Source organism: Macrobrachium nipponense, chromosome 2 (assembly GCF_015104395.2).
Source record: "Macrobrachium nipponense isolate FS-2020 chromosome 2, ASM1510439v2, whole genome shotgun sequence".
In the NCBI taxonomy this organism is placed as follows: Eukaryota; Metazoa; Arthropoda; class Malacostraca; order Decapoda; family Palaemonidae; genus Macrobrachium; species Macrobrachium nipponense.
In genome coordinates, this window is record NC_087201.1 from 168,295,468 (window position 1) to 168,356,415 (window position 60,948).

Sequence of the window (60,948 nt, forward strand, 5' to 3'; positions counted from 1 at the left end):
TCATGCCAACTACATGTTACTTGGGAATGACAAATAGTGTAGAACAAGAAGAGGACCTTAGAGTCATTATTACCAAGGACATAAAATCCACGAAACAAAGCATGAAAACTGAAAAGAAGGCGCAGAAATTAGTTGGATACATATAGAGGCAGTTCAAATGCAGAAACAAGGAAACAGTGCTGCAGCTGTACGCTTCAATAGTTAGACCACATCTTGAATATGCAGTACAGTTTTAGTCACCAACACTAAGAAAAGACATAAATAGACTAGAAGAGGTACAAACAAGACCATAAAGTTAATTCCATCCATCAGGCAAACAGGTTACCAAAGACAACTAGGGAGCCTGAACATGTATGACTTAGAAACAAGACGATTGCAACGACAACTAATACATAGAAACATTCAAAATACTGAAAGACATAATAAAAGTAGACAGTAACCTCTTCATATTAAGTGAAAACCAGACAAGAAATAATGGATAGAAAAACTAGAACTGAAGTGATACAACACATCCCATTGTGGGAATTTCTTCGCATACAAGATATGTGACATATGGATTAAACAACAGCAGTGTGGAAGAGTTCAAAAGAAAGCTAGACATAATCATTAGAATACTGTGAATGAATTTTAAAACCTGCTCCTAGAGATAAGCGAGCACAAGATGTCTCTTCGGATGGACTAATAAGTCTTTGAGACATCCTAATCCTTGTAACTCCTCGTAACTCTCTCTCTCTCCTTCTTTGACAAAATAGTAATTGATTGGAAACAATGACTGAATATTGCTTGAATATCTCATATTTCTGCAGCATTAAATAACTACTTTTAAGTATCTAATTTTGTAATGATAAATGTACATCTACAAGTACATACTGACAAAATAGTTAAGATGGACATATGTTAGAATTTTAAAGAACTAAGATTTAGAAGAGAGGGAGAGAGAGAGGGCAGGGTGGCATAGGAAGGAGATTCAATACCTGGAAATGAAAAACCACCCTTACAATCTTATAATTATAGCCTCAGGGTTTGTCTCAAAGACGTTAAAATGTCTGTCACACACGTTCAAACGTCTGTCACACAAGTGTAAAGTTGTTGTTTTGTAAAATTGGCAACAGGGCAGATCTTTAAACGTCACACCAGAGAGGTCTCTTCATGGTCATAAAACTAGAGGAAACCTTCTTGACAGCCATCCCCAGGTAGTCACAGGAGCAGAATCAGGACATGACATATGGAGAACTGCTGATTGAATGTGGTGAATGAATTAAGTCCTTGGCAGATTGATTGCCATTTAAAGGAAAATCATTGTGCCCTGCTTCTATTGGCTCATCAGGAGCTTTTCATTTCTGGCTGAGGAAACAGTATATTTCACAGGATCTGTGGAAGATGAATCATGCACCATTTTTGATCATGGATCTTTTACATATGGCTCCATGATCATTCTAGAGTCTTCATGTCAGTTACGGTTGCCTTTTTATTCTTGGCAATGGTTTTGTTCTTCCTTGTGCCTCCATGTTGGCTCGGCCATGGTATTTCAATCAATGATTATGATTTTAATCAGCAGTGCTTATCTTGAAGCCACTTGAATACTTAATATAATTCAGAACTTAGGAATGTTACAAAATAGAGAAGAGTAAGGCCTCTCAAAGCATAGGGCAGGAGGTGATTTAGTAAAAAGCTGCAGTATGTACTTCCTTAACAGCCTAACATTACAGAAGCAAAGCAACATGTCCATATCTACTGTACTTATAGTTATTCCAGCAATGGATGACCAAAAAGGAAGAAACCTAAGGATATTTTTATTAGTGTGCATGGATTCTTGGTCTAAGGAAGAAGAGAAGTCTAAGATTAGCCTAACGAAAGTGTTTGGATGATCACCAGAGTGATAGCCATTGGCTGCAAATGAGCACTGGTGTACAAATGCTATTACTGTACTGTACCAATTATTGTTATGTACATTAATGTACCGTGAGAAGTCTTAAGGGTGCAGTCCAGCAAAGCAGCAATGATACATAAAAGCAAATGGCATGTAAGTTAAATAATAATGTATACAGATACTGTTGCTCTGTAGATGCCAACATGTTCTCATCTAGTTTAGATACCTGGCTGATGGTTTCATCCCTGTTTCTCTCACCTCTGGCACAATCCCTTGTGATCCTTATGACTTCCTTACTCCTAGGTAACTGACTGAGTTGTTGAAAGTTATTTTGCGGTTCCAGAACAAATTCACCGTAACTGTATTAAAATTTATGATATCCTTTATTGCAAAATAGTATAATTGAAGAGAATATATTATGTTATTTATACTGAAATATTTTGTTTGGGAGAAACATTACTGCATTGCAAGTTAATTTGGACAGGAGTTAGTGATTGTCTATACTTATGAGCAAACAAAAGATGGTTTTGATGTGATGTGAATTGTTTCATTTTGTTGAATATACAGTATTAAATGAAAATGTTATAAAACTATGCATGTAGAGTATGTATATATAAAACTGATTTATATATTTTATTAGTTCTTAGATTTTTCATTGGTAAGGTTTTTAGTTCTTCCATGTAAATATGTTTGCGATTCCTATCTTTCTTTACTTATTTCTCTTCCCAGTATGGGACTTTTTTTTTCATTTTTCAGTCACAGTTTTATAAATGGAATGCTTGTTTTTGCATATGTTAACACCTTGTTATTGGTTCAGAATTTTTTGGATGTTTAAGTGTTAAGGAAGTGACGTTTATTGAACTGAACAGATGTCTAATTATGTGGGATTTGAATCATCTGATAAGGCGTTGTTTCTCCTCTTGTCCATAGGTACGCACGACTCTTCGGTGTCAGCATCCGAGACCGTTTAGTTGCTCAGACGCAGGTTTTGATTCGCAGTCACGAAGACCCAGATATTCAGCGCCAAGCCAATAGGTTATATACTGCTTTAAAGGATTAGCTAGATAATGAAACTTAAAATATAACTCACTGTGATGACCTTTCCTTTTAACGTGCATTATTATTAAAGTGTTATTTTTGTGAAGCCGTAAAGGGGCAGCAGATGAAAAGCAAGCCGATGATTTTAGCAAACTCACAAGTGAATCTTCATCTTTTGAGTTTATTGCATTAAAACTTTGAAATCTCGTCGATTCTGTATAGTTGATCGCAGTTTTATGCTGTTTTATGTAAGAACTTACACACACTGCTTCAGCATGAAAAGCAAGGCAACGCTTCAGATGTGTTTTGCATTATCAGACTGTAGTACAGTATTTTGGAAGTCTGGTGTATGTAATGCGTAGGGCTTGAAATATTTGCTTGGTCAGATTGGGTATGAGGATTAGGTAAGATCATTTCAGGTTTCAGTGAAGCATGTACTACGTTATCTTTGCCTCTTTGATGTAAGATGGAAAATCTTAGCACAATATCTGCATGATGCCTCTGACTTTACCTCAACAAAGAGAATCTAGTGGTAACCATTCCGTATTGCATTTAATAGTATTGTTTTGGTGCATACAGATCTTCAAGGTTTGACTAGTTTGTTATCCGGAAGCATTGAAGCTCATGTCTTTATAGCTGTTTAATTATAGATTAATTATACCAATGGCAAAACTTGCTACCTATGCAGGTTGTATGATATTAATAAATGACGATGTGTGAATTCATGAGTCAACAGAATATGAATGTGTTCAAATAGTATGTATAGTAGGTTACATATGACATTTATTTTTCATGATCGGTTGTCCTATTTGCTGGATGAGAAATGTATATGTGTGAATGTTATTGTAGTTGTGTAGTATATATTGTTCACCTTTTCTTTAGCCAGTGTTTCAGTAAGGTGTCATGTTTCCGATGTAAATAAAACAGACCACTTCAATATCTGGACAGCCTCCGCATAGTGTAAAACTCCAACTCTCTGTGGTGTCATCATACTTAATACCTGTACTATACCTAAACAGATTAATCACAGTATAATGTATTATAAATATTACTCACTATGAATTTTAAAGCCTCCAGCTCTTGTGCCACTAAAGCTACCACAAGCAGTTATCAAACACTATAAAGGCTAATATTATTCACATGTAATTCACACAGGTGCTTATATTTATTTCAGTAATTTTTGTATATTGTCAGGAGCTGTAAAAAATAATTTATTATACAAATTTAATTCATGCCATTTGCCTGATTTGTGAATAACTGTTGTTACTTAAGAAATATACACAAATGCTGCATTGGTAATGCATTTGGGAAGTCAGAATTACTTATACTCTGCTTAGTAAATAGTATTATATATTTAATACAATGCACCAAATAAAATTACTTTTAATCCTAAAAAAGGGTGTTGCAGTAGACCCTTCTCCTACCCCCCAAAGCAATATAATCCCATATGCGTTGCATTTGCATATGATTTGAATATCTGTCAATTGAAAGATAAAAAAACCATTAGCCCCAAATATTTCAGATACTAGTGTCATACAAAAGTAGCAGAAGATCCGTTACAGTCCTGTATTCCCTGTTTGTGAGAACTAGACAGAATTAATGCACTGGATAAAGAAAAATCAAGGTTTATAAAATAAGTAAGATATAGTTCCTCAAGCCTTGGTAACTGTAAAGTCTTTTTCTGCCACGTGTATTCTGGCACCCTGTGAGGTTCTCTTGTATATAAATACTCTTGTGTATATCATTTCCAATGTCATTGTCGTGTCGAGAGAGTACGAGTTTGTAAATTACTATCATTATTGTATGTTTTACACTTAGTTGATGGTACTACACCTGTTGTAAATGTTTCTTTTTTCAGTTGATGGTACTACACCTGTTACCTTTGTGACAAATTAGATCATTCTCAGTTCTTTCAATTTTATGGTAGTATTTGTGTCATTGACATTCCTTATGATTTTAGAACAGTTCTGGTTTTTACAAAGCACTGGAGAAGAGGGAGAGTCATGTGAAGTTGGTATTTACAATAGTATGTATTTTTAGATATTTATTTGTCAACTTGCTTTTAAGTATTGTTCCCAATGTTTCTATTTAATTTTGTACATTTCATTACAGAAGTAATCACTTTAATTGTTTTGTTTATGCACATAACTCCACGGATCAGGTACAGCAACAAACGTCAACACTTTTGACAAATCACATTATTTGACTGCATTTCTCTCTTTGTTCACCCGAAAAAAATGGAAGTAACATTAATATATCTTGAAGTAAAAAGAGGGGATGTGAAATTCTTGATTGTATTATCACAGTATCATGTACATGTAGGCCTGTAGTAAATAACAGTTAGTATACTATCCTGATTAAGTGCAATCTGATTTAAGGAATATCTTATTCAGCACCTGAATTTGGGACACAGCTTACAGCCCAATTCAATGTACAAAATAACTTGCAGTATTCTAGGTGTGAAATAACAAATGCTTTCATTTGGGGAAATTTTTTGCCAACATGGAAGAAGCAGCTTCCCAGGACAAACAGAACTATTCATTGGAACTCTCTTCCTTGCTGCTAGATTTTGTTTGTGTCACTGTTAAGTACTACCATCCATATACGTATTTCCTTTTATGGAGCACATACTCTTTGAAATTGAAGCCATTGGAGGAGAGGGAACTTTCGCACACAATCCTGTGAGTGTGTGAACCTATATTTTTATAGGCACTGTTTATCAAGGTTGAATGAGTGGTTACCCAAAACTGACTTGATAACAACTGTGATCATCAACAGTGGAAATATACAGGCAGTCCCCGGGTTACGACGTTCCGAGGTTAAGGCGCTTCTCAATTATAGTCATCAGACATTATTTCCAGGGTTACGATGCCTACAACGCTCATCTGGCAGATGAAATATGACACCAAAAATGCAAAATAATCAATGTTTGAAGGTTTTTTTGATGAAAAATGCAATAAGAATGCAGTTTACATAGTTTTCAATGCACCCAAAGAATTAAAAGTAAGGTTTTATTAGGATTTTTAACGATGTTCCAGCTGACAATGATTTTCGGGTTACAACGGAACCCTGTCGTAACCTGGGGACTACCTGTATTGGTTATACAGTGACTCGATACAGGCAGTCCGCGGTTATAGGCAGGGGTTCAGTTCTCGGCAGGCTGCTGATAAACAAGAACCGTCATCAACCAAAACTCTGCAATTTATGGCGCTTACGGCACTGAGTTTTGGTCAATGGCACCTGTTAGGTATGTTGTGGCACCCTAACTCTTATAAGGGAAAAACTCTCTATCGCAAAAGTATATATAATGTTCTAAAGGGTCCACAATAATACAAAGTGTTAAGAGTCCGTGTATAATTTTTAAGACTTTACTAAAAGCTTTCGAACCCTTCCCTGGGTTCATCTTCAGTCCCCCCCCCCCCCCCCCCCCAATTTTTTTTTTTTTTTTTTTTTTTTTAATTTTTTTTTTTTTTTTTTTTTTTTATATTGAAGATGAACCCAGGGAAGGGTTCGAAAGCTTTTTGTAAAGTCTTGAAAATTATACATGGACTCTTAACGCTTTGTATTATTGTGGACCCTTTAGAACATAACTCTTATCATTGGCACCATAACTGAACTTTGGCCCTTTATGACCCCATAAATTGCCAATTTTTAGCACCAAAAAACCGGATCACCATTAACCAAGTCTGCCGATAACCGGGGACTGCCTGTACGTACAGAAAAAGTAAAATCTGTATACTGACCATATGTCCGAGTTGACACTATTCCACTGAGCTCATGTGGAAAGTTCATTCTCTTTTCAGACAGCTTTTGTTTTTTTCCTGTCTTAGAACCTTTTTCTGTAAAAGGTAGATCCATTACTTTTTTCAGGAATAAGTTCCCCTTTGTTCCCCTTTCTATTTTTTTCTTTTTTATTTAGACTGGCCTAAATAGGGCATTTGATTGCCTGGGCTGTGGATTTTGCTCTTAAAAAACATTGTGAATTTGTTATTTCATAGGAGATAATGCCTTAGGATACACAAGACTTAAGTTTTATATTATTAATATATTATTAATTTTACAGTAGTTCAAGGATTTCCTTGTATGTACTATACAGTACATATTTGTAAGTGTGATCATCATGCCTTGACGCACACCCAGAAGTCTAAGAAACTTGAAATTGTGACATTTTTGTGGTTGGGATAACTATTTCTGCTGTAATTAAGGAGTAGGACTTCATTTTACAGGCTTAAAGTGCAAATGATAAGAATACTAAATCTAAAAGTTTTGCCTAAAAGTTGAAGAAGAAGTTTACCCAATAATACCTTGAAAAAATTCATTACAGCGAGGACAAACCGCATAGAGCCCTAGGCCTACCCATATGGGGGCCCTGAAAGATCAGACTGCAGGTTTAATGCCAGTGGTGGATTGTTTGCCCAGTTCTGAACTCACTATATCATTACAACTACAGGATAATTTAGAGGGGGGTAAAATGATGTGTAGAGAGAGTGGTACCTTTACTGTAAAGCTTAAGACTGCAAAGTAGATGAGAGATGCTTCCTCTGGAAGACCCTGCCTAACAATGCAAAGTGTGAGAGGTTTCAATTTTCTTTACCAGAAAGATGAAATGAGTAAAGATAGACTTCATTCACCCTAAGTGTAACAGCAAATAGTTGCACAGGATCATTCATATAGTTGTTGAGAATAAAACAACTCAACTATAGCAATTGGGTTCTAGTAGTTTAAAAGCTGTTCTGTTCACATAAGGTGCAGTCTCTCCAAAATGGCAGGGTCGTAGCAATAATTTTGCCAGCAAACACACTTTGTATCAACCCAGGGATCTGGGTATTAATGCAGACTTTAGGAGGCATTAAAGGAGATTAACGCAGGGTGACTTCCTGCCTGTGAATTTTCCTGTAACCGATAGCAAACAAAATGCTGAGGGGTAGCATAATCTGCAATCATGTAGCTAAATCAGGAAGAATGTGGATGGAGTGATTGCCCAAACTGACAGCATTGGGTGGAACAATGTCATTGACAAAAATAAAAAAAATCCACCAACAGAAAAGAAGCGTTGTTGCTGATATAAAAGCCTTTGGTGAAAGAGAGTACAAGATTCTTCTAGAGGGAAGGAGAAATTTTCAGGAATGAGAAAATGACTTGACACAAACTTGACACTAAAGATGCTAGATATTGTGTCCAGTCAGGTTGGCATATCAGTTCAGAAGTGCACGTTGTTAGTGTGTCAGGATTAAGGGAGAAGAATGAAGGTACAGCGGGACAATCTTTGTTGATGATCGCCTGTTTTACAACGTAGACAATACATGGAAACCTGCAGTTGTTCCACTTTCGACTTTATGAAATCAGGTGCCAGGATGCTCAGTATCTAACTAGGAGTACCTGCCCCTGGGCCACTTTATATGTTCTTAGGATGTGATTCCAACTGCAAATATATATGGCATTAAGCTTGACACACATTTGTGGAAACTGTTGTATGGTTGCTTGTCAGACCTGCTGTTGTTCCTCATCACCAATAAAGTACTGTATGTACTGTATTTTTTATATACAAATAATTATATTTTTCCTAATGGAGAATATTTTATTTGAGTATTCTAACATGACAATAGTATATAGATGTTCATTTTGGGAGACTTGATTTCTATAGGTGCATGTACCCTGAGAAACATGATTTAGGAGAGATTAATCTATTGTTGTAAAATTCTCGGCTGAATTGGTAAGCTAAATTGAACTTTGACTGTGTGAATGATAGTTCTGGATTAGTTTGGCCATTGTTCCACACTATTCGCCACCAGATATCTAAGAGTTGTCAACAACCAGGTCTCATTACTTTACTTTATCTTCCTCCCACTGGCCAGTGGCGTAAGGCTGATACAGTTCCTCTCCATCTTTCGCTATCCTGAGCCATTTCCCTCGCTTCCTCTAGGTTCTGGATTTCATCTTCAAGATATCTGACAATTATTTCTATCCACCTCGTTCTTGGCCTACCCAGCGGTCTTCTTCCTATTTGTACTGCTCTCAGTTCTCTCCTGAGGTCTCATTACAATGTGCTAACATTTTAGCACATTTTAATGCACAAGTGTGCTGTCATTACATATTGTGTTCTTACGATGTTAATGATATTGTAAACATCTCATTCAAGTGCTAAGATTATCACTAAAATAATAATTATAATAATAAGAATGACTTTTTCCAGACCTCAGAGTTTTCTATAGACTTCTCGGGCCGGTTAGGATTATAGTGAAGTAAACAAGTTGAAATTTCACTGTTCCCATGAATATCAAATTCCATAAGATTTAGATACAACTCTGCTACTTGAAAGAGATTTTCCTTTTGTGAACATTTTGCTGTATTTCAATGTTTTAATATTACTCTAAATGTAGAGTTTTCTTAGTTGAACCAAAACATTTTGAACAGGTTTCCAAGAAGTAAAATGTCTATGGGCAAACAAAGAAATAAGAAATGAAATAGCGAAAGAGGAATACAGGCAGTCCTCGGTTTACGACAGGTCCAGCTTATGATGTTCCCTGGTTACGATGCTTTTCAAATATATTCATCAGAAATTATTTCCTGGTTTATGATACATGTTCTGGGGTTATGACGCAGATCCAACAGTAGAAATATGGCTCAAAAACAGTAGAATAATCCAAATTTGGATTATTCTAGTTACATTGTTTTAAATACACCCAAAGCATTAGAATTGAAAATAAGGTTTTCTTAGGATTTTTGATGATTTTCGATGTTCTGCTTTACAACAAGTCTCTGTTTACAAATCGGCATGGGACTGGATCCCCGTCGTACACCGGGGACTACCTACTGCTAATTATCTGTTAAAAGTAAGCAAAGGTAATAACAGGTTGGAGGAAAGCATGTCTGATTGTCCCCTCAAGCAAGGGATCACAAGGCAAAAGCTTTTAAAATCCACTGTGTGGATGCATTAGTTATATGGTCGCTAACTTGCAGAGCAACTGAATATTCCCAAATAAAAACACAAGTACTGTTCCACTGTTTGTTACACAAATATAACTGAGGAGGTAGGATTTTGAGTCTGTAATTACAGCAAACCCCCGCATCCACAGGCTCACAATTCATGGACACCTATGTGGGCATTTCTCTAGAACAGATATATCTATACATGTTATTCTCAGAAACTTCACCTATTCGCGGTATTTTTCACTGAAAAATATTCACTAATTACTGTATTTTTTTATCTATTTCATAACTAAATGCACATTTTGTGATAAAACTATTAAAATACTCGGGTATAAGCATTTTTAGATTATTTTTTGTGTTTTAACTATCAAAATAGGCAGTTCTAAGCATTTTTAGAGGGGTTTCAAGTATGTATTTGCAGATTTCAGCTATTCAAGGGGGTTGGGTTGTGGTATGCATCCCCCAAAAAGGGATCAAGAGCATGACGAAGAAAATTTAGTGAATGAATAAAAACTTTTGAGTTTTACGTTGTTAAATTAATTGAGTTTTAAGTGGTAAAATAAAATAAAAATTAAGCTACTACAAAAAGAAATTTAAAATTAAAGCATGTTTGGGTTGGGGATTTCCTTTCATTGTTGATTTTATGTGTGTTTCATCATTTTGACACTATTGATTTTATAAATGCTGAATGCCATTATGTTACAGTTTCCATACGCATTGTTTTGCCCGATGCAGAGAACTGAATTGGAAAAAATACAAGTGCAGTTCTTTAGATCTTTACAATGCCATTAAATGTACAGTAAAGAATACATTGTTTCTCAGCTTAGTTTGGATATACTACTGAAACAAAGTTAAAACTTATGTGAATCATATTTACATGTTCAGTTTATTTTACATCTCATACAGTTCTCCATATGCATTTCTTTAATATGATTTTGTTATTTTACCATTGTCAACCCTGTTAAAAAAAAGTGATAAAATCATATTTTTCCAAGTACATACTACAGTAAGTAATTACATTTATAAATAACATGTTCTTATATAAATTGCAAGCCTTAAATTAACAGCTTCTGTGCTGAGTGACAGGAAGAAAGCAGCAGCTTAACAGAGAATGAAGCTCTCCTCTCAAAAGCAAGACCCTGGGAGCCTGTACTCCCTACAAAAGAAAAAAAAAACATTTATTTTTTTTGTTCGGAAAGAAGCGGGATTGTACAACTGTACTCTTCATCAACCAACACTTTTTTTTTCTTTTTTTTTTCTTAAGAATTTCCATTTGTTGGTTTGCTTAACTTTTGTCTGTAATAGGGTAATTATTATGCTTATTTTTGCGGTTGGTGTTTCTGTGCAGTGTCAAAGTATTTTACATTTAATTTAGGAATAGACTTTATATTGCCAGCTTTGCTGTTTGTGTACTATATGGTTCATACAGTAAAATTCAATTAGTGTACCTTGTGAAAATTCTGTCCGAAAAAAGAATGATGATCACAAACATCTCTGAATATTCTGAAATCGTGACATTGTTAAAGCAATGTAGTACATTATATGTATACAGTGCCCTATATGGGCAACTGATATTTCTTACAATGCCTTAAATATTTTTAACAATGGTACAGTGGTCCCCCTGTATTCACGGGTGATACGTACCAGACCCCACCCATGAATAGTTAGAACCCGCGAATAGTTGGAACCCCTATAAAAACAGCCTAATTTGGTAGTTAAAACTCAAGAAAAAACTACTAAAAGTTTTTATACTTGGCTTTTTAAATTTATGATGAAATTGATAAAAAAAAAACAACAGGAATTTGTGGATATTTCTCATAGAAAAATACTGCGAATATGCTAATTTTCCACAAATAATGCTGGGAAACGTTCCCGAGAGAAATCCGCGAATGTGTGAGTCCGCGAATTTGGAGAACGCGAATATGAGGGGTCCACTGTATAATGAAAGTCCAGTGGGACCCCCGTATTTGCATTCTCCGGATTCGCTGACTCACGCATTCACAGATTTCTCTATGGACCATACTTGCCCGTTATTCCTGGGGAATTCGCGTATTTGCGGTATTTTTTTATGAGAAATATCCACAAATTCCTTGGGTTTTTTTTATCAATTTCATCACAAAATGAACTTTTTGTGATAATATTAAGAAAACCAGGTATGAAAATTTTTAGTGGGTTTTTCTTTAGTTTTAAATAACAAAACAGGCCATTTTAAGCATTTTTATAGGGGTTCCAACTACGTATTCGCGGGTTCTAGTTAGTTGTGGGGGGTTCTTGTACACATCCCCCACGAATACGGGGAAGGCTCCATATTAATATATGTATGACATAAGTTATCTTAGGTTTTCTAAAATAATTGTATGGACAAAATTATTTCACTGAATTAAAGAACAGTCAAATACCTATTTACCAAACCCGTAGAAGTTTAAGTATAATCTTTGATGCATGCCTCTCCTGGAAAGCTTATATTTCATTAATAAAGATGGGATGTAAAAAATGACCTGAGCCTAATTAAAAATAAATGATCCCATACTGATAAATAAACCATGGTGTTTCCATATAAAGCAACAGTTGAATCAGTTATAGGTAATGGAAGTCAGACATAAGGATTAATTGAAAAAAAGTTTCAGGTTCATTTTATAATGGACTGGTAATATTAAGTATGATTTTAGGCTGTTCCCAGGTAATTGGTACAAGGAGGAACTGGTTAACCTCTTCTGTCACTATACATATTTTGTAGTAAAATAAAAGCAGATAATGAAGATACAGCAAGTGACTTACCACCAAAAGGATTTGATGGAGTAAAGTGATGTTTCCATAAATCATTATACTTGATAATTCCCAGTTAGAGATAACTTACTTGTGGGCTCAACATATCTAAATCTGAGGCTTGTGTCAGTATTAGAACTACTTCCTACTTAGGTAATACACACAGTCCCAGCACATCCCAGTTTATTCTTTTTATTGAAAAACTATGTACACAGAACTGAACTTCATAATAAACATGTAAGACGAAAATTTCCCTTGGCGGTAAATGAGCTGGAAAAGAAATGTATTTTATTAGCTATGATTTATTGTGCAATAATAATAATAATAATAATAATAATAATAATAATAATAATAATAATATACTTTATTAAGAGTAATGGCTACTTCAGCAGTGTTACACTTGTAGGTTCTTCTCTATTTTTCGAATAGCGGCTTTTTCTGTGCTACTTAAATAGGCTAGTAGAGCGCCTCTACTAGCCTGTTTAAGTAGCACGGAAAAAACCCCCCTTCAAAAAGTAGAGAAGAATCTCTACACAAGTGTAACGCTGCTGAAGTAGCCATTACTTTTAATAAAGTATGCTTGAGAGAGGGACTACTTCCTAAATAATAATAATAATATGTAATAACAAATTATGTGAGTGATGACACCAAGTTCCTCCCTTAACTCAAGCAGCCAATATAAGTTGTATTAGCATGAAATCACATGTATTGGGTTATAAAGTGCCCTCTTCTTAGAGAGTAGAGCAGATCCTGAATTTTTGCAGGTAAACAGCAGGTATACTGTACGATTTACCTCAATACCTTTTCTGTGGTTTGGGGTACAAAAGTGTGCACATTCCTATGACTTGTTTTATTATGCTATCATTTAGTTCCTTAGGTACTGAAGTTGCAAGGAAATATGGGCATCAGACTGATCACTTGAAATACCAAGATGATAAAAAAAAAACTAGAGGTTGACTTACTTTGGAAGCTATTGATATCTAAATACTCTACAACATGCGGGTCTTCAACAATCTCAGAAGCGATGAACAAAAGGACTCATCAGTTTCACCTGTGAAGGTCAGTTCCAATTTAGAAGGTGCAACAAATGGACAGCCCTTGACTACAATGTATTAAATGCAGCTTGGTGAAGCTTTCTATGAATGGTTTGTAGCATGATGACTGAAAGGGAACCCCAGGTTTGGACCACTTATCACTAAATTTTCTTTTTATGTAGAAATGAAGGTAACAGAGCCCTGCTCTTCTGTAGATGACTGGCTGCAACACTTTAGAAATAGCTTTGCTACCAGGCAGCTTGATATAGTAATGAATCAGCTTGCTGATGCTGTATAGCCTAACTTTTTATGGCTTTGATCTGTTAGCATGCATTGCAGCTGTGTCAGTTATAATGTCAGTGTGACTTGACTGCTGTATTCCTAAGAGTATGCATGAAAGGACTTCAGTTGAGGTTAGTGAAAAGTTGCTAAACATTCAAAGAAAGAAGGAGTAGTTGCAATACTTAATTATATCAGTGTCCACATGCCTCTAGAACATTATTTGAAGAATTTTTGTATGGGGAAAGTTTAAGTTAATAATGGCAAAAGTGTTCATCATTTGCAGTGTACATGTCAGGGTGTGGCAAATAAAGCAATATTAATATATTGTAGCAATGTGTTAACAGTTATAGCATATAATTACTTAGCCCAGTACTCCCTGACAAAAGCAGTAGTTGTGAGCACTGTCATGGCCTTGCCAAAGATTTATTATTTATTGAGTTTGTAGCCACCAGTAACAAGGATATGTATGCATCCATTTGTATTACAGGGATATAGACTGCTCTTTGTACTGACAGATGTAAGGCTTGATCACAGATAGAGGAGAGAAGAACCAATGCTAGCTGGGAATGTAAAGGGTATTAGGTCTGTAAATCAAACTTTATTTCTTAGGCTTCCAAATCAGATGAAGGCATTAACCAGTTATCGGTGCCCTGAGTGCCATAAATGGCAGAATTTTGGTTAATGGCAGCTTTCGCTTATAAGGACCCCGCCGATAACCGGGGAACTGCCTGTTGTAGTACATTTCTTTCAAGCATGTTAAAAGTATAATTTATCCTAAAGATTACCATATGTACAAAATTTATTTATTAGATATGACTCATAGGATTACAATTATGATTTCCCTGATGCCTGGTTCTCCTCTTTTTATGCGAGAGTACATAGTTGGTGCATAGCCTTCATAGGTTAAAGCAATCCAAACCTGCCATTCCCTCATTTGTAGCCTGTTCAGTTGCCAAGACACCCAGGGGATAAAGATAGAGATTAGAAGCTGTTGACTGTTTACGTAGACTATGCATAGATTGTCAGCAACAAATAGCTCAAAAGTGCACCATCCTTCCGCTTAGGTGAGAACTTTTGTGGTTTCAAACTGAGCAGTGACTTGGAAATCCTAAAACCTCGCTTTCAACAAGAGCATTTAGGGATTCAATGAACTCTAATTTGAGGGGAGTATCTGTGCTGCTTTATGGCAACATAGTCTTGTTATGTGCCACATTTTTGTCAGATAATAACCATTTACATTGTCTGTCTGTGTTCTTGTGCGATAATTCTCTAAACAAGTATTCTTATGTTTTAGTTATTTTTATTTGTATATTTATATTTTATTTCCTCATATGTATTTGGTCCTTTTTTTGATATGGTGGTTATATTTTTTAGAAGACTTGTAGTTAGATAAATGAGCTCAGTGTTTCTCATAAAGGGCCATTGTATATCAAGGATGGGAAAGTGAAAAGGACTTCTTATGATCTGGTCATGGCAATCAAAACCCTGTTCTTTATATATATAACAATAATCTTAATAGAGCAGAAAATACCCCAGAGACTAAAAGGATTAAAATTCAGTTTTGAGAAGCACTGTAATTCACCATCATTTTATTTTCAATTATCTTCAGAGGATTCCATAAGTTCTTGAGGTAGATCCTATTGTAGGAGACAGCACAAGTCTAAGTTCTCAGAAGACAGAAGAAGCAAAAGAATAGGAAACACTGTCATAAATTTGAGGCAGACGTATGAGAAAGTTTTCTTTTAGTTAAACAATCTAGGCAGGTCTGGAACAGCGGCATGGAAAGAATATCAGAAGCCCCTATAACACCAGTCCAGTGACTCCCACTGCAGGGAGAACAACACTGAGGGCCTGGTTACTTTCTCAGGAAACCATGGCAGCATATTTATGCATAAGGAGGATCTGGCTAACCTATTCAGCATCCAAGAATGGATAAACCACTTAATGGTCTTGCCACTCACTAACCAAGATGTAAGAGAGACGAATGAGGGAAAGAAAATGCCAGGAGTTTGTTTTCAATTTGTTCTTACAACTCAACTCATTACAGGGTATACGGTGCCATTAGTTTTAGGGTTTGGAAACCTTTCTTGAAATCCAGTTTCAGTTAGAACCAGTCTTGAAAATGGGTAAGCAATTCCTTTAATGACACACCAGTACGTACTGGTTTTCAAAGCTTTTTTTAGTTACTCTCCCAAGTTTGATTTTATTTTTCTAATTTTTTGTTTAAATTGCATTTACAGTATATAACTCATAGTTTGTAAGTACATATACAAAATATACATGTGATTTAAACGTCGTAAAGTCTAATGTAAGCTATAATAGATATAATGAACAGTTATGTGAGGGAAGGTGATTAATTGAGATCGTTGCCCCTCAAAATATCTGTCAAAGAGTTTTCCTTAGAGGAGAGACCCTTGTTAAAAGGACAAAATTCTGAAGGATTTTTTTTTTATAGCATTAGAAAATTATAGTTAAGCCTTGCCATGAAAACAGCCAACTTAATTTATCAAACTCCACACTTCACAAAGGCTGAAACATCATCTGCACTCATGTTATTTAAGAAGGAAGTAAAGTAACCATTCCTGCTACCAACAGTTCCAGTGGGCAGGAAAGGGGCAAATTGAGTGAGTGGCTGTTTTAATCAGATGAAAATGTAGAAAGAGTGTTAGATGATGATATTTCAGATTCTTTTGCAGTTGAATTATAGCTGAGTAATACCCACCAATTATATAGTATTAAAACTAAATATTCTGGCTTTGTGATTGAAATTATACTCTGAAGGTTGGAATAAGATGGCTGCCCTGGCAAAAAATCTTTGAATTTAATTAATATTCCCTATAAGTTAATCTGATGGGGCTCAGTCATTGAAGATTTTCACCAGCAGTCATTGATACACACATAATCATTCATTAGATACCCAACAACACAAATACACTCGTTTATACACTCACAGACAGACAAGGGTGAAAACATTATCTCTCTCCTTTTATCATATGGTGGAGACAACACAAGTACCAAGAAAAGGACATGTATGTTTGTTTGGAGAACCACTTTATTTTAAGGATTCATTGTCATTTGCCAACAAATTGTTATATGCTTTGTAATCTCAAAGAAATGAATGGAAATCCTGTTGAATAAATTTCTTCAAAGCACTCACTGAATATTTCTTTTATCCCATTTGCTTATGAGGTTTCTGAACAAGGAAAACAATTATTGCAAGCAGTTCATAGTCACTTTGAGGAAAAAGTACTTTTGAAAATTTCTGTCAGCTGTTTACCAGTAGGTTAGCAATGCAGTGTAGCCTGAAATCTGTGAACCTTTATCAGCTTACCGTACTTTCAACACCCTACTAAGTGTAGGTCTTGTTTTGCCCATGGAAATGATCAAATGTTTTTTCACATTCGCAATATTAAGGCATGATCCTCCTCTGGCTCTTCCAACTAGTATCCTGAAAACATGGCAGTTAATTGGGCAGCATACCCAAGAGAGACAGGCTATCAGTGAAGGAAGGGTTATTACAGGAAGTTGGAGAGTCTCTTCAGGACTAGGATATTCAACCTGTAGGAAAAAGGACTGCAGTTTCTGCGGTCTGTTGAAGGATAATCTAGAGAACCCATAGAGTTTGTCAGGCAAAACCAGTGCACGACGATATTGGTTGAGACAGTGAGGAAATCCTGTGTGAGAGAGAGAGAGAGAGAGGAGAGGGTATAATTGCTGTATGGATAGTTAATGACTGAATTGGTTGTTGGTGGGTTCTGGGCTGTCTGCTGGTGCTATTGATTGTTAGAGTTCTGTGTTTTTTCAGTCAGTCTTTGGCGAGAGCCTGTGAGAGGTAGTAGTGTTGGGGGAGTCTATTGAAGGCATTGGAAGTTGATTGAATTATGTTTTTTATTTGATGTTGTTAAGTTAGTGTTTTTGCTGAGAGTTGTTGTGCCTGTGCTGTTGTGATTTTTTGTGTTGTTTGTGCAGTGGTCTTTTGTTGTTATAAGTGAGGTTGTGTTCCTTGGTTGGTTGTTGCGTTGTTAGGTTGTGGTTATGTTCTTTGGTTGGTTGTTGAGTTGTGGTTGTGTTCCTTTGATTGTTGTTGTGTTATTGTTGTCCTTGGTTGTTGTTGAGTTGCTGGGTTGTAGTCGTTGGTGGTGGTGTGTTGGGTTGTGGTGTCGTGGTCTTGGTTGTTGTTGTTGGTGTCCCAGTGACCTTAACCAGGGGACAGCACAGGATAGCCCGGAGTAACTGGATTGATTGGTAAGTACATGTGTTTTGAGAGATTTTTTGTTTTTTTGTTTTGTTTTTGTATATGTGTAGGTCAATTGTCCTGCTGTATTTTGTTGTGTAAAGAAGAAAGTGTGACTGACGGTGGGTTTGGCAGCTGGATGATTCGATTTTCTAGCTTGTGATCCCGCCACAACATATCTGTTTCAGCTTCTCCTTGACTTCTTCCTTTGTATAGGCTGATGGCTTGTCCCAAATCAATGCCCATTACAAGATTTTTATTCATAAGTACCACCCATAGGCTGTAGAATTCTTGTAAATTCCAAATCTGGCCTATTGCAGTGGGACTTGTATTCAAAAGTAAGATACAGTAGGTCAAATTAGCATAAGCAAGCATGGTTTATAGATAATAAATATAAATTTCTTATAAATTCGTGGTGATGCAATAAGCTGAAACGATCAGGTTTCTGACTAACTAGAAACCAATAGACCTAAATCATGAAATTTGTGCGATAGAGGAGAAAATATCTGCAAGACATGTTGACATTAGATATGTGGTTTAAGCAGGACAAAGTTTCTCATCGGCTAACTGTTTTAACCAATGAATGGCTGAATTTTGCCCCTGTGCTTCTCCTAATGACCTAAATTCAGAGCAGAGCATAGGATGACATGTTAAAAACAAAAGAGGTGTTGGTTTATCATGAGGCAGTTGTCTTGCATATTACTAGGAGCAGATTGAACCCACAGGGTTACAACTAAAAGAGCCATCCTGGGTATTTATTTTGTCACCCCCCCCCCCAAAAAAAAAAAAAATAATTGTATCCTATTCTCAGGATTGGATACCCATTCTCAAAGTATTTAGCTTCCTAGTGCGTACCAACGAAGATCAGGTAGACCTAGTTCATCTGTAATAGGATACCTGAGATTTATAAACCTTCATACTACTATTTGTTTCTTGGCAGACTTCAACAAAGATCTGGCCTTTCAACTGGTGTTAATACAATTCAGTTATTGATATGCTTGCCTTGGTCTGTTTATCATGACTGAATATGGAATTTATACCAAACACCGGGACCTATGAGGCCATTTAGTTCTGAAATGGAAACTGACAGTAAAAGGGGTTGACAGGTGTAATGAGGAAAACCTCACAGTTGTTGCACTACAAATCAAATGTTAGGAGAGGGCAGAAAGTAAGATGGGCGAAAGAGAATATGAAAGAAGGTACAGGACCGAAGCAACGCTGCAAAGAACCTTAAGTAATCCCTACAGTGCACCGCATGAGGTGCACTGATGGCACTACCCTCTTACGGGGGTTTATCATGATATGACAAATTACAGGAACCATCAAACCAAGGTTGATCATCAGGGGAACGTGGAGGGAGGTAGCTGGAGTGGGGTGTGATAAGAAAATGCCGATCAAGCTAAAGTCAAGATCTATAGCACAGTGATAAGACCAGTGTTAATAATGCATAGATCGAAACATATGGGCTCTAAGAAGGGAGGAAGCAAAGCTTGAGAGAACAGAGATGAGAATGCTGAGGTGGATTATGGGAATATCGTTGCTTGAGAGATTGGAAAATTACTTAATAAGACAAAGGGGACAGGCTTAGTAAAGATAGCAGAGGTGATAAGAGAGTCACGATCGCGATTGAGATGGAATGGGCTGTGTCGAGGATGAATGACGAGGAGGGAATGAACAGAGCTTGGGTTTGGAGGAACCTTTTAGAGGAAAAGATGAGACAGAGAATTAGATGGCGAGATTAAGTGAAGGAAGATATGGAGAGATGTTTGGTGGAGGATGATGCTTTTGATAGAAGGCAGTGGAGAACTCGCATCAGGCAACTGACCACCTAATGTAGAGATAACAGTGGGAAAGAGGACATCCATTTTATCAAATAATGACAGGGCGAGACCGTCGCCTGTGACGACCCAGAAACTGTAATTTAATCTGAGATTTTTTCGGCGATTTTCGGAGACAAACAAACAAACAAAAATGCGCTATCTTTTGTAGGACTAACATGATTGGTTTAATTACTAAAATAATTAGTTGAATTAGGACTAATACAATTAGTTCGATTAGGACTGACATAATTAGTTCAAATCGCTGATATGAAATAAACATTCTGCCTCAGAAACTGTAACACCATCAAATTCGCACTAATTTAAAAAAGAAAAGACGCACAGTCTATTATAGGACTAACATACTTAGCTTAAGTAGGATTAACATAGTTTAAATAGGATGAACGTAGTTTAATTTGCCGATATGAAATGTAAATTCAGACCCAGAAAAGGTAAATGTTGAAAGGGAAATCGCCATCTACTATTTATTGCTACTCTGTCCTGTCGTTGCCTTTATTCCCTGAATATAAACATCACGGGTAGCTCAGGCAGAGGCAGCTGCTCCTGTCAGGAAGACGAGATCGACTTTATTATTTCAGTGTTTTATGAACTGCACACGTATTTCAGTGGTGAGACTTTCAATTTATTTTGTTTGATTGTTAGTTTGGCGAAGGGAGATGAATCAGTGGAGATAAATTGGTTTAATTGCTAGGTATAGGTATAAGAGCATGTTTCTTCTTACCTCTAGAGGCTTGGTTGGATTCCCGTAGGATACTTTATTGGCCACAAAAGGTTGAGACTCGAGGGTGATTGGCACTGGTGCCATGTTTTCTTAAACTTGTTCAAACTTTTCAGGAAAAAGGGTGACAATTTGGTAGATTTGGCAAAATTTTTGAAGGGCGCTGCCATTTCCTCGTGTAGGTAGGTATGGATGATTAGGGGGAAATACCACAGTCGATCCATCGTCATCGCCTGGATCAGCCTTATTCACTCGATATTTAATTGGTGAAACAAGATGACAATTAGCTAGGTACTACATCTTCAAGCATACCATTCAAAAGATTGAAGTTTCGTCAACATACTAGGGTAAAATATCACAGCAGGCCAAGCAGGCCACCTACAATCAACGCTAGCCACCCTCCGAAAAAGTACATTATAACGCGTCCTGACACCGGAGATGGGCATCAGTCGCGACTTCGGTTGTGGTTGAAAAAAGGAGCTAAAGACCTCTACTCTCCTTTCGAAGTAAGTATTTTCTCCAAAGTTAGAAATTAAGGCCAAATTTTAAGATTTAAACAGAGGGTACTGAAAAGGGTGGCCTACTGCAGTGGAAATCTCACCAAAACGCTTTAGAAATTTTTACTTACAACTAAAAATGTTTCGAAGATTGACGCTATCTTGATGTTTACTGGAGTCGCTTGTGTCAACAAACTTCCCATTTCATGTGCTAAATCTGCGCACCACACTTGTACCCATAGACGCTGGGCACTTTCATCACAACAATCGTTAAACCCACCTCTTACCAGCACTTATTCGTACTTATTCAAGGGGACTACGGCATTCTTTGGCGGCGTTTTGTGCTCTTCAATTGTTTATCAGTGTTGTCAATTGGTATGTGTTTACCCTCCAAACTAGGTATAAGACTTACACAAAACCGGGGAAATAAGTGAAATTAGCGTATCTATTTGTAGTATATACATATTAGAGCAATTTTATCATTACTGCATTACTATGACAACTAGAATTCATTGAAACAGTTTGTAAATGCATCGGCGTATGTGTGACGCTCCACTAGATTGGCAACGATGAGCCTTTTTCCCTCACGTCGTCTGCTCGTAAGTATACATCCGAAACATTTGTAATTTTTGGGGGTTAATTTGGTTGCAAAAAAAGGGATAATGGACATGAATTAAATAAACATTTTGAAGTAGAGTTAAACTAAATATTGAGTAAAGTAAACATTAAGGGAATAAAGCTTTGCATCTCATAATCAGTGTTGTCGTCTGCTGCTCGTAACTTTGTTTACGGAGTGAGTGTTAGGAAACACGAACAGCAATGTGGTTTGAGTGCACTGTGGAGTGAATTAAGACCAAAATGTATATAATTACAATCAAATAAGCACTGTGGAGTTTCAGTTGTGATGGCAGTAAGGATAAAACCACTGATTACAACGTAAGAATGAATTCAGTTCCAACCATAACCCCGGGAATAACAAGTTTCATACTTTCACTAATTTAGGCAACAAAATGTTGTTTTATTGTGCTGATTACAACTGCAATCTTGAGTAAGATCAATAAACGTTACATACATACGCTAACATTGTTCAAATGAGTGCTGGGAAGGCTGGGGAAAGATGGTGGCCGTCACTGATGAGAACCGTCCATGCAAAACTTAGCCGCCATATTGGATTTCAAAACTGCCTTGAAAACATATTTTACGAAGAGCTCACATGCTTATTTTAATTCGTATGGGGCTTTCATATATCACAATATGTTGACGAAACTTCAGTCTTTTAAATGGTATGCTTAGAGTTGCAATTGTCATGTTTCACCAATTGAATATAGAGTGAATAAGACCCGTCCACCGTGATGAGGGTTGGCCTGTCGTGATATTCTACCCTAATGTGATAGGGTAAACAACCGACTGGACTGGCCAACTCACGGACTACCGCGTTTTTGGCCTCCCTCCACAAAAGTAATTTAACACGTCCTGACACCGGAGATGGTCATCAGTCATGAGTTGTTGGTGGTGAGAGGAGCAGCTCAAGACTTCTACTCTCCTTTCCAAGTAAGTAGTATTTTCTCCAAAGTTAGGAATTAAGGCCATATTTTAAGATTAAACAGAGGGTAATGAAAAGTGTGGCCATACGCAGTGAACACTACTACCTCCATGACGCTTTCGAAATTTTTACTAAAGGTAAAAAACCGAATGGTACAGGGGTGGACCATGTACAATCAATGTGTACAACCCCCCAAAAAGTACATTATAGGGTAAAACACCACGGAAGGCCAACCCTCACCACGGTGGACGGGTCTTATTCACTCGATATTTAATTGGTGAAACAAGAATACAATTGCAACTCTAAGCATACCATTTAAAAGATTGAAGTTTCGTCAACATAATGTGATATATGAAAGCCCCATACGAACTAAAATAAGCATGTGAGCTCTTCGTAAAATATGTTTTCAAGGCAGTTTTGAAATCCAATATGGTGGCTACGTTTTGCATGGAAGGTTCTGATCAGTGACGGCCACCATCTTTCCCCAGTCTTCCCAGCACTCATTTGAACAATGTTAGCGTATATATGTAACGTTTATTGATCTTACTCAAGATTGCAGTTGTAATCAGCACAATAAAACAACATTTTGTTGCCTATATTAGTGAAAGTATGAAACTTGTTATTCCCGGGGTTATGGTTTGAAGTGAATTCATTCTTACCTTGTAATCGGTGGTTTTTATTCTTACTGCCATCACAACTGAAACTCCACAGTGCTTATTTGATTGTTATTATACACATTTTGGTCTCAGTTAACTCCACATTGCACTTTAAACCCGTTGCTGTTCCTAGTTTCTAAGCGCGCGTGCCACAAACACAGTTACGAACAGCAGACGACGAACTGCAAAGTTTTATTCCCTAAATTGTTTACTTTACTCGTTATTTAGTTTAAATTTACTTTGTTATTTAAAAATTTTAATTTAATTCATGTATATTATCCCTTTTTTGCAACCAAATTACCCCAAAAAATTACAGATATTTCTCAAGTAGATACAATCAAATGTTTCTAACGTTTTCTTACATCTGGCTGCCGAAAACTATAGAGGAACGACTACGGAAAAGTGCATAGAGGAACGACTACGGAAAAGTGAATTATGTGCATGTTTTTTTTGTTTTTTTGTTTGCTTTTTTGTTTTTACTAGCACTTTTCATTGATTTCAGTCTATATTAGTATTTTGAATTTCTTTAATAATCGTATGCCAGAAATAAATGTAACCTTTAATGTTTGCATGCTAAGAATGGCAAAATCATCGTTGCCACATTAGTGGAGGCTTCACACATACGCCGTTCCATTATTATAAAACTGTTTCCATGAATTCTAGTTGTCATAGTAATGCAATAATGATAAAATTGCTTTAATATTTATGTATATATACTTCCAATACATAGCCTAATTTCACCAATTTCAACGGTTTTGTGTGTAGTTCTTATAAACCACCCAGTTTGGAGGGTGAACACATACCGAATGGCGACAACAGAGAGGGAGAGAGAGAGAGAGAGAGAGAGAGAGAAAGGAAGGCGGAGGAACGAAGAAGAAAAGGGGTGGCGGTGGGGGGAGAGGGTAGGTGGAGCTTTATACGCGTGTTCGTATCCATTTCTGCATAATGGAGTTTTTGTCTCTTGGTACAAGGACAAGTGTTGTTATTCTTTACGATTAGTGATTCACGATACCCTTATAAATTACGGCACTGGGTGTAATGCACTATAGCAAAATCTCGTTCTGTTACGAGTGTTCGTTACAGAAATAGGTATTGCCCAAAAACGTGCTTGCACTGTCTCTGAAACCCGTAGTAGACATGCTGCTTAGTTGTCAATCAAGTTTTTATAACCAAGTATTTTTTACAAGCTAGCTATTGAATAAATTTGTATTTTTCTCAGTCAAAACATATGCCCCTCAATGCTAACTTTCCTCTTTTAACGACTTTCTGGTCATTGCAAATTCGGCCCCATAATTTCTTATGGTGCGAAAACAGACAGAGGCCCAGGGACCGAAAACGATTGCGTCACACTACAGCGGTAATCCGGCAGTAAAACATCTTCATATATCCAAAAAGTAAATAATAAAGATATATATGCACATTACGATTATAACAATTACATGAATAGCTGATAACAATCTGCATGAATAACTGGTAAACTGTTCTGCAAGACAGTTGAGTATAGCAATTATTTACAATAGGTACGAAAGTCAAGATGTCGTGACGTCATGATACAAACTTAAAAGAACGTTCTAATTCCGAAAAATAATTACTTAAATTTGAGTCGAGTTACTTTTTCAATAACGAATATTTTCAAATTAATCATCATAAATATGTAAAATATTGATGTTTTACTATTTATTTAAAAAATTATCGAAGTGCACTCTTCGCCGTTGTCTTCTACAAAACAGTTGTTTACTCGGTGAGGAAAAGTTTTCAGATTGTTGTGATAAAAGTGCCCCAGCGTCTGTGGGTACAAGTGGTGTGCGGATTTATCACTGGAAATGGTTAGTTTGTTGACACAAGCGACTCCGTAAACATTGGAGATGGCAAGGTCCAACTCTTCTAAATACACCTAGAGCTGTAAGTAAAAATGTTGAACGCGTTTTGGTGAGATTTGCACTACGTTTGATACCGTTTTCAGTACCCTCTGTTTAAATCTTAAAATTTGGCCTTAATTTATAACTTTGGAGAAAATACTTACTTCGAAAGGAGAGTAGAGGTCTTTAGCTCCGTTTCTCACCAACAAGAAGTCGCGACTGATGCCCATCTCCTGTGTCAGGACGCATTATAATGTACTTTTTCGGAGGGTGGCAAGCGTTGATTGTAGGTGGCCTGTTTGGCCTGCCGTGGTGTTTTACCCTAACGCGTCCTGACAAATCGGGGGGGGGAGGGGGGGGGGGGGTGGGGGATTTATTTGGGCATCACAGTCGCGACTTCTTGTTGGTGAGAAACGGAGCTAAAGATCTCTACTCTCCTTTTGAAGTAAGTATTTTCTCCAAAGTTAGAAATTAAGGCCAAATTTTAAGATTTAAACAGAGGGTAGTGAAATGGTGGTACAAGGCAGTCCAAATCTCACCAAAACGCTTTCAACATTTTTACTTACAACTCGAAATATTTAGAAGAGTGACGCCATCTCGATGTTTACGGGGTCGCTTGTGTCAATAAACTTCCCATTTCCTGTGATAAATCCGCACACCACTTGTACCCACAGACGCTGGGGCACTTTCATCACAACAATCGGAACACGGAAACTTACCACGACGTTTGTTAGTAAACAACGGTTTTGGTAGAAGACGACGACGAAGGGTGCACTTGGATAATTTTTTAAATAAATAGTAAAACATCAATATTTTACATATTTATGATGATTAATTTGAAAATATTAATGATTGAAAAAGTAACTCGATTCTGACTCAAATTTAAGTAATTATTTTTTGGAATTAGAACGTTCGTTTAAGTCCTGTACGTATTATGACATCACGACATCTTGGCTTTCGTACCTATTGTAAATAATTGCTTTACTCAACTTTCTTGCAGAACAGTTTACCAGTTATTCATGCAGATTATCAGCTGTTCATGTAATTGTTATAATCGTAATGCGCATAATATATCTTTATTATTTACTTTTTTGGATATATGAAGATGTTTTACTGCCGGATTATCGCCGTAGTGTGACGCAATCGTTTCGGTCGGCCCTGGGCCCTCTGTTTTCGCACCATAAGAAATTATGGGGCCGAATTTGCAATGACCAGAAAGTCGTTAAAAGAGGAAAGTTAGCATTGAGGGGCATATGTTTTGATTGAGAAAAATACAAATTTATTCAATACTTGATTACAAAAAACTTGATTGACAACTAAGCAGCATACCTACTATGGGTTTCAGCGACAGTGCAAGCACGTTTTTGGGCAATACCTATTTCTGTAATGAACACTCGTATCAGAATGAGATTTTACTATATGTAGTGCATTACACCCAGTGCCGTAATTTATAAGGGTATCGTGAATCACTAATCGTAAAGAATAACGACACTTGTCCTTGTACCAAGAGACAAAAACTCCATTATGCAGAAATGGATAATGAACACGCATAAAAAGCTCCACCTACCCTCTCCCCCCCCCCCTCCACTGCCACCCCTTTCCTTCTTCCTTCGCTTTGCCTTCCTTTCGCTCCTTCCTTCTCTCTCTTCAGTCTCTCTCTCTCTCTCTCTCTCTCTCCCTTCTACGTTTCTTCTCTCTCTCTCTCTCGCTCTCTCTCTGTTGCCATTTGGTATGTGTTCACCCTCCAAACTGGGTTTAAGACTTACACAAAACGGACTTGGAGGCGCGACAGCAGGGAGGGGCCCGCCACACATACCTGTGCCCTGGTGTCCACCACGGCAGCGACAGGCGCTTTTACTCCTGTGGCGGTGTGGACGACTGTTACCTCCACTACTGGGTGGCGGGCGAGGTTGGCGCCCGCAACAAGCACAGCACCAGACACAGCACTGGACATGTCTGTCGGGGATTCTGCCATTTTTGCATGGGATTTTCTGCAGCATTAGTGATAGTGGCCCTGCTTGCAGCATCCGTTGCATACGGCGGACTTGGCGGGGCATGAGGCTCTGCCGGGGGCGTGGCGGCCGCCACAGTTCCCACAGGGAGGGGGTGGGTGGCCCCTACCTGTACCAGCGACGGTTGCATTCGGATGATCTGCCTCGGGTATCTCGCTGCCAGCCGCGAGAGCAGTTTCCCGCCAATTGCATTGGCACGCAGCGGCGTCGACACGGGCTGCCTCGTAAGCACAGCACCTGGCCCTAAGGGCGCTAACACTATTAATGTCGTTGCTACATTGGTACACATGACGACGCATAGCCTCATCACTTAGGCCCACCGTTAACTTAGGTAATAACATATATTCGGCTAGATTACACTGACACTGAGGGCACTGGAAATTGCAGTCTGTGGCTTTTTGGGAACACTTTAAAAAATAATCGCTAACGCTTTTGCCTGGGCCTTGTATCGCATTGAAAAACTACGACCATAACACAGCACGGTTTGTAGAGCGTAACACAATATCGCGAATAAAATCCATGGCTTCCGTAGCGGTGAGGTTACTCCATTCCTGTGAGGTGAATCTGGCATCCAGCGCTCGTTGCAGAGGGGGCGGTAGTCTGCACAATTCAATCCAACATTCCATCGACCTTCTCCAGGATCTGAACGCGGCGGGCTTCAGCTCGATTTCGCACTTCTCCGGGGCTGCAGACGAAGGGACACGAGGTGCAGGGGTAGCGTGTGTCGTAATCCGGTCGCGGAGGGAGTTGATCATTTGTTGCTGTGCCGCCATGGGCTGCCTGGCTTCTTGCAGGGCAGGAACGAGCCCACGGGGGACGACAGGGCGTGCGGCCCTTGGGGTGGACTGCGCTGAGCGACGCTGGAAGGGCATGGTGAGGGTCACGTTGCTCCTTAAGAATCACTGCGCCATATTGAATGTCAAGGTAGGACAGTGATAGATCTCTCTCTCCCTTGAACCGATTCGTTCGCCAGACTCGTTTCATAATGGAAACAGCACGTTCAGTGCTAGATTCCATCAGGGAGAACTACTTATTATTGGATGTCAAGGTGGGACAAGAGATACACGGTGGTGGAGGCGTGTGGTTTATTGCGTCCTCAATTACATACTGACTCCAGTTGCCGTCTACAACCGGCACACTCACTTGGTGCCTGCTTGCCGTGGGAAAACGTATCTGACCAATGCAGGTACTCCATCACTTATGCTTTCGGTGGATCTGATGGACGCATATTTCCAGATACCCATCCATCAATCCTCCAGGAAGTACCTCCGCTTCATCCTCGACGGGATGGTGTACCAATTCAGGGCACTTTGTTTCAGTCTCTCAACCGCCCCACAGGTGTTCACGTGAGTGTTCACGCTGGTGTCGGCTTGGGGCCGTTCGGTAGGGATACGTCTTCCGAGGTATCTCGACGATTGGTTAGTCCTGGCGAGCTACCGCTCGCAGTTGCTGCAGGACAGAGATTGACTCCTCGAATTCTGCCGCAATCTGGGGATCATAGTGAATTACGAGAAGTCAGACCTCGAGTCCAAGCAGAGGATGAAGTACCTGGGCATGCTGATCGACACGGTAGCAGGGCGAATCTTCTTTGCGGATCAGCAGGTTCAGGGAGGCAGCAAGACAGATCCTGTCTCTACAGGAGCAACCAGCTCATTAGTGGCAGGTCGTGATCGGTCACCTGTCGTCTCTCGAGAAGCTAGTCCCTCACGGGCATCTTCACCGGCGGTCTCTATAGTGGAGACTAAAGGAGTGTTGGTCATAGGCAAGGGACCCTCCCTTCTTCCCCGTGTCCCTCACGGAGGAGGTGAGGCAGGACCTAGCCTGGTGGCTGGACGACGCATCGACCAAGGGATCGGGCACACCTGGAGGAGTTGCTGACTGCAGGCGTATGGGACCATCACAACAAGCACCTTCACATCAACGTCCTGGAGCTCAAGGCAGCGTTCCTCGCTCTCCAAGAGTTCCGGGACCGTCTGGTGGGACACTCGGTGGTGTTGATGAGCGACAACACCACGGTAGTGGCGTACATCAACAAGCAGGGGGGCCTAGTGTCCCTCCCGCTGCACCAGTTGACGTTGGAGGTGCACGAGTGGGCCGTGGCACACTCAGTAGAGCTGTCGGCCCGCTACATTCCAGGCAAGAGTAATGTGGTAGCCAACAAGCTCGGCCGTCGGGATCAGGTGATAGGAACCGAATGGTCCCTTTATCCAGACGTTGCGGAAAGGCTCTTCAACCTGTGGGGCCTCCAGTCGTGGATCTGTTCGCCACCCGGCACAACAGAAAACTCCAGGTTTACTACTCAGTTGTGCCGGGAACCCATGGGCCAGCTGCCAGAGGACCGCTCTTCACAATCCGTGGGAACAAACCTCTTCGTCTACGCCTTTCCCCCGTTCTGTCTGATTCGCAAAGTGATCAGCAGGGCGCTGATCACCGCGAACCTTCGGATGATCCTGGTGGCACCCAAACGGCCTGAGGCTGGCTCTGCTTGCCGAAGCGCCGAGAGAGATTCCCCTGGCACAACCTCCTGTGCCAGCCACACGTAGAACGGTACCACCGGTCCGTCGAGTCCCTGTGTCTTTACGGCTGGCTGTTATCCACCATCTCTTGCGAGCGAGAGGCTTTTCTCGCAGCGCAGCAACAGAGATGGCTGGATACCTCAGACAGTCCTCTGCAGCTGTCTACCAGGGGAAGTGGTCCATCTTCTGTGGTTGGTCTCTCCTCTCAGAGCCACTCTTCAGCAGGTACATAGCGGATTTCCTCGTCTTCCTTCGCCGAGAGAAGCTCCTCTCCGTCTCTGCAGTTAAAGGATACAGAGCCACCCTGGCCCTAGTCCTTAAACTGCTAGGTGTGGATATCTCCTCTTCTTTCGAGAGGTCCTGCCAACGCAGGGAACTCAGGCCCCCGGATGGGATGTGACTCTCGTCCTTAGGAGTTTAACTTGCAGACCCTTCGAGCCACTCCGAGAGTCGTCAGATCCCTCAAGACCCTCTTCTTGCTGGCCCTGGCTTCGGCAAAGAGAGTAGGGGAACTTCATGGTCTTTCCTTCGACATCAAGCATTCCAGGAGATGGGGATCCGTGACGCTCAATTTCGTCCCGAACTTTGTAGTGAAGACTCAGAATCCTTCGGTCCCTGACGACCGGTTCGAGTCTTTCACGATCCCCTCCCTGAAGGATTTTACCGATAATGATGCAGATGAGATGCTGCTTTGTCCTGTGAGGGGGCTACGGCGCTATCTGATGAGAACTCGGTACCTCAGGCCTGAGTGTCGACGCCTCTTCGTTAGCACCGGGGTTACCAAGAAAGAAGTTTCCAAGAACACACTTTCTTTCTGGCTGCGTGAGGTGATCAGGAGGGCGTATGACGCGGATGGTAGTGATGACACCCGTACCCTTCGTCCGAGAGCCCACGAAGTCAGAGGTATTGGTCCAACCCTTGCGTTCCGCAAGAACTTCTCCCTGGCGCAGGTTCTGAAGGCAGGGGTTTGGGCCAACCAGACCACCTTCACTTCATTCTACCTTCGGGATATTACCCACATGTCCTTGGACACTTTTTCCTTGGGACCCGTGGTGGCTGCTCAACAAGTTGTGTAGTCTACCCAGCACCCGAGCGGACAGAACAGCATCGCATCCTTGTGTGACTGCATGAATGGACGAGTGAAAGAGAGTGTGACTGGCTTCTCTTCCTCCTTCGTTCTTCCTCCTCTATCTGTGGGCAGAGGGCCGCGGTCGTCACTACGCTGAACAGGAGGCTGATGCAGGTAAGCTACACAACTGAGCTCCGTCCTATCCCTTTCAGTAGGGATAGGAGTGTTTATCCGCCACTCCCCAACAAGGGGGGGGGGGGGGAGTGGAAGCCAACAAGAGACAAACCCATGACTTCATTTTGGCTCTTGAAGTAGGAACTAGTTCTTGCCTTTTGCTATTTATAAGAGGTACACTCGCCTCCCTTTTTTAAATTTGGTCCAGAAGTCTGACCACTGATCCTGCAGTGCACACCCCGATCAGCTGGGCAGAGGCTAGGATCCCTCCCTCTGCTCTTACGACCAGGGAGGGAACCAAGACTCAGATTCCACCCACCAAGAAGTGAGTCTTCCTATTGTTAAAGGACCGAGAGTTTGTATACGTATCGGAACAAATAACAATTTGTCGGAAATTGTATTTTTCCTAACTATACAAACCTGAGGTCCTTTACATATAGTTCCACCTCATGCCACCCCTCAATCTGCGTTTCCTGGGCCTAAAGCCAAGTGACTCCTCTCCTTGCAGTCGACTTGACCGCCAACTGCCGGACAAGTAGTTAACTACCGAACCCCCTTGTTCAAAGCTTACGACCGGTTCAGCTGCCGCTAAGTACCTTCCTATTGTTAAAGGACCTCAGGTGTGTATAGTTAGGAAAAATACAATTTCCGACAAATTGTTATTTTAGAGAAAATACTTTGAAAGGATAGTAGAGGTCTCGAGCTCTTGCTCTTACCACCAACAACTCGTGACTGGTGCCCATCTCCGGTGTCAGGACGTGTTAAAGTACTTTTTCGGTGGGTGGATCCACACGTGGTGGAAACTAGATCCGCTAGTCCAGTCGGTTGTTCCCCCTAAATATGTGTGCATATGTATATCTTTTATATATAGTATAAGTAAATACGTTAAACGTAAGCATACATACACATAGCATATATTACTTTAAAAACTAAGTCACTGTGAATAAAAGCAAATAGCTGGACAGTACGCTCGTATATGTCCATTCTCAGGATTAACCTTAACCTCGAGGAGGTTAAGCCTGAAAATGTACCTCTTTGGATTAGGATTAAATACCTCCTTTGGCAAGATGGAAGACGTGTCAGCGCTGCTAATTGTAGGTAAGTCTCAACCTTTTGTAGCTAGAGTATATCTAGGTACCTACCTAGGTATTAAATATGATGTTGTAGCCAGTGTTATATTTATTATTGTACTTTCTTTTGCTGAGAATATATATATATATATATATATATATATATATATATTATTATATATATATATATATAGATATATATATATATATATATATATATATACCTAATATATATATGATAATATATATATATAGTATATATATATAATATATATATATAATATATATATATATATATATATATATATATATATATTATATATAATATATATATATATATATATATATATATATATCTATATATATATATATATATATATATATATATATATATATATATATATATATAATATAGATATATATATATATATATATATATATATATATATATATATATATATATCTATATATATATATATATATATATATACTATATATATATATATATCTAATATATACATATATATATATACTATATACATACATATACACATATACCCAATTATTTACAAAGTTTTTGTGTTTTTAACCACCCCCATATGATAACGAGTAGGGTAAACAACCAAATGGCGACCATTTCACTCAAAATGACCACTTTTTTCCCCACAATATTTAATTGGTGGAATGACAATACAATTACATCTTTAAACATACCATTCAAAAGATTGAAACTTAGGTCTTTTGAATGGTATGCTTTAAGATGTAATTATATTGTTGTATCACCAATTAAATATAGAGTGAAAAAAAAGTGGTAATTTCGAGTGAAATGGTGGCCATTTGGTTACATATTTACCCTAGGGTAAATGACCGAGCGGTGACATAGCGGCCACCTCCCTTGGAACACGGCCACTTCCCAAAAAAGCGCTTGTTATGCCATTATTTCGTAATCATGGCAGCGAATTCAAGTACTTTTTCGGGAAAGTGGCCGCATTCCGGGATTGGTGGCTGCTACGTCACCGTTCGGTCATTTACCGTAGTAGAAAACTTAGCCTACCAACGAGGGTAGAGAAATCTGATCGTAGGTCAGTGTAAACCATTCATTTATGTAATTTTTTTTTCAGAATGGATGAAAACAAATGTTCCATAGACCATTAAAAGGTAAAGATTTCACAAGGCCAATTTCCCCTGTACTGGGGTGGTGACATCTGTTCACCTCGTGCAGTGCACTGAAGGCATTACTGGGGGTTCTTTGCTGCATCCTTTCACCCCCTATCTGTAACCTTTTTCATTCCTTTTACTCTACCTCCATTCATGTTCTCTTTCCTCTATCTTGCTTTCCACCCTTTCTCTCAACAGTTGTTGTACTATACCTAGTGCAACTGCAAGCTTTGTCTCTTGTTAGGGCCAGCACCTTTAAAACCTTTTTACGCTTAATCTCCCTTTCAGCACCGAATGATCTTGTAGGTTGCAGCACTTGGCCTTTGGCCTAAATTTTTTATTCTATTCCATTCCACAAGGCCAATTTCAGAAATGCATCCTAACGTTACTTCATGAAAATGAAACTAGCCTAGGGCACCAGGTCGTACTTGACTGTAGTGTTGTTCCTCTGTCCCCACTCCCATTCCCCATACAGTACTTTTACCCACCTTGATTTGGAGCAGTTTGAGTCATAATAGAAAATTACATGGCTGATGCGCATCGTAAGCTTAACTTTCCTAATGCAGCTTAGTGCTCTTGGTCTTACCAGACTCAGGGGAAATCCCTCAAAAGTACCAGTGGGTAATCGCAATATTTACTGCCTTTGCATTACAATTTTGTTTATGTTTGTCTCTTTTTCTGATTATGTTATTTACTGTCTTTTGTTTGTTTTTACGTTCATCCTTGAAGAGCTGGTACTAAACATGGTGCCTATTTTGCATGTAAACCTAGAGGGGTATAGTAGTAATCTTCAGTCTTGCCAAACTTAGCAAATAATTTAGAATGCAGTAAATCATGAAGATGCAAAATATAAATTCATCTCAAGCTTACCTTACACACTGGGTTAAAATTACCCCTTTCTCCCATTAAGCTTTGCATTGCAAACACAAAATATTTATTACCTTAAGCAAGGGTGGTGCCACCATTAGGGCAATAAGGCAGTTGCCCGGTTTATATACCTCAAAAGGGCAAATTACATAGCTTTACAGAAAGTTTTGTCAAAATTCTTTTAAGGGAAAATGTGTCAGGAGATTGGCCTTGGCAGGACAATCATGAGGACATTATTGCAGACCCCCCCCCCCCCCCCCTTCCCTTTAGAAGGCTGGAGATGAGTGGTAATTTGTGGAAGATCAAACATAGAAAAGACTTGAGTTGCAGAACTTCACAAAGGCCCTTTGTTTCACTCGGCATTGGCAACAATAATGATGCATAATTGTTCTTAATGTATAGCCTACAACAGCAGTTTAAGCTGATGCTATGATATTATTTTTCATGAAGTTGTTAAACATTCTGCCGCATGGAGATTTTAAGGATGATGATATATGGCATAAATAATTTTATGGTAAATCTTTTACTCAAAATTCCCCAAGGTGATGAGGATATTGCTGATTTTTATTCCTAGTCTCATTGCATAAATATGAAAGAAGCCAGTGTCAGCTTTCATATTTATTTAATAAATTTAGTAGTTTTACGAAAATATATAAAGGCTAATAAAGTTCACTTCAGAACATCTAGTGTCCTTTATGATCCTTATTTTGGCTCTCAGAACATGAAATATAGTTACATTAGTACATGAATTGGTCAAAAGTAATTAGTGTTTTTCTAAAACTACTATTGCTCTCTCAGCAAATAAGTTTTTGCATTTAGCTTTCACCACGAGTCACTAATTTTTCTTATATGAAAAGAACGATGTAAGTTCATTTCCTGGAGAATCTAGCATTTTTACTTTTATGCTCCTTTCAACAAGATATCCAAGGATTGTGATATTGTCATGATGTCCATAGTCTGTCTCTATTATGAGGGAAGAGATTTGATTTTTCAGAATTGTAAATTTTTTTTATTAAGGAAATTTATCGTTAAAGAGAGAGAGAGAGAGAGAGAGAGAGAGTACATATATATTTCTTAGAATTTCCTTTTGTTCATGAAACTTACCTGTCAGATATATATATAGCTGTATTCTCTGAAGTCCGACAGAATTTCTAAAAACTTACGACACACGTAGTGGGAGTAGGGTGGTTAGTACCCATTCCCGCCGCTGGGAGGCGGGTATCAGGAACCATTCCCGTTTTCTATCAGATTTTCTCCGTCGCCGGTGTTGTAAACAACTGTTTCCAGCACCTCCGCCTCAGGATTTTGGAAAACTTCTTGGCTATTTGAGTATCCTATTGACTTTTGTTTTTTTGACTTTGGATCGGTAGCTAGGCACATGTTAATTGTGGATTGATTTGGATTTGGCTTTGATTTTTCCTTTAACGTAGATGTCTGGGTCTAGTTCGGCTAGCGCCAGGATGTGTTGTAAGGATGAATGTGAGGTGAGGTTACCGAAAGCTTCGGTGGACCCCTCACTTAGTATGTAAGAGTTGCAGGGGACAATTGTGTATTTATGATCATCTCTGCAAGGAGTGTGAAAATTTGTCTGATTCCCAAGGGAAGGTGTATGAGTCCTACGTTCGAAAGTTGGAGGAGGTCTTCCTCCAGGAAAGAGTCAGATTGTAGACAGGGCAGTAATGTTTCTCCCTCTAACCCTCCTGTAGAGTTTGCAACTCCTAACCCTGTAGTGTTGCCTTCGGGCCCTCAAGTGGTGTCTGCGGAGGGTAATGCCCTTTGTGTTATATTGGATTCGTTGCGGAATCTAGAATCCAAAAGTACTCGCCTTAGAAATTAGGCATAGTGCAGTGAAGTGCAGTGATAGTGCCCCTAGTGAAGTGGAGGGGGCGTCAGATCGGCCCTATAGCGCCTCTAGGCTGGGACCTCTGCCAGACTCCCAGGACTCAGGGAGAGGGCATGTCGAAAGCCGAAAGGAGAGTTACAAGTACTCCATCCCTTCGGTAGGACTTGATATCGTTAAGCGTGACAAAGACGCAAGATGTCGCACAGGCGGCCGTCGTCTTTGTCAAGAGATGAAGATTGTTCATAAGGCTCCTCTCCTCTTTGCGATCTGTATACGTTACGTGACGTTCGCTCTACTGCGAAAGAGGATGTTGTTCAAGAAGCTTGACGCCTGGCAAGCGGCTTTGCATAGCAAGCAGCTCGCCAAGACGCCCCTCGCTCGTCCCTAAGGGACGCTCCGTCAGCTGCCAGATATGACAATCTGCTTTGCGCAGTCGGATTTTTCTCTTGCTGCTAAGCATGACGCCTGTCAGGAGCGTGACGCTTTCTGGACGCTTCTGTGGACGCTTAGCATGAGACTTCTGTGGACTCTCTTCAGTACGCTCCTCTGGAAGCTCCTTTATCGGACATTCTTCAGAATGCTCCGCAAGACGTTCCTTTACCGGAACTTCGCAAAGTTTCGGAGTTAGCTATTAAACATTTACGACTTTCGTCTTTGGGCCCTACTTCAAGTAGAGAGTCCCCTTTTATGAGAGGAGCCCTAGAGATTGATTGCTTCACGGTTTGTTAAGGACCCTTCTCCGGTTCCCGTAAAGGAGAAAGATTCCTGGAGCGACTCGCAACATATGAATGAAGAAGAGACTACTTCGTCATCATCTTCATCCTTTAAGATGTAGACCTGCCTTCTATAAGACTTGTTTGCTGACAAGTTTCGGCCCTCAGTCCCTTGCTCTCCTCTCTCGTTGTTGGTTTACACCATCTGAACGGCTGTTCAGGAAGATGGATATTTTTAATTTCGAATATCGGCAAGACTCTCGTGAGGTCGTCTTTTGAAGACGCTCGACATCCTACGCATTGAGACGCTCACCAGGACGCTCGCGAAAAAAATTTTGAAGATGCTCGACGTCCTTCACATCGAGATGCTCGCCAGGACGCTTTTGAAGACGCTCGATGTCTTACACATCTGGACGCTTGCGAGGACGCTTTTGAAGATGCTAGGCATCCTACATGTCATGACGCTCGGCAGAGCACTTGCCAGGACGTTCTTCAGAACGATTGGCGTCCTACGCATCGAGACGTTCGGCAGGATTCCTGCAAGAACGCTCGTCAAGAGGACGCTCTTCGGGACGCTCCACATGACGTTCCATTACGGGAATTAGTAAAGATTCCAAGTTGGCGGGAAGAATACCCGAATTTCTTCTTCGAACCCTCCTTCAGATAGAGGATCCCTTGCTCTCCTCTCTCTCAGTGGGCGTCGTCGAAGAAGAGGAAATAGTGGTCTCGTCAAGATGTCCACTTCGCTTTCTATGAAGGGAGCATTCAATAGAATCTATGACTTGATGAACTCCAGAGAAACTTTAAACAAATTTATGTGTCATAAAACGCCTCTTCTACGTTCGGGACTGCGCTGCAGAAGGGGAACATTAGGGTCCTGCCTGCCGTAAGCACGGTCTCTGACCAGGAATCCTGCCCCTTCCTCGATTTAGGTGGAATCGGGAAGACTATATGCTCGAATTCCTGGATTACTTTCTCTGTCATGTAAGTGGGTTTCCCCCATTAGCAAGATACTAATTGTTTTGTCAATAAACGTTTTGTCAAGTAAGTGGATGACCCCTCATTGACAAAAATGAAACAATTTGTCTCGTAATAACATTTTATCGCGTAAGCGGATAAGCTCTCATTGACAAGATTCGGAAGAGCTCTCATTCATTAGTCAGAGGCTCGTCCACGAAAAAGACTTTGTAAAAAGACGACGATCCATGAAGTCTTAGGTCCAATAACATAAGAAGCTTGAACTGTCCTTTTCGGTCCTCGGTTCTCACTTGAGGATCTCCTTCGAATAATATTAATTCGTTCTCTTGGCGAAGAGAACGAATACAGTCAATTTCCATTCTCTCTCATCCTCGTCGAGGAAAGAATGTAGTAGAGAATTAGCGGTCCAAGTGACTACAATACTTACGTATTTTATCTTTGCGTTATATTACTTCTGTATGGTTCAAGTCGTATACGCATGTCGTAGTTACCTCTACGGATGGCAACCGAAAGGACTGTTCTTCTAAGTGTATTTAATCGGTCCTCCCTGCAAACTTCCAGGAGTTTCCGGTGTAAGGACAAAGCTAAAAGGTATTGTTACGACGTAGAATAGAGTAACTGGCAACTCAGGCAGAATACTGCGAGACGATGATTGAAGGCTGCTGTCATTGTGGATGACGCATTATATTTGATCGGTACTCCCTGCAACCTTCCAGGAGTTTCCGATTTACCATTTGGATATTTATGGTAGTGATACGACACCACAAACTCAGCTTCTGTATTTAGCGAATTCTATTTCGCTTAAATATGCCAACTTGAGACTTTCTTTCTGTTCAAATAATAAAAAACCTATTCCTTCGTAGAATAGAGTAGCTGGCAACTCAGGCATAATAGTGCGAGAAGGTGAACGTAAGCTGCTGTAACTGTACACCAACTCAGTACCAGGTAGCTCGCTGATATGCGCGGTCTGTTACGTCTCTCTCTCCCGCGGGATTGATTGACTAAGCCGTATCTCTGCCCTACAATCGCGGACTTTAGCCTAGGATTGAGGAGAATTCTTACATGCATTGAATAAACATTGCCTTCGTTTGCGAAACAATTCTCAACAGAGATATCTCTTAGACTTTTCGGTGCTGTTTACCGCACTGTAACAGAATTCTGTACGAGTCTACCGCGGCATAGCACTATAATAATGCCTCCTGCTTATGAAAAGCGCAGCCTTATTAGGGAAGGAAGCATGCTTAGTGAGGGAATGGATGAGTCTGCTGGGGACCATTTCCTCGCTGAAGAAGCTTGTTTCCCTGAAGGGACTGCAATTCAGACCTCTATAGTTTTTTCCTACCGGAAAACTGTAATAACATCAAAGATCGAGAAATGATTCTGAACATCTCTCAGTAGTTTAACGATCACCTCAGGTGATAGCGAGAGGGTGCCAGGCATCCGGACAGAGGTACAGATGTCCTGGCACATAATTTAGAAGAACTGGAAGCAATTTGGTTGACTCTCCAGTTCCTCGAAGAACGAGTTTTTGGCCGAGTGGTTCAGATCAACTCGAACAATTCCACAACACACTCACATCTCAAGAAGAGAGAGCCAGTGATGGGCACAGGCACGGAACGTAACGATCCTCCAGAGGTTCGCTGCACGATTGCAGCACGTCCGTGCAGAGCTTCTCTATCGACGGCAGCAACTACTGACGTCTGAGTAATCTTCGTTTAGAAGTATGTCGCAAGTGGTGGAGACTTTGGGGACATACTTTCATAGATCCCTTCGCAATGTTGAAGACGAAGAAGCTTCCTCTAGGCTGCTTCCATATTCTCGATCCGAGATCGGTAATAATAGACGCCCTCCTATAGTATGGAATGGGGATAGATGTTTAGTCTCTTTTCCCCTATTCAAACTCTCAGGAGATGTAATAAGATAATTGTGGGCGTCAGAAAGAGAGAGAATGACGCTGATCTCCCCATGTTCGCCTTCGAGAGGCTGGATTCACAAGAGGTCACGTCCTTCCTAGTGCACTTTCCAAGGACCCTTCTTGAGAAGTCGGCCCACTCTAATAGCCTCACTTCGAGAGGTACCTCAAAACCTCTCCGCTCCGAGTCTGACTGCGTTCAGACTGTCTAGAAGTTGACCGGAATAAGAGGATTTTCAAGACTAATGGCTAGTGTCATTACCAAGGCAAAGCAGTTCTGCCTATCTTGCAGTGTACCAATCAGAGTTGGCCGGTTCTGGAGATAGTGCAGGAAGAATGGCTTTTCCTCCACCTCGACCTCTGTGAATTACATTACCATCTTCCCTTTCCGTCTGAAGAATGGGATAAGCTAGCAGTCTCAACTATTGTAGAATATGAAAGTAGGTTGTTGAAGGCCTTTAGGCTCAGAGATTTGGATCTGTCGAACAACAAAGCCCTTCACGATCGTTCAGATCTGTGGAAATCTTGAAATTATCTAGATCGAAGCTTCCGGCATGGAACTTTGGCGTAGTCTGAAGTTCCTGATGTCAAAAAATTTCGAACATCTCCTTTCTGTAAACTTATTGCACGTGACCAGAAAGGCTAATTTTCTAACCACTCTAGATAGGCAAAGAGGGTTAGTGAGGTTTAAGCCATCATCAGAGGTTTTGGCTTTAGAGGACATAATGCCGTGTGTTCTCTAAGCCTTTTGTTCTTGCTAAGAATGAAAACCCGTCTAACCCTTGGCCCAGAAGCTTGGAAATCAAGGGTATGGCATAGATTATTGGGCAAGAGCCAGAGAGAGTCCTGTGACCTGTCAGGGCTCTCAAGTTTTATCTAGTTAAAACTAAAGAAAGTTGAGGTCCTTCGGACCATCCGCGGTGTTCCGTAAAAAGACCAGACTTGCCCTGGTCGAAGAACACCCTGGCGTTATTGTTGAGGAGTTCTTTCAAAGAAGTTCATTCGTCATGTTTGGACAAAGATTTGAAATCTTTTAAACTGAATGTTCACGAGGTGAGGGCGCGGCCTCGGAAGCACTTCAACAGAGCATGGCACTCAGTAACATCCTGAGTGCCACGTTTTAGCGAAGCAACTTTGTGTTCGCTTCACAATACCTGCGGGATGTGAAGACGACATATAAGATTTGCTGCTCGCTAGGGCCATGCGTGTCTACAAACACAATCTTGGGGGCAAGAAGTACCACTCATCCTATCCTATAGAAAATGGTTAGGAAGAGCTGTTAATTATTTTGTTCATGAAACTTACCTGACAGATATATATATAGCTGTATTCTCCGAAGTCCGACAGAATTTCAAAATTCGCGGCACACGCTGTGGGCGGCCAGGTGGTAGTACCCATTCCCGCCGCTGGGAGGCGGATATCAGGAACTATTCCCATTTTCTATTCATATTTTTTTCTGTCGCCGGTCGGTAAAAAACTGTTTACAGACCTCCGCCTAGGATTTTGAAACTTCATTAGCCGCTTAAGTATCCTAATTATTCTTTCGATTATTGACTTGGATTTGTGGCTAGGCATACGCTATCGTAAATTTTTCATTGCATTTGATGTCTGAAGCTAGTTAGCCTAGTTTCAGACTTTGTTGTCTGCTTGGGCTAAGGTGAAGCTACCGGAACTTTCGGTAGACACTCGCTTAGTATATATGGCGTTTACATGTTTTCTTTGCATAAGTTCAATGTAATTAGTGTAATGTGTGACTGATTACGGAAGAAGTAGGATTCATGTACGCATTTTAGAGCGTGTTAGAATCAGGAGTTTTCCTCCACAGTAAACAGAAGTTAGAAATAATGAACCTTCTAACCTCCTGTAGATTTTATTTTGCCTAACCCTGTGGTATGGCTTACGGCCTAGAAGAAGTGTCTGCTAAAGGATTACATCAAGTAATCTTAGACTAAAGTGCTCGCTCTCCAATCAGTGTTGTGAAGTGTAGTGCCCCTTGTGTTGTGGAGGGGGCGTCAGATCGGTCCCCATAATGCCTCTAGGCCTGGACCTCTGTCGGACTCCCAGGACTCAGGGAGAGGGCATGTCGAAAGCCGCAAGAGGGTTACGGGGGCTCCCACCGATCTGGCGTCCCTTCGGCAGAACCTGTTGACGCTTCCCAGGCTGCTAAAGATCGTGCACGTGCACGAATCTTGAAGGATTGCTTCTCGTCCTCCGAGGCGTCCTCCCCGCGCAAGGGTTGGAGCTCTCGGAAGGACTCGCGCCCTCTAAGAAGCTTTAGAGAAGAGGACGCTTCACGTCCTCTCTCTCGTTAGGAGGGAACGTCAGATCGGCCCCATAACGCCTCTAGGCCTAGACCTCTGTCGGACTCCCAGAAAACCAGGGAGAGGGCATGTCAAAAGCCGAAGGAGGGTTACGGGTTTTTCATGCTGATCTGGCTTCCTTTCGGCAGGTCCTGTTGTCGCTTCCCAGGCTGCCGAAGATCGAGCACGTGCACGAATCTTGAAGGATTGTTTCTCGTCCTCCGAGGCATCCTCCCCACACAGGGGTTGTGGCTCTCGGAAGGACTTCGCGCCCCCTAAAGAAGCTTTAGAGAAGAGAACGCTCACGTCCTCTCTCTCGTCACGAGAGGATGAAGAGTAAAGAGACCACATTCACCCTTTTCGAAGAATGCACTGGCTCTTTTCCTAAGGACATATTAAGGAGGCTCATTCATCTTGCCAGAAGATGATTTGAGCCTCCTGCGAGTGAACGCTCATTTATACATCATGTATACATTATTAAGGAGGCTCATTCATCTTGCCAGAAGAGTGATTTGAGCCTCCTGCGAGTGAACGCTCATTTATACATTATTAAGGAGGCTCGTTCATCTTGCCAGAAGTGATTTGAGCCTCCGCGACGTGAACGCTCATGAAGTTAGAGCTGTTTCAACCTCGCTAGCATTCCAAAAGAATTTGGTAATCAAGGACATTCTTGATTCCACCTTTTGGAGGAGCAACTCAGTTTTCGTCTCCTCTCCTCATGGCGCTCCGTATACGTTATGTAACGTTCGCTTTACTTCGAAAAAGCAAGCTGATAAGTTTGACGTCCGGCAAGCTGCTTTGCACAGTCAAACAACTTAGTCTCTGGTTCGGCATAAGAAGGGCAATTTAGACGTGAGCTAGCTTTTGGAGGTGCTCAACGTCCTATAAGTAGAGACATTCTCCAGGACGCTCGGCAAGCACCTTGCGAGGGTGTCTTTCGGACGCTCGGCGTTCCTTTGCTGAGTGCGTTTCTGGAGATGTTCTTTTGCATTACTAAGACGCAAGTTGTCGCACAGGCGGCCACTGTCTTTGTAAAAAGGTATGAAGGTCTTTAAGGCCCGTCTTGAAGACGAAAAGCCATACGTCTTCCTTTAGTGTTCACACACTTCAGGAGCAGCGTGCGGCTCTCCATGGAGACTCGCATGAGGACGTCCCTTGAAAATATCAACGTCATACGCAAAACGCGGTTCGTCATAACATTGAGATGTTGGCAAGGTCGCTCGCCAGGACGCCTCTTGGCGGGACTTGCATGCATCAGGGCGCTCAACGAGTTCCTCTCTGAAACGTCGTTCAGAAGACTTGGTGTTCTCTGCTCAGACACGTCTTAGCTACGCAGGACGTTTTTTGAGGACGCTTTACCAGGAAGCTGGCAGCACAGGACGCTTATGAGGACCGCTTTTGTGCACATTCGCCAGGACGCTTCGGTGGAAGCTCGGCAGGACGCTTTGCGAGAGAAAAGACTTGTAGAAGGCGTTTTATTTGCTGTTCAGGACGTTTCTTAAGACGCTTGACGCTTTATAAACGCTCGTCAAGAGGAGGTTTTTTCAGGACTCTCCACAGGACATTCCTTTACAGAAATTTTTAAAAAGGATTCGGAGTTAGCGGAGAGACATACCCAAATTAGAGAATTCGATGTTCAAATTACTACAATACTTACGTAGTTTATCTTTGCGTCATTTTGCTAACGCATGGGTCAAGTCATATACGCATATCGTATTTACCTCTGCGGATAGAAGCCGAAAGAACTGTTGTTCTAATGTATTTATTTGACACTCCCTTCAACCTTCCAAGAGTTTTCGGAGTAAGAATAACTATTCAGGTATTGTTACGACAACACCAACTCAGATTCTGTATTTAGCGAATTTTGTTTCGTTTAAATATGCCTGCTTGAGAGTTTCCTTTTACTCGATAATTTCATACCTATCCCTTCGTAAAAGGAGTAGCTGGCAACTCAGGCAGATAGTGCGAGACGATGAACAAGGCTGCTGTTACTGTGATGATCCAGCGTTGCCGAAATGCCGAATTTTCCCCCGATTTGCCGAGAAAAAACTCTACAGGCGGAGAACCAGACCTTCAATGCCGAGAAGAAATCGGCCTCCTTGTTCATGCCGAGAAAAACTCGGCATTCTTCGAGGGGATTGATTTATCGTCTCAAATAAATTTAAATACTTTTTTTTTAATTAGTTAATGTCTTTTTATGTAAGCTTGGGTAGAAAATGATTATTACTACATTATTATTACATAATATATGTGTAAATGATTCTTTAAGAGATTCCACTTAATAAGGTTTGAAAACGTTCAATCCTTCTGTGACGGTAAGGAACCCTTTATAATTGTAAAACACGAAACCGAATAGTGGTAGCAGTTAAATACCATGATATCATATCTTAGTATTACGTATGATTAGGAATGCAATTCAAACTACAAGAAAAAACTCAAACTGTAGATAAAACTAGCAAGATTGAAATAGCTGTAACTTTTGTAATTATAATGTTATTGAATTTAATGAGTTACATTACATGGTTGTAAAGTAATTTTAAGATATTTGATATTGCTTCCATTCATAGAATTGTAATTTGATGATAAGACATGTGATTACATTATAACTGACATGAACCATGTAGTTACGAGTGGCGTAATTACTATTCCATCACTGGTGAATCCAGGAGCTAGGCTTCATTATGGGGGCGGGGGGGGGCTTCAAAGAAATTAGCATAAAACAGGATATAAAATCTGGAATTAGTAAAATATATTCTCAAACATATTTATACCCTGATATATGAAGAAAAATAATAAATTTTTTTTGTTTTATTTATATAGCCTATATGTTCTATAAAGTTGATTTATAAAACTGAGTAGGTTACGTATCTACCTATATTTTGTAATTTCTATGTTTTATAAAGTTTATCTATAAAACTTAATATGTATATATCATTGTTGTTTTGGTTGTAATTGTGTATATACATAGCTAATATATACTTTTGTTGAATGATGATGAATATAAATCGATGAGGTGTTGCATAAGATTGGTTTATTTTCTTTAAGTACCCCTGGGCCATAAAATGAATTCCGTTTTCTATAATATGCCGATTTTAGTATGCAGAGCTATCGGCAACGCTGCTGTGATCTACGCAGTACCGGCTAGCTCGGTGTCATGCGCGGTTGGTTGCGTCTCTCTGCCCTACAATCATGGATTTTAGCCTCGGTTGAGGAAATTTCTAGTAATCATGAATGAACATGCCTTCCGTTTACTTAGAAATTTCAACAAGATATCTCTTATACTTGTTCGGTGCGGGTTTACCGCACGGTAACAGAATTCTGTACGAATCTACCGCGGCATAGCACTATAATAATGCTCTCCTGCTTATGCAAAGCGCAGCCTTATTTAGGGAAGGAAGCAGGCTGAATGAGGGAATGGATGAGTTTGCTGGGGACCATTTCCTCGCTGGAGAAGCTTGTTTTCCCTGAATAAACAGCAATTCAGACCTCTACAATTTTTCCTCACGAAGAAATTGGAATAACATCAAAGATCTTGTAATAATTCTAATTTTCTCTCAACGCCTTGAGGATCACCTCGGGTGATAGCGAGAGGGTGCCAGACATCCGAACAGAGGAACAGATGTTCTGGCACATTGTCTGAAAGAATTGGAAGCCAAATTGGTCGGCTCTCCAGTTCCTCGAAGGATGAGTTTGGATCGAGTGGCCCAAATCATCTCGGATAATTTCTCAGCTCTCTATAGCTCAAGAAGAGAGAATTAGTTATGGGCTTGGGCACGGAACGTAACGATCCTCAAGAGGTTCGTTAAACTAGTGCACGTCCGTGCGGGTCTTCTCGATCGAAGGCAACAACTACTGACGTCTGAGTAATCCTCACTTAGAAGTATGTCGAAAGTGAGGAGAGACTGAGGGCGTCCTTTCGTTAAGTTTTTCGTAATATTGAAGACGAAGGAGCTTCCTCTTAAGTTGTTCCCTTATTCATGATCCTGAGGATTAGCTTTAGTCGCCACATGTTGGCCTCTAAGAGGTTGGATTCACAGAGGTCAGGTAATTCAGAGAATTGTCCAAAGACCCTTCCGAGAGAATCGGTGTAATCTAACATCGTCACTTAGTGAAGTATCTAATATCTCTCCTCTCGGAGTCTGAAGGCGTTCAGACTATCGAGAAGCGATAAGATCTTCAAGATTATGGCAGTCTCTTGGCCAAGGCAAAGCAGTGCTGCCTATTTTCAGTGTTCAATCGGTGCGGGCCGTTTCTGGAGATAGTGAAGGGAAATGACTGTTCCTCCAACTCGACCTCTGTGAATTTCTTTATGGTTCTATCTTTCCGTATGAAGTTATGAGATAAGATAGAAGTCCTAACTATTGTAGAATATGCAAATATGTTGTTGACGGCCTCTAGGCTCAGAGATTCGGTTCTGTCAAACAACAAAGCTTCACGATCTTTGAGGTCTGGGGAGATCTTGAAATTCTTTCTGGATCGCAGGTTCCGGCATGGAACTTAGACGTAGTCTGAGTTTCTGATGCCAAACGCATTTCGAACCTATCCTTTCTGCGAACTTAATACACGTGACCAGAAAGGCTAACATTCTAACCGCTCTAGCCACGGCAAAGAGGTTAGTGAGCTTTTAGCCATCATCAGAGTTTTAGCTTTAAAGGACATAATGCGGTCTGTCCTCTAAGCCTTCCGTTCTTGATAAGAACGAAAACCTGTCTAACCCTTGACCCGAAGGCTTGGAGACCAAGGGTATGGCACAAATTATTGGGCAAGGGCATTAGAGAGTCCTGTGCCCTGTCGGGTCTCTCAAGTTTTATCTTGATAAAACTATAGAAAGTCGAGGTCAACGGACAATCTGCGGTGTTTCCGTAAAAGACCAGACTAGTTCATGTCCAAGAACACCCTGGCATTATAGTCAAGGAGTTCTTTTAAGAAGTCTCATTCGTTATGTTTGCATAAAGATTTGAGATTTTTTCTTAATATGAATGCTCAAGAGGTGAGGGCGCGGCCTCGGAAGCATTTCAACAGAGCATGACACTCAGTAACATCCTGAGTGCCATGCTTTAGCGAAGCAACTCTGTGTTCGCTTCACACTCCCGACGGGATGTGAAGACGACATTTGAGATCTGTAAGTCGCTAGGACCATACATATCCGTAGATATATTATTAGGGGCAGCAAGCAACACGAATCCTATCCTATAGAAAAGGGATAGGTGTGCTTTTAACTTTGAAGGGTTGGTCGCTTGAGGCGCGTTCCTTTTCTTTAGCCTAGAAGTTATGGAACTAACTTTGATAGGTTAGGTCAGGTGGTGGTTTTTAGCTTCGTTGCCCTCAGAAGTATGGTCATATGGTCTAGTCACATTGTGGTCACGCCCCCGTTGACAGATCATCTAGAGCGCACCAGCATTACAGGTCTCTACCTCGCTGGCAACTCTAGTAACGCAGAAGCAGACTTTGGTGACAGTAATCACGAAGTCGGCTATGCTAACAGGTGAGGAACCAAGATGTATATCATCGACTTAATTTAGTTTCCCAAAAATCCTATTCTGTCTCTTCCCACCATCCGAAGGTGGGATTCAGCTATATATATATCTGTCAGGTAAGTTTCATGAACAAAATGTTATTGTTATAAATAATACAATTAAGTTTGTTCATACTTACCTGGCAGATATATATAATTAAAGTGCCCACCCACCTCCCCTCAGGAGACAGTGGCACTGATAAAATATGAATAGAAAATGGGAATAGTTCCTGATATCCGCCTCCCAGCGGCGGGAATGGGTACTACCACCTGGCCGCCCACTGCGTGTGCCGCGAATTTTGAAATTCTGTCGGACTTCGGAGAATACAGCTATATATATATCTGCCAGGTAAGTATGAACAAACTTAATTGTATTATAACAATAACATATTTATTGGGTCGGCCGCCAGTGGCGGACTTCTCAATCCTTAAGCCTTAGTTAAATATCCTTAACTTTGGCTAGGTTGATCAGGTGGTGATATATATTACTTCTTAGCCCTCACTGTATGGTCAATATGGTCTAGTCACATTGTGGTCACGCTCCCGTTGACAGATCATCTAGAGCGCACCAACTACACAGGTCACTACCTTGTTGGTAACTCTAGTAAAGCAGAAGCAGGCTTCGGTGACAGTAATCACGAAGTCAGCTATGCTAACAGGTAAGGAACCAAGATGTCAATCATCTACATGTATATGTTTCCTAAAATCCTTTTCTGTCTCTCCCACCGCCAAAGGTGGGATTCAGCTATATATATATCTGACAGGTAAGTTTCATGAACAAAATGATATTGTTAAGGTACAATAAAGTTTGTTCATACTTACCTGGCAGATATATATATTTAAAGTACCCACCCACCTCCCCTCAGGAGACAGTGGTGATAGAAAATCTGATAGAAAACGGGAATGGTTCCTGATACCTGCCTCCCAGCGGCGGGAATGGGTACTAACCACCCTACTCCCACTACGTGTGTCGTAAGTTTTTAGAAATTCTGTCGGACTTCAGAGAATACAGCTATAGTATATATATCTGCCAGGTAAGTATGAACAAACTTTATTGTATCTTAACAATATCATTTTTGTCTTCATTATATATTGTATTCTTAATTTGTCTCTCAAATTTTCTGCAAAATTGACAAAAAACTGGTATTCTGAGGAGTTGTAACTATATTTACATGTACTACAGCACATATTTTGTTCCTAGGCAATACAAAAAAGGGACTGCAAGTCAAGGATGAAAGATGGGAAGTAAGCATGCCCACTAATTACGTCAGGTATCACCCCACCAACAACAGCATTCACAGGATATGGGTCAGCCTTTGTCGATCTTGGTAAGGGTCAAGCATTTCCTTGTGTTTGTTATAAAGATATTTAGGATTTTAGAAGCAATTAGAAAACATTTTTTTGTTCAAATACAGCTTTATAATTTTAACTGTAGATTTCAACTAATGTCCCATCATTATCAGCCATCCTAAGTAACAGTTGATGTAGTTAATGGAATCAGTTTGAGGTGTTGGATGCTTGCAGTGTAAACAGATGTGTACAGGAGGGCAAGTACAAAGGCAAAGAGCAAATCTAATAAGAATTGAATTTAAGTTATGTCATAGATAGAGTAATGAGTAATAGATAATAATTTATACAGCTTGTGGTATTTTTTTCTTGTACTACTTACAATGATGTTCTCTTTTCAGGCAGTTGTTCAAAATGAGAGGCATGTCGAGACGTAAATGCTCATTTGTTTCTGGGTGCACTGTTATTACGTTGACCCTTTTATACCTGTCAGGTTTGTATCAATATGCCTTGACTTGGTCTTATGATTATTATTATATACATTGGGGACCAAGTGACCCGTTAGATTTTTTAATATCGCAGATCAAATCGGGTGATGCTGCAAAGGTTCCACCAGTTAACGAATTTCAATATTCCTATACTCATTCTTGTAAAGAAAAGTGTGAGGTTAATGATAATATTCGATTGATGTATGTGGTGAAATCAGCTGCACAAAACTTTGAGAAGCGCAAAAGCATACGTAATTCGTGGGGTTTTGAAAATAGGTTTTCAGATGTTGAAATTAGGACAGTTTTTCTACTTGGCACTTTACCTGGTAGGCCAGACCTGCAAGAGAAAGTGGGAAAAGAAAGTTCTAGCCACAAGGATATCATCCAGGCAGAGTTCATTGATTCATACTTTAATAACACACTCAAAACAATGATGGGACTACATTGGACTTTTCATAATTGTGCCAGAGTGAAGTATTTTTTTTTCGTAGATGACGACTATTACGTATCAACAAGAAATGTTTTGAGGTTCCTCAGGGATCCAGTCAATTACCCACAGTATTTAGAAAAATATGTAGTCCAAGCTGTGAATGAGTATAAGGAGGATCTGTTCGCAGGATACGTCTTCAGGAGTTCTCGACCAATCAGATGGATTTACAGTAAGTGGTACGTAACTTTGGACGAGTATCCTTATTCTCATTGGCCTCCTTATGTCACAGCAGGCTCTTATATATTATCACGTAGAAGTTTGGAGAGGCTGTATTTTGGAAGTATTTACACCAGTAATTTTCGCTTCGACGATATTTTCCTTGGAATGGCTGCTAAAAAAGCGGATCTCAAAATCTTTCACCATGACGAGTTTTATTTTTATCCCAGATCTTACGACACTGATGGTTACAAATGGGTCATAGCTTCTCATGGCTTTGATGAGCCAGAAAAGTTAATTGAAGTATGGAATGAACAAAGATCAGCTGGTAATTCGTAAACTTTCACGAACATGGAGAGAGTTTAACAAATGCCTTCTTTTATAACTGCTAATCAAGGCACGTCCTATTAGAATTTAAAAGTAATTTGCAGTGGTGTAATTATCCTGACATCCTTAGCATTTAGAGTGGTTGCTAATTCTTCCAACTTACATGAATGGGACATGGCTCACACTTTGATTTTTAAATTTTTTACTTTCATGTTTTGATTAGAAGGGCCCTTTTTGTATAGTGTTTTTCAAAAGTTTTTAATCTGTATTTATTTTCTATATTGTGTTTTTATTCTATGATTCTTTTGTGTTTCTGCACATTCTACTTAATTCTTTGCCCTATGGGGAAACATTACATAAAAGTTAGTAGAAGTGCAGTTCTTAAGAGGCTTGTGTCCATCAGTTTGATTCCTGCACTTTGTTTAGGAGCTAATGCTCTTTTGGAATAACAACTGGTAAAGAATTATCCAAATAAAATGATTAGGTCAAAGGGTTTATCAGTTGCCGGGACTGGTGAAGGATGAAATTTACCCTACTGAATGACACCGTATGTTTTAGAAAGAATTGAATGTGCAGGAAATGGAATTCATGTAAATACTTTCCCCTAAAATCAACTGTTTCATTTCAAACCTAATTTTATTTGGGCCTAGTCATTTTAAATAGAAGGACTGTTGGGATGTTCATATGTGAGATAATTTTTTAAGGATGAAGACCATCTCAAAAAGATAAAAAGTTTTAAGTGTTTTATGCAATAGGCACATTATTTTATTCAGTTAACAGTTTTTAAGTATTTTTATACAATCAGCTCATTATTTTATTCAGTTTGAAAGGGTGAGTAACTCAGCGGAGAGGAGAACAGCATACTGTTAGGAAGAATTGCCAGTAAGCAAATTATTTTCAAACTTCAAAGTGGTATATCTTGACTGACAGTTATAAATACGTACAGGTATTCGTAACATAAATTGTTGTATGTACCAGGTATTGACTTACTGTAATGTTGCAGTATTTTTATTTGGGACATTGCATTTTTATTATAGATTGTTGTTTTATTGCTCATGTTTTTAATTGTGCTGTCTTAAGTTGTGACACTCACTGGTCTGTTTTGAATGCTTCAGCGAAACATTAATAGTCGTTCATTTACAAAACTCAGTGTATGTGATTAAGTTTTATATTAAAGTGTGCAATATCCATCATTTTCTTGGTAGTAGAACAACCAGCTCTTAACTTAACAAGTGGATGTTTCAGGACCCCCAGGTGTCACAAAATCTGCATATGGGCAGTCCCCGGTTATTGCGGCAGTTCCTTTCCGACAGCTTAATGATAAGCAAAAATCTGCGATTTTTGGAGCTTATGGCACCGATAACCAGTTAATGGAGCCCCTGTTAGGCATGTATTGGCACCAATACTCTATTATTGGTGCCAATAACTGGAGCTTGGCACATTATGGCGCCAAAAATTGCTGATTTTCACAAAGCACCATAAAACCGGATCTCCAATAACCAAGACCACCGATAACCGGGGGCTGCCTGTATTTCCTAATTACTTGTATAGTGGGTCCCCGTATTCACGCTCTCCGGATTCGCTGCGAATTTCTCTCTGGACCATATCTACCCATTATTTAAGGGAAATTTGCTTATTCGCTTTAGTTTTCTACATGAAATATGCAGAAATTCCTGATTTTTTTTTTTTTTTTTTTTTTTTATTTAATCATAAAATGCACTTTTTGTGATAAAACTATTCAAAAAACCAGGTATACAAATTTTTAGCGGGTTTTTCCTGAGTTTTACCTACCAAAATAGGCTGTTTTCAGCATTTTTATTGGAGTTCCAACTACAATTCGCGGATTCTAACTTAGCGTGGGTGTCAGGTGCACATATCCCGCGAATACGGGGGGACCACTGTATACAAGGAATTAGAAAATATGTATAATAAGGGTATTTGCATATGTATACATAAGCTACCCACATCTTCCCGTATGCAGTATGTACTGTAAATCTTCTCTAGGTTACAGTATCACCTCAGCTTAATAGACTTCAAATTATCGACTGGATATGTTTGAGTCTAGAAGACTTATCAGTTGCCAAAATGAACATTTAACACTTGCCTATGAGTATTTAAAACCTGTTGTGTAGCTTTTTTTTTTATTTCCCAGTGTATCTAACCCATTGTGTGTGTCTACCTCATGAAGAGCTGCCTCTTTATATCAAATTGCAATCTGATATGTCTGTGCTTATGCAAGCATACTAAAACCACTGTTTGTATAGTTCATGAATTTTTCACCCTGATCATCGGGCATGTTTCTGCTATGCTACATTTTCTGTCTTATGAATGACTCTTGAATCATATTAATGTTAAGTTTTGATTTGATGATAAACACCTTATCTGTGTATATGGAGATTCATTCATTTATTTCCAGGCCTTAGAATGAAAGTTAATTATCAAAGATATGCATCAGGGCATATTCTTTTGACTACATGTCCAGGAAAATACACAATTTATTTTGGACTTAATTCTCAACTTGTAGTTTATAGTCAGTAATGAATAACATGCACATACAGATGCTTTAAAACATAATTATTAATTTGAATGCTAATATGTACGTACCTGTATTTTAATAAAAAAAAAATGTGATGTAATCATGAATATAATCAATATGCATACTAAGCTCATATGAAAGGGACAGTGAAGAAATTTTTGATGTTGTAATTTACTGTGAATAATATATAACGAGAGAGAAGAAACAATAGGGATTTTTGCACAGTAGTTACACCGCCTCTGAGGTATTGCTGAGGCTATACTGCCTGGTCATCATTACCTGACAGATACATTACTTAATGTGAGGTGAGACCCCATACAGTTCATTAAGATGAGGTGCCACTTTATATTACGTATGTAAACATGTAATATATTACTTATTTCTGTATTAGGCTCAAACCCTGGTCTTTCAAATAAAAGCCCAGGGATCTACATATGTAGGTCAGTTGGTAGTGCCCTGGCCTTTAATTTTAGAGAATGGGGTTTGATTGTGATGCGAGTCAGAAATTTGTGTACGCAAGTTGCTGTTATAGTGTTTTGTTTAAGGAATATACTGTAATGACATGTAAAAGGAAACATTCATTACTCAGTATTGTCGTAATTATTACAGCTTTTAACTAATGTATAATCAAAACATGCTGTCTTTTATTTAAGACTTATGTTGCTTCCATATACGTACTACTGTAGTGACCTGGAAGGGAAACTGTAAACATAGAATGAAATAATGTACAGAATATTGTATCATATAGTATCCATCAGCTTGTTTTCAATTCCACATAAGTGAAGGGCTGACTGTATGGAATTTGACTCAGAAGTTACTTTGCCAGTGAACTTTTAAGGTGCATTGCGTCTTCCCAGTACTTAGGTACCTTGTACATGATTGCTGTTCAGTCTCATACCAGGTAGAGGGTAGGCATACATTTGCCAATCAGGTGTTCATGTTGCCAAACCACAATTCAAAAGTTTTTGGTTTTTTGTTACAGTTCTTTCCATCTTGAAAGATGATAGAATGGGAGAAAGTCTTGTATTTGTATTAAGACACTTTTTAAGACTTTGTGTATAACTGTGTGTAGTTTTTATCCCGTGTGTGTTTTTCTTTTTAAAGTTTAAATTATTTGTTGTTATTTGTACATGAAAAGATACCATAAGTGTACTATTTACAATAGATATGATCACAATCCATAAGCAAAAAACAATTTGTTACATTTAATTGTAAATTCTTTTAGCATTAATTTTAGAAAAAGGGAATACATAATATGTATAAAGCAACTCAACAAAGTCAGAGTCATGGAGGCTATACTAATAAGCCCAAAAATAATGTATACCCTCAACCACTCAGTCTTGTTACTGGAATAGAAAATGAATTGTACAACATCCTTGTCACCTGGCCCTATTTTTTTAAAAGAATCATACTTCTCAGTTTTACTTAAATGTGAAATTAACTAAGCTAATACGAGGTGAATTGTATATGTAGGCTGGTAGAATTTGCGGTTTTAAAAGTTGCTCTTATTGAAGTATTATTATAGTATTAATAATACCATCATATTGTGCTTGCTATCACCACAACTCATACAAGTTAAACCAGTGACATTCTTGATTCAACTCTAGTTGGAAGGAAATAGCAGTTGATGGATTAGCTAGCAAGATGATATATCAAGTTGTACTAGTAAACCACTGAGATAGCGATGTAGACAGAAGTAGACTGTAACATCCGTGTGTTTTAATGATACAACTCACTGGACTCAAAAAGAGCTCTTAAGATATGTTTCTGAAAGCCTTGACTGGGAGAGGTTTGATGATTTATAGCAATGCTTTTTGATAGCCAGGACAATAGAAATTAGGAGTTTCTTGAATATTCAAGACTGCTCCAATTTCAATATGTTTTATTAGTAAGATTCAATATCAGCAGTTACTTGGGAGCTTTGGCAAGTGAGCTCATGTGAAAACGGCATATTATATATGCCAGAAATCTCCTCAATAATCCATGAATGAAGAAACAAAAAAATTTTGGAGTTATGGAAATAGAATTCCAGTGCTTGATAGTAGAGGGGTAACCAACTCTTTTGTTGTTGGTTGAACTGCTTAATTAAGGTAATGGAAATATGAGATGGCTGTAGCAGTCTTATAAATATGACTCCTGCAAGTCACTCATAGTATTCATTCACAGCCAGTGTTTTAGAAGAAGGCCAAAATTTTTGAAAAATGTTAATGGAGGTCAGGCAATCTTAAATTTTGTGCTTGCGACAAAATGACGAGGTATTTAGTACAGGGTATTTATTGCGTAAGATGCTAGTTGATCACTGTGTAGAATTATAGACGTGATGATTAGTCTATATATGGTTGTGAGATTGTTTATTTAGCATACTGTAAGTGTTGTATATGGCTAGGTAGGTTGTATGTGCAAAAACCAAATTCCTGTACTATTAACTTTTTTTAATATGAATTTATCAGCCACTATAAGTAAAAGACTGTTTCTCCTTCCCACCTTTTAAGTCTTTTTCCCACTTATTTTTATCTTCTTGAAGATAGTTTGTACACCTTAAATTTTGTTGTAGCTCCATTGTGTTAAGCATGAACTTAGTTTGTACAGTCCTTAAATTGTTGTAGCTCCATTGTGTTAAGCATGAACTTATTTTATGCTTTTCACTAGATGCTGGTGAGGAACACAAGAATTTTATCATTCTTTGTTGATCTTTTTGCATTAGAAAGCAAAAAGGAGATTGTATTGGTAAAGTAGATAGGTTTGGATGTATTGATGAAATAGTAGGTAGGTTTGGAGGATGTATTTTTATTTTTTCTCTTTCTGTCCATGTTTTTCATTTCATGAAACTACTTAAAGTATTTCAGTACAAACTGTAGCTAGGATTGTGTTATACTGTACCTCAGAAACCTGTAAAGCATTCCCGTTCTTACCTGCCCTTCCAATTATTTTAACAAGAAGGTAATAGTCTTAGTACTTCATATCCTTATTTGTTGACATTTGGAAGTTATCTTCCTAGGACTTTGTACAGCTATGAAGGATGTATATATTTTTTCACCCAATTTGAGAATTTTGGATGCATGCATTTCTTGATGATCAATGTGTGCTATGTACTGGTATTTTTGCTCTCAATTTTGTTGGTTCATCAATTTTAAGTAAGTTCACTTATAAATTATTTTCTGTAAGTTTTAGAAAATATTGTCAAGAGCTTCAGTGTAGATCCCCTGTTTATTGAGGGGAAATTTCTTTGCAATCTGTCATTTTTTGTATGTACGTATTCTTCATCAAGTTTGCAAGAAGAGATTTTACCTTTTGAACAATTTTTCTTTTCAAATTTAATTTATTCGGTAATATTGTAGCTCTCCACTGTGTTTTGTCTCTTATTTTTAATTCTTCAAACCTGATAACAGGATATAATTGAAATATGTGTGTATGTACTATTAAAAAGGCTCACCAACCTCTCCCTTGCATGTTCATGCAAACTTAGCAGTACGTATGTAAGTTTTATGGATACAGATGACCATTTGTAAATATCTGCTATGTTTATTTATATTATCTAAAGGATATCAAACACCATGACATTAGTGCCACAGTCTGACCTTAATAGCCTCTTAGGATGAGATGAGAAGGTACAGCTTTGAATTGAGAAACCATAGAGAGAGGCATTACATACTGAACTTTTGCCAAAGCCAAAGAATGTTAATGCTAAGAAAAATGTGTAAGAACCCCAGAGAGAAGCTGATGGATGATATTAGAGAAGAGGATTTCACTATCAGCTAGATGAGGCATTCTTAACACACCCTGCAAACTGATTTTGACAGTGAAGGAAAAAAAGTAGTAGTCGAAAGAATGAAAACATGGAAATAAAAAAAATGAAGAGGTTAGAAAGGAGCATGGTGGTGGCTTTGATATACGTCATCAAAAAATGATAGTGGAAACAGCTAAAAGTAAAATAAACCAAAGGCAATCAGAAGTACGTTTGTGACATTCAGGGAAGGCTTTATATTGAGAGAATCAGCAGTTTTATCTGGAAATACAGAAAGCAATTCAAGAGAAGAGAGCCTTCAAGCTCTGTAAGAAGATAGAGAGGTACTCATTGAGAGAAGAGAGAGGCTAGAAGACAGTTAGCATGGCAAAGGGAATGATTAGAGAGGATTGAATTCAAAATCTCACTGTAGAAGAGAGAAAATAAGATAATATTCAGGATAGTCAACTGGGGGAGATAGAAGGAAACGGTGTGAAAGGGTAAAGTATATAAAAGACATGAATGTAAGTGAAGTTGAAGGGAAAGAAATAATGGAACAGTGGGATTAGACTTTTGGAAGTACTATAGTCATAATAAAAAGAATGAATATAAACTGGAGGATGTTGCCAAGACAAACCAAGAGAGATTATAAGAGAGCCAATTGAAAAATTAAAAGAGGAAAGCCTCGGAGGCATTTTGGAATAACTGGCTACTGTTACCTAAAAATCCTGGTAAAGGATAGGACAAGAACAAAAGTGGAGAAAAAAAAGTTAAATTTTTTATTCATACGGACTAGGGTCCGCACCTCCCAGTCCCACTACGTAATTTCTTGCAGTTGGTGGACCATGGGATTTGCCCACTTCTTTTAGCTGATGGCATTTTTCTCCTTCTTTTTTAGAGGGACTAAACTGTTTGAGATGTTTTCTTGTCTACTTATTCATTTTTTTCTTTTCTTAATAAGTAAGCTCTACTCTTTCTGCATTTCCCTTACCACCTCTTACTTCTGCATAGTAAACACCATAATCTTTGGAAGCTTGGATTTCATGTCAATGGCCCCTGTGGTGGGCTTGTTCCATATGAACAGGGTTCATCATCTAAATAATAATAATGATGATGATGCACAAAAGAGCTAATTACATTAGCAGGGAAAAATATTTATTTTTAGGAAAAAATGTGTTTGGTGGTATTTCGTGACTTCAAAGTATTATTTAATGGCTGAACTGTGGAAGATGCCTTATTATGATGTACAATAATAAGCATGAAGTTAACAGTATTTGGATTAGGTGGTTCATTTTTAAGCTTAAACGCTGTGTAGCTGCTTATGACCCCATATACATTTATGTAATTATATATGTTTGGAAGTTGATAGGAATAATTTTTAAAGCTTTTTAAAATGATATTTTATGTAACTGTTGTATCTGATCGTGTAGATGCGTGGTCTTTGGCCACTCTTCACGTGATATACGCACGCGTTGCCAGATCTCACAAGATTCCTTGCCTTCATCTGAGATTTAACCGGATCCAGCTAGGCACTAGAAATTATCGTATTGTTAAAACCGTAGGTGGTTCATTTTTAAGTTTAAGCGCTGTGTAGGTGCATATGACCACGTATACATTTATGTAATTATATATATGTTTGGAAGTTGATAAGGACAATTTTTAAAGCTTTTTAAAACTATATTTTATGTAACTGTTGTATCTGATCGTGTAGATGTGTGGTCCTTGACCACTCTTCACCCGATATATGCACGCGTTGCCAGATCTCACAAGATTCCTTGCCTTCATCTGCGATTTAACTGGATCCAGCTAGGCACTATTGTTAAGACCTTAGTTGTAGCTATGAAAAATACAAATTGTCTTGGAAAATTTATCATTTTTAATTGTTTTAAATATCACGCAAGACAGTATTGTATCAGTTTTGAAGAAAAAAGTTAAAATGGACAAGTTGTGAATTAATATTTTTTTTATAACTTCTTAAGGTTAAGATATTGTAGAGAAAATAAAGTTATGGATTACTATTATAGAAAGCAGAAGCTTAGTGTTAATTTTCTCTCTTCATCTCACTATTATAATGTGTTGGGAAAGAGTTACATATAGGTTTGTACTTAAATTATGTATAAATTTGTATTTTTCATGTATTTTTTATTTTACATATTTTGTCAGAAGTGTTTTATCTGTTATGTATAGTATTATATACATTATCCTTGTTTCATTGAAAGTTTTTGATTGAGTTGAGGCATTTTAGGTGATGTCATTTTGAAAGTGTGTCGTTCTTTAAGTTTGTGACCGTTGGTTTACATTTTGATTACTTGACAGTGTAGGAGGAAATTTAATAATTGGTGATAATAGTGACATAGCTTATCACCAGGTACTATTGGACTTTCATGATCTGTTCTCTCCATGTTCTCATGTCCTAACGGAACGTATCATCATATCATTATGTAGTTAAAATGTAATAGGTTTATTTGCAAATGTCATTTAGACATGCAGGGTCCTTTTTTGCATTTGTATACAATGCCTTTTTTTGTTTTCAAAAACTAGTGTTTTTGATATATGATTTTATTTATGTAACTGGTAAGTTGCGCACTGGATCTGTGATCTAGGATTGTGTAGTATGGTTGTTTTGTTATATAAAAGTACTACTGTCAAGGTAGTCTTAAGAAAGTTTATGTTGATGTACCACAACTAAATGCATTAGAGATCTGTACAGCATTTTATTTTATTTAATCATTTTTTCTATGCGTTGACATGTTTTGGCTTAGCATAAAAATTCTGCGCAGCTCTCTAATGCATTTAGGAGCATGGTAATTTACTTGTTTTACTACCTATATATTTTGAATTTCTGAGACCATTTTCATTGCAAAATAACCCTTATTTTGACATCCTCTGAACAACATTTGGTAAATCATGCTGTTGACCATAATTTCTTTCAAGTGAAGTAATTGGTTTTTAAGCAGATTTTTAAAGTATGAGGATTTTGTTGAAAGTTATTGGATACCATTTTAATTTTAATATTGAAGACAAAACCTTTGGGCCAGTGTTGAATGCCGAGTATTATATCGCCTGGTTGAACCGTTGTGCACAATGATAACAACAATAGTTCTAACAAGTAATATTAGCAGGCTTAATTCAAGTGAATGTTTCAGAGTGATTGTTCAGATATACAAAAAAATTTGTTTTTCCCATTGACAGTTGCACAAGGAAAGGTGCTTGCTTGTACAGTATTCCTAAAATTAGTTGAATGTAGGTATAATTAAAAAATAATTTTTCTAAGCTAAATATTGATTATTCCCAAATTAGTTTGCTTCATATATTTTTGAAATATACTACAACATCTGGTAGTAGTCAAACTTATTTAGAAGTCAATGGTTTTCTCTCCAGCTACAGTGATTTTGGGCCTGAAAAACATTTACCCTTGAAGGTATGCAGAATATGATTTTATTGTATTTGGTCATTAATTTTAAAACCACAACATTTCAGTCACTTTTAAGAGCTTTGTCAATTCAAAGTTTGAAATTTGTTTGGATGTTAGGAAGACATATATTATATGGAGTACCATTATGTATTTATTAAATACGTACTAATCAGAATCAAAGAGCATTTGGCTTAAAAACTGTGAGAGACAAATGTTATGATACTCTTTTAATTTATCTTTGTGCTGGAAATGTTTCCAGCAAATAGATATGTATGAAGTAGCTGTCAGAATAAACTGTAGAAAAGGTAAGTGTTGTAACTGTGTAATGAACACAGACCTCCTGTGTTGTAAATTAAGTAGTAGTACTTACTGTATATCATGCCTGTAATGTCAGCTGGCTGACTGCTGCATAAATGTGATACCTGTAGGAAAATATAAATGGTGAAATTACATGTTAGTGGCTCAAGAACTACATTTTTTTTAATTAAATGTGTACTGTACTAATTAATGATAGTAGTGAAGAATACCTAGTTATAATGAAAGCAATAGAAAGGCTATTACTTAAGAAAGATGAACATTTCATGATTTTTTTATGGTATGTAAAGAGATTGGATTCTTCCAATAGCATATTTTTAAATTTAGTTGTAATCAGCAACTAAAGAATATTGGAGTGGGTATCAAAATGTGTACTAGTGTTGGTACAATAAACTATGTACTATCTGTGTTGTGGTTTTACTGATACTCGAAGTTTATCATGCTGTTATGTCGGGTAGTAAGCAGATTGGATTGTAAGTTTCCAAGAGTATTTCCTGTTTGAAAATGTCAGGAAGCTCAAGAGGTTAATATATCAACTGGTAAATATTATGCTTAGATGTCTTTAGACACCTTCACTATAGTCTCTCAAATGCCTACAATCATTACGGTTTGGCCAGATGGACAAAGCAGCGCAGCTACATCTGTTTAGCCTTTTGAATATTTCTCTTAAACGTTAACCCCTTATCTATGATTTTGTCCGAGACCTGTCATTTACTTTTGTTTCTACTTTGGTATTTCATACTGTCCTGTCACAATGGCAGCTATAATGTAGTACAGTAGTTCTGAAAGTATTAAAGTAGGTAGTTTAAGATGAACTA

The 60,948-nt window shown here is 38.9% G+C and overlaps 2 protein-coding genes across 7 annotated transcripts in view; both read left to right on the plus strand.

The window, feature by feature from the left end:
• The window catches only part of LOC135221120 (uncharacterized), an 84,000-nt gene extending 78,969 nt beyond the window's left edge, over positions 1–5,031 (plus strand). For all 4 annotated transcript variants that reach the window (XM_064258938.1, XM_064258937.1, XM_064258940.1 and 1 more), the window contains one exon: positions 2,801–5,031. In XM_064258938.1, coding sequence (XP_064115008.1) covers positions 2,801–2,930 — 130 coding nt within the window. In that variant the 3' untranslated portion in view covers positions 2,931–5,031. The remainder of the gene's footprint in view (positions 1–2,800) is intronic.
• Positions 5,032–17,778: 12,747 nt separating this feature from the next.
• LOC135221122 (beta-1,3-galactosyltransferase brn-like) lies at positions 17,779–60,537 on the plus strand. Of its 3 annotated transcripts, XM_064258941.1 has the most exons (4): positions 20,508–20,600; positions 33,228–33,264; positions 48,594–48,720; positions 49,081–60,537. In XM_064258941.1, exons 2-4 carry the CDS (start codon positions 33,243–33,245, stop codon positions 50,150–50,152), a joined length of 1,221 nt encoding a protein of 406 aa, XP_064115011.1. In that variant the 5' UTR covers positions 20,508–20,600; positions 33,228–33,242; the 3' UTR covers positions 50,153–60,537. The 3 variants fall into 3 exon arrangements, with proteins under 3 accessions (XP_064115014.1, XP_064115013.1, XP_064115011.1); XM_064258944.1 differs by lacking the exons at positions 20,508–20,600; positions 33,228–33,264 and adding an exon at positions 17,779–18,165; XM_064258943.1 differs by lacking the exon at positions 33,228–33,264 and having other exon boundaries at positions 20,489–20,600.
• Positions 60,538–60,948: the final 411 nt, after the last annotated feature.

What these genes read in the sequence shown, in the direction of transcription:
- LOC135221122 (XM_064258941.1), top strand. Translation starts at nt 33,243, where the DNA reads ATGTTCCATAGACCATTAAAAG. An exon ending in GTTCCATAGACCATTAAAAG is followed by an intron (nt 33,265 to 48,593) that starts GTAAAGATTTCA and finishes TTTTGTTCCTAG; the next exon opens with GCAATACAAAAAAGGGACTG. An exon ending in GTCAGCCTTTGTCGATCTTG is followed by an intron (nt 48,721 to 49,080) that starts GTAAGGGTCAAG and finishes TTCTCTTTTCAG; the next exon opens with GCAGTTGTTCAAAATGAGAG.